Genomic DNA, 60,948 nt, shown 5'->3' with positions numbered 1-60,948 from the left:
TCAGTTCCCAAAGGTTTATTGAGTGTTGTGAAAAGGAAAAGTGATGTAACACAGTGGTGAACATGCCCTTTCCCAACTACTTTGGCACGTGTTGTAGCCAATAAATTCTAAGTTAATTATTATTTGCAAAAAAAAAAAGGTTTATGAGTTTGAAAATCAAATATCTTGTGTTTGTAGTGCATTCAATTGAATGTGAGTTGAAAAGGATTTGGCTTCCAGGGCACTCTTATACAGTGGGGCAAAAAAGTATTTAGTCAGCCACCGATTGTGCAAGTTCTCCCACTTAAAATGATGACAGAGGTCTGTAATTTTCATCATAAGTACACTTCATCTGTGAAGTTGTATTTTGGTTTCATCTGACCACATGACATTCTCTCAATCCTCTGCTGTATCATCCATGTATCCATTTTGGTATAAACTCAACTTGTCATGTTTGGAGGAAGAATAATACTGAGTTGCATTCCAAGAACACCACACCTACTGTGAAGCATGGGGATGGAAACATCATGCTTTGGGGCTGTTTTTCTGCTAAGGGGACAGGACGATTTATCCGTGTTAAGGAAAGAATGAATGGGGCCATGTATCGTGAGATTTTGAGCCAAAACCTCCTTCCATCAGTGAGAGCTTTGAATGGTTGACCAAATACTTATTTTCCACCATAATTTACAAATAAATTCTTTAAAATTCCTACTATGTGAATTCCTGTCTCTCACAGTTAAAGTACCTATGATGAAAATTACAGACCTCTGTCATCATTTTAAGTGGGAGAACTTGCACAATCGGTGGCTGACTAAATACTTTTTGACCCACTGTATATATGTATATCCATTTCCTACCGTTCGTCTCCATAAATACACTATATTGCCAAAAGTATTTGGCCACCTGCCTTTACTCACATTTGAACTTCAAGTTCCATCGTAAGGAATTGTCCGAAATGTTTTGGTATCCTGGAACATTCAAAGTTCCTTTCACTGGAACTAACGGGCCACGCCCAACTCCACCAAATGTCACACTCGGCACAATGCTGTCCGAAATTTAGCATTCTCCTGGCAACTTCCAAACCCAGACTCGTCCATCAGATTGCCAGATGGAAAAGCGTGATTCGTCGCTCCAGAGAAAGCGTCTCCACTGCTCTACAGTCCAGTGGCGACGTGCTTTACACCACTGCATCCCACGCTTTGCATTGGACTTGGTGATGTATGGCTTAGATGCAGCTGCTCGGCCGTGGAAACCCATTCCATAAAGCTCTCTGCGTACTGTACGTGCTCATTGAAAGGTCACATGAAGTTTGGAGCTCTGTAGCAACTGACTGTGCAGAAAGTCTTTGCACTAAGCACTTTAGCATCCACTGACTTCTCTCTGTCAGTTTACGTGGCCTACCACTTTGGTGGCTGAGTTGCTGTTGTTCCCAAACTCTTCTCTTTTCTTACAGTTAAGTTGACTTTGGAATATTTAGGAGCAAGGAAATTTCACGACTGGATTTGTTGCACAGCTGGCATCCTATGACAGTTCCACGCTGGAAATCACTAAGAGAGGCCCGTTATTTCACATTTTTTTGTTGAAACAGTCTCCACGCCTAGTGCTTGATTTTATACACCGGGCCAAGTGATTAGGACACCTGATTGTCATCATTTGGATGGGTGGCCAAATACTTTTGGCAATATAGTGTATATGTATTGATAGTGTCCATAATATATATGTATATATTTATTGATAGTGTCTATATATACATATAGTCTTGGTCAAAAGTTTAAACTTGTAAAAAACATAATGTCATGGCTGTCTTGAGTTTCCAATAATTTCTACAATTAATTTTTTTGGGATAGAGTGATTGGAGCACATACTTGTTTGTCACAAAAAACATTCATGAAGTTTGGTTCTTTTATGAATTTAGCTTCGGGTTGAATTTTTTACTACTTCTCTTGAAAAAATTGGTGCAGTTCAGCTAAATTTGTTGGTTTTCTGACATTGACTTGTTTCTTCAGCATTGTCCACATGTTCTCAATGGGGTTTAAGTCAGGGAAGGCCATTCCAAAAACCTTAATTCTTGCCTGTTTTAGCTATTCCTTTATACCTTTATACTTTTGACGTGTGTTTGGGGTCATTGTCCTGTTGGAACACCCAACTGCGCCCAAGACCCAACCCCCAGGCTGATGATTTTAGGTTGTCCCGAAAAATTTGGAGGTAATCCGACTTTTCATCGTCTCATTTACGCTTTGTAAAGCACCAGTTCTCTTTTCAGCAAAACAGGCCCGCAGCATAACACTACCACCACCATGCTTGACGGTAGGTGGTGTTCCTGGGATTAAAGGCCTCAACTTTTCTCCTCCAAACATACTGCTGGGAATTGTGGCCAAATTTTTGTTTCATCTGACATCACATGGACAAAGAGCTCCAAGAGGAAAGTTATGTGGTCAGATAAAACAAAAATTGAGCTGTTTGGCCACAATACCCAGCAATATGTTTGGAGGAGAAAAGGTGAGGCCTTTAATCACAGGAACACCAACCCATTTGGTTACATGTCCCTTGGCAAGTTTCACTGCAATAAGGCACTTTTGGTAGCCACCCACAAGCTTCTGGCAAGTTTCTGGTTAAATTTTACCGAATTACCGTCAAGCATGGTGGTGATTGACGGTAGTTCAACCAGAAACTTTCCAGAAGCTTGTAGATGGCTACCAAAAGCGCCTTATTGCAGTGAAACTTGCCAAGTGACGTTGCTGTATGTATACTTTTGACCCAGCAGATTTGGTCACATTTTCAGTGGACTCATAATAAATTCATAAAAGAACCAAACTTCATGAATGTTTTTTGTGACCAACAAGTATGTGCTCCAATCACTCCATCACAAAAAATAAGAGTTGTAGAAATTATTGGAAACTCAAGACAGCCATGACATTATGTTCTTTACAAGTGTATGTAAACTTTTGACCACGACTGTACATACACACTATCAAGATACATATTTATTGATTTACAGTAATTGAAAATAAAAAAAACAGGACACGTGCAGTATTTTATATTTTTATCTCTTTATTTCAGCCATTTTAAATGTAAAAACAGTTTTATAGTGATGATTGATTTATATTGGCCTAGTTGTATCTTTTGTTAAGTTCATATACTAAGCCGTTTTTTGCACAAATATTTGGCAAATAGTGCGGCAGCAATCATGACGTCACGGTATATAGCACATTTTGTAGGGTGCATGTAGTGATTAGAACCGCCTGAGTCCTCTCTCAGAGAGGTCAGCAGAAAGACGACAGTTGAAGTTTACAAACACATCCAGGTTCTCTCGGAAACATTACCGGCGTCCCTGAAATAAACATGCAATGTAAATTAATTATAAAACAAAACATCCATAACAATTTACAAATTAACAGCAGTTAATAATGAAGCTTCAAGTTTGAATATACAGTATATCTTTGTTATGAAAAGTGACATGAAATAGTTCTAAGTAGTGTAGTAATGTCAGCAGCATCCACAAAAAAACCCGACACAACCAAATGTGACCAACATCAAACTATTGTTCATCATTACTCATCAGGTCTTTTTCTTAAAGGGGGATTTACAATCATTATGTGATACAAGAAATCATGTGTTTTTTTTAATGCATTTTTAATTTGTGTTATATGGCAAGTACAAGGCGGCTAACAATGGAATGGAGGTAATGGGATTTGTTCTATTCCGCCTATAGAGCGATCTAAAATACCTTCAAAAAACATTAATAACTTAGATTTAGATTTATATCGCGCTTTTCAAAACATTCAGAGCGCTCACAGAGAAGTGGGACTCAACATTCATTCACACCTGGTGGTGGTAAGCTACATCAGTAGCCACAGCTGCCCTGGGGTAGACTGACGGAAGCGTGGCTGCCAGTTAGCGCCAACATTAACGTCTTATATGAATGCTGTAAGTATATACTGTATGTAATGTAACAGGCACAGTCATAATAACATGTAATATTTCCTTATTTTGGTTACTTCAAGTACACAGCGGCACATTAATTTCACAGTTGCATGGCAGGCTTGATGAGAAACAACAACTACTTTTGGACAAATGGTGTTCAAATTTTAGCCTGAATATGTGAAATAGAGCTACAAGCTTTAGAAGCTGAGGGATCAGCAGGTCCAGCAATTAGTACTATTGCTAAATGCTAAACAAGAAATACAAACTATGAACATAAAACAATCACTTACTGTCCAACGTCTGCTCTCAATAGGATGGAGACTAATAAGATGTTCATAGTTTACCGTTTAGATAAGAAATTAATCTCAGTCCTCACACAGGTGAAAAACGTGGGCACACACAAATGTCTTTTCATGTCTTTCTCGCTATCTACAAGTCTAAGGTGAAAGTCAAAGTTGACCAACTTCTTAGTTCATGGCCCCAACCTTCTACTATACAAGTAAAAGGCATAATTTATTACCTACTCAGAGGCAATGCAGCAGCTCACCAGCTCAGTATGTCAATAGCTGCTGTTTAGTTTACGTGGTGGCACCAAATAGTATTTTGCACGTGTGTTACCGTGGTCTTATAACACCTCTACTTGATGCACAGCTTGCTTGTTCTTTGCTGATAGCTTTTTCAAAAGTATTCGGTTTACATAATATTTTCTTTAAGTGTATATATAGATTGCAACCACATGAAGTTGATACTTCTACTATTTGATCATAATTATTGCAGGCACCGCCTGTTTAGTATGTTTACATTTAGAAAATAAACACATGCCATTGTTCCGACATGATACGTGATATAGTGGGGCAAAAAAGTATTTAGTCAGCCACCGATTGTGCAAGTTCTCCCACTTAAAATGATGACAGAGGTCTGTAATTTTCATCATAGGTACACTTCAACTGTGAGAGACAGAATGTGAAAAAAAATCCTGGAATTCACATTGTAGGAATTTTAAAGAAGTTATTTGTAAATTATGGTTGAAAATAAATATTTGGTCACTTCAAACGAGGAAGATCTCTGGCTCTCACAGACCTGTAACTTCTTCTTTAAGAAGCTCTTCTGTCCTCCACTCGTTACCTGTATTAATGGCACTTGTTTGAACTCGTTATCTGTATAAAAGACACCTGTCCACAGCCTCAAACAGTCAGATTTCAAACTCCACAATGGCCAAGACCAAAGAGCTGTCGAAGGATACCCGGAACAGAATTGTAGACCTGCACCAGACTCGGAAGAGTGAATCTACAATAGGCAAGCAGCTTGGTGTGAAAAAAATCAACTGTGGGAGCAATTATCAGAAAATGGAAGACATTCAAGACCACTGATAATCTCCCTCGATCTGGGGATACACGCAAGATCTCATCCCGTGGGGTCAAAATGATCATGAAAACGGTGAGCAAAAATCCCAGAACCACACTGCGGGACCTGGTGAATGACCTGCAGAGAGCTGGGACCAAAGTAACAAAGGTTACCATCAGTAACACACTACGCAGACAGGGAATCTAATTCTGCAGTGCCAGACGTGTCCCCCTGCTTAAGCCAGTGCATGTCCAGGCCCGTCTGAAGTTTGCCAGAGAGCACATGGATGATACAGCAGAGGATTGGGAGAAATCCATGTGGTCAGATGAAACCAAAATATAACTTTTTGGTATAAACTCAACTTGTCGTGTTTGGAGGAAGAAGGATACTGAGTTGCATCCCAAGAACACCATATCTACTGTGAAGCATGGAGGTGGAAACATCATGCTTTGGGGCTGTTTTTCTGCTAAGGGGACAGGTCAATTGATCCGTGTTATGGAAAGAATGAATAGGGCCATGTATCGTGAGATTTTGAGCCAAAACCTCCTTCCATCAGTAAGAGCTTAGAATGGTTGACCAAATACTTATTTTCCACCATGATTTACAAATAAATTCTTTGAAATTCCTACAATGTGAATTCCTGGATTTTTTTCCACATTCTGTCTCTCACAGTTGAAGTGTACCTATGATGAAAATTACAGACGTCTGTCATCATTTTAAGTGGGAGAACTTGCACAATTGCTGGCTGACTAAATACTTCTTTGCCTCACTGTATATTTAATTTGGTTTTCAAAGCTTCCGTCTGCATTGAAATGCATGGAATCGTATCGCATCAAATCATAATGTTTTAAAAAGTATCATGTATCATAACCCATGTACCGAGATTCATATCGAATCACAATTTAAGGTAGAGCTGCACACTCTTAATATACATACAGTATATACATACATACAGTATATATTAGGGCTGCGAATCTTTGGGTGTCCTATGATTCGATTCAATATCGATTCTTAGGGTTGCGATTCGATTATACATCGATTTTTTCGAGTCAACGCGATTCTCGATTCAAAAACGATATTTTTCCGATTAAAAACGATACTGTATTCATTCAATACATAGGATTTCAGCAGGATCTACCCCAGTCTGCTGACATGCTAGCAGAGTAGATTTTTGTAAAAAGCTTTTATAATTGTAAAGGACAATGTTTTATCAACTGATTGCAATGATGTAAATTTGTTTTAACTATTAAACAAACCAAAAATATGACTTATTTTATCTTTGTGAAAACATTGAACACTGTGTTGTCAAGCTTATGAGATGCGGTGCAAGCGTAAGCCACTGTGACACTATTGTTCTTTTTTTTCCATTTTCATAAATGTCTAATAATAATAATGTAAATGAGGGATTTTTAATCACTGCTATGCTGAAATTGTAACTAATACTGATACTGTTTTTGATAATATTGATTCTTGTTTTACTACTTTTGGTTTGTTCTGTGTCGTGTTTGTGTGTCCTCTCAATTGCTCAGTTTATTGCAGTTCTGAGTGTTGCTGGGTCAGATTTGGTTTTGGAATTGGATTGCATTATCATGGTATTGCTGTGTATTGGTTTGTTGGATTGATTAACAAAAACCTAATAATTAAAAAAAAAAAAAATCGACTTTTAAAAAAATGAGAATCGATTCTGAATCGCACAACGTGAGAATCGCGATTCGTATTCGAATCGATTTTTTTCCCCACACCCCTAGTATATATACACATAATATACAAATTGGAATGCAAAAAACAAGTTATTGTCTTACATCGGGATTGTGAATGATGGGCAAAATATAAAAAAACGTGCAGTTCCCTTTTGATGACTTTGTGTTACCTGGAGTCAAAGGGATTTTAGTCCCTGATGCCTTGAGGACCACCTGCAGATCACACCTCTTCGCAAACCCGTCACCAGCTTCCTGCTCCCGCAGTATTATGCGAACCTCGTGTTTTCTAAAGAGCCAGTCCATCCGATTGCCCAGGTAGCTGACTCCGTGTATGCAAAGCTCACTCAGCTCATTGGGAAGAAGTGGGGAAAAGGCCAAGCATTCTTTCTGAACTCTAAAAATTTAAAATATTTCTATTGATGTGTTTGATTAACAGTGGAGTGACAGACGTCTCACCTGAAGCCAGTGTAACCAAACACTACAGCTTGCAAGAACCCTCCCATACCAGTTAAGAAGTTGACTGCACCCGAGCCGTCCGATGTCTCGCTCCACACCTAAAAGGCCACCATATATTCCCTTTATCCAGTTGTGACGTACAGTATGTGTGCGTGTCAGTAAGTTACCTGGAAAGGTCCTTGAATGTTTTTGAAGCACTTTTCAAGTAATTGTTGAGCTTTCTCTGCTTCCCCCAGCTCAAGCCATCCAATTGCAAACATGCCCTGAATTATGAGCATGCCATCAGTTGAAGAACAAACAGTATAAATTAAGATTACCTACAGTAAGTTACTTGTAAACACATTCTTGCTGTCACAGAAATTATACAAAATAGGGCCAAAAAATGTATACATCCATGTAACACCCCCAGCCCTTTTCCAAAGTTTTACAGAAACTTTCCCATTCACCCATGTAAAAAATTTTTTCTCTGTGTTTCCACCAAAAAATACCCGGGTAGATTTAGTTCTTCAGGAACTTTTGGAAGGTTGCCAGAACCTAACAGGGGCGGGCAGTGAACACAATTGGGGCGTTCCTAAAACATATTTTTTTAACATAGCACCGCCATTTACAGAATGCTAGACAACTTGTTTATTTTTTAAATTGTTTTGTATATTTCTTCTACAACAAACTTGACAATGGAGAGAAAGAAGAACAAAAGGAACTTTCGACTTGCAGGAATTTTGTGGGGCATCTTTGTGCTGAAGAACGCTGATCAGTGAAACTATCTTGCAGTGTTTTTAATCATCTGTAGTCTTTAAACTATATGCAGTTTATAATTGTTTATTATTTTGCCAAAATTAATTTCACTATAGAAAGCTACGAGAAGTGGACTCTTTTAAACGTATTTTCAGTGGAGTATGAAGCCAAATTCAAAGCAACGACATCAGCTGCTTACTAGTCTGATACTTTGTTGGATAAATGTGAAATAAAGGAGGCAGTACACGAATGGAACAAAGGTAAATAACATCAAATATTAACTATTAACTTTTTTACGTGTCGTAAAAGTAGTCAGTGACATTATTTGTGTAGTTATTAGCCTCAACCGGAGTAAATAGAATGCTAATGCTAACACTCTAACGCCAAAGCTGAGGTGTTTGTGTTGTCGGCGCGAGATAAACGCTGACATTTATCATTTATATTAGGGCTGGGCGATATGGCCTTTTTTTAATGTCTCGATATTTTTAGGCCATAACGCGATACACGATATATATCTCGATATTTTGCCTTAGCCTTGAATGAACACTTGATACATATAATCACAGCAGTATGATGATTCTATGTGTCTACATTAAAACATTCTTCATACTGCATTGATATATGCTCATTTTAAACTTTCATGCAGAGAAGGAAATCACAACTAAGTCAATCGACCAAAACTGTCTTTTATAAAATAGTTTTTAAGCAATGGCACAAATATTTATGTCATTTCCAAAACAGAAAGTGCAAGATTGTCAGAGACATTTTAAGTGTCAAAGAAAAATGAGCTGCATAATAAGAAATCAAATAGTGTTCGTCCTTCGCTATGTGGTAGGTTACTACGGACGTTATTAAATTCTGTTGGAGATGTTGACAAACGGAGTAATCACTCTGCATTCTCTAGCAGGTGACTTTTCAAATGATGCTACATATTAGCAGTAATGCTACTTTGTGTAGCAACGCCGTTTTGCCCCACACTTGACATATTACGGTTGTCTGTTCGACATATTCCCACTTGAAGCCAAACCATCGCCAGACGATGGACCACCTGCTGTTTTTCTTGGGAATGAATTCTTCCTTCATTTGCACCTTCTTTCTCTCATATTACCTCTCGCACGGCTCTGCTAGCATCACAGCTAACGTTACCCATGCTGCTACCTCTCTGCTCCTCAAGGGCGCATACGTATGTGACGTATGACGTGACAGTATGTGACGTATGTAAGAAGGTGCGCTTGTCTGTGAGAAGGAGAGACAGGAAAGAGTGGGAAGAGCCTGTAATGTAATGACCGCAGCTAAAAACAACTGCGTGAAAACGTATACTCGAATATCACGATATAGTCATTTTCTATATCGCACAGAGACAAACCCGCGATATATCGTGCATATCGATATCGCCCAGCCCTAATTTTTATATTGTTATTTAGAGTTGAAATGGACCAAAAGGAATCACCCGACCCTCATGAATTCATCATTTACTGAGAGGATGACTTTTTGACTGTTGGACATTGAGGACAAAAGCCTGACTTTTTTTTTAGCAATTCGGTGCACTTTATTTTTGTTAAATCGTATCATTTTATATATTAATGATTTGTATTTCATGTACTTAATTTTTAGTAAAATAACTGTGACCTAATATTGTCTGTTTATTTACAACAGTTTTCACCATCGGTCGGTGGCGCATTTGCTGATTGGCTGCAGAGAAACATTAAATAATTTATAAACTACTGCATTTTCTCCGACTTAACCTTTGCCTGTCCCTCTAGACACATCAATAAGCTTGTTTATCGATGTACAATAAAACTCCTCATAGGGAGTTGCCATTTGTTATAACTTTGTGACATGATAAAATGCATATTAATGAACATACAAAATATAAATGTGACAGATTGTAGCCAAAGGCTGATTTCCATCTGTAGTCACCTGAGATATCATAGAAGTCCACTCTCCAAAGTAAAGTATGTACTGTACATTATTATCACTGGAATTGTTAGCATTCCATTCCATTGTATTGTCTTTATAAAATATATTTATACTAAAAGGCTGTTTTTCTTTCTAACACTTTTAACATGTAAAATGCTTAGCTGGGTTTAGACCAATGTGACACAGGTTAGTTTTACCCTACTGATGATGTGTTGTTGCAATAGTATATGTATATGTATGTGTATATACAGTATATATATACACATGTGCTACATGTTAAAATTGTGCTGTTTTGGGGGAACCCAAGCACCAATTAAACTTAAAGTTAAAGTACCAATGATTGTTACACACACACTAGGTGTGGCGAAATTTGTCCTCTGCATTTGACCCATCCCCTTGATCACCCCCTGGGAGGTGAGGGCAGCAGTGGGCGGCAGCTGTGCGGCGCCCTGTAATCATTTATGGTGATTTAACCCCCAAAATTATTTAAATTAATTCAATGGTAAACGTTGATTGAAGATAAAAGTGTTTTGAGTTAAGAGCTTTGTCAAAGAACCGATTAAGTTTGCTAGTTGAAGTAGTACTACTACAAACCTTAGGTCTTCTCTGAGCTGAAGGCCCTACTGAACAAGAAGAAGAAGGCTTTCACCTCAGGACACAAATAGGAGCTGATAATAAACGTAAGTATGACTTTAGCAGGTATAAGAAGGAAAACAAGCAAAAAATAGAACAACAGCTGAAGGGAAATAACATCCGTGAAGTGTGGAATAGCCTGAAACGGATTTCAGGTCACGGAAGAGGTGGAATTAGTTAACAAGCTTCTGGCGACCAAGAGTGGGCCGACAAACAAAATGTTTTTTTAACAGGTTTGACTCTGGCCCCAGTGCAACCCCCTCATATCCAACCCCTCCCTGACAGCCCCCCACAACTCACCAGCAAAATGAAGAGAGAGTTGGGAGGGAACAAGGTCAGGAATGCGACTAAGGAAATGTGGGGACCAGTAAACTGGTGTGGTCCAGTGCATTTTTAACTTGAGCCTTAGCCTGGAAAAAACCCCACTCTATGTAAGACCTCTTGTGTGGTTCCAATCCCTATTCCAAGGAGCGTAACCACTTCAGATCAGTTGCCTTGACCTCCCACCTCATGGAGAACATGGAGCAGTCCTTTGATACATTTGTGATTAAGGGCTGTATAAATAATCTTCAATTAGGGATTGATTGAGCAGATTATCTACAGACATTGTCAGCTATAGACCCCTTGCAGTTGGCTTTCTGTTGAAGCATCATTGTGGATGACACTATCATCTACCTGCTCCATCGGGTCCTCACCCACCCGCAATGGGACTATCTCTGCAACAGGAAGTGCAGTGATAGTCATGTTCTTTGATATCTCCAGCGCTTTAAACACCATCCAGCCAGCACTGCTGCTGGTGAAACTGGAAGAGGCGGGAGAGGACCATCGCTTGGCAGCATGGATCATCAACAGGCCGTCATAAATCTTTTTCTGATTTAGCCATTTGCAGAACATGGGTTCCTCAAGGAACGATGCTCTCACCTTAACAGTTCACGCTCTATACCTCGGATTTGAGGACTGGACTCACAGCTTAAACGCTGTGTACATGAAGGCTCAAAGGAGATTAATGTCCTTTGGAATTTGCTTTTTAATAACACTATGGCGGCCTCTGCGGTGTTCTATGCCGTCGTTTGCTGGGGCAGGGGCAGCACGGTCAGATACAGTAACAGATTTAATTAAAGTTGCAAGCAACGTTGGTCGGGCCCGCCTTTGGCTGCTGCCGCCGGGACTCAAGCCCTGGACCTACATAGAAGTTTTTTATTCATGTCTCTACGACATTCCTAACAGAAGTTATAAGCAGTTTTGTCTGTGTTTTTTCTTAGGGGGCGCTAGAGCTTACTTCTGATTTTTGGGGTTTGGTTTTTTATTAGATGACAATTTTCGCCAGTCCTAATGTGTGTGTAAAATTTGGTGAGTTTTGAAGCATGTTAAGGGGGTGAAATTACAGATCGTTTTTTCTGGATGTTGTTGATAAATGGCTTTCGCTTTGCATAGTAGTGCTTTAACTTGCACCTTGAAGCATTTTAAGGGGGTCAAATTACAGCTGAAAGAGGCAAAAATGACATTTTTTAGGAAAATTTGCGCAGGTTTTTTTGATGGTGCGTAAAATCCAAACCGGAGCAGTAATCAAAACTCTTTCAAAAACTTTTAATTAAAAGGGTTCAAACTCTCTTCTGTGCGAGTTTGAAGCCGAAACGACAAACGGGCTCAGAGGAGATAACGTTTGAAAAAAGGTGACGGGTGTTTACAAAACTTTTATTTTGAAGGGGTAATTTTTAACTTCCTGTTGATTTTTGCTGAAGGATGTCAATTATTAAAATGTAGGTCTAAGTGAGACCTACATATAAGTTTTTGTTTCATGTCTTTCCGACATTCCTACGGAAAGTTACAAGCAGTTTTGTCTTAGTTTTCTTCTTAGGGGCAGTTTTTTCTGTGTTTTATTCATAAATTGCGCTAGAGCGCATTTTTGAGTTTTGGGTTTTTTTTTTTCATGAGAGCGTAAATTTTGCCAGTCCTGATGTGTGTGCCAAGTTTGGTGAGTTTTGAAGCATTTTAAGGGGGTCAAATTATAGCTCAAAGAGGCAAAAATTGCATTTTTTGCAAAAAATTTGCTTTGAAGGGGTTTTTGCCAACTTCCTGTTGATTTTAGGTATAGAAGTTTCTAATGGGGAATCTAGGTCTAAGTCAGACCTACATAGAGGTTTTTGTTTCATGTCTCTACGACATTCCTAACGGAAGTTACAAGCAGTCTGTTTTTTGTGTCTTTTTAAGGGGCGCTAGCGCGCAATTTTCATTTTTGGGGTTTGGTTGCTTAATAAGTTGGGAAGGTTTGCCGGACCGACGTGTGTGTCAAATTTGGTGAGTTTTGAAGCATGTTAAGGGGGTCAAATTAGGGTGCGAAGGAGCGGAATAATAATAAAGAATAATAATAAAAGGTTACAGTTTCAATAGGGTCCTTGGCCCATGGCAAAGGACTCCACAGGGCGGACCCTAATAAACAGATTAAGAGAGCTGACTCCATCCAAGGCTGCCCACTATGAAGCATTGAGGTGGTGGCCAACAAAAGAAAGTTGACAAAGTTCCCATCCATAATGTCCAATCCCTCCGGCCCCATGCACAACACGGTGGAGGCCCTGAGTAGCTCCTTCAGCATTAGACTGCTAAAACCACAGTGTAAGAAAGAGCGTTACCGCAGGTCTTTTCCAGCCACAGCTATAACACTTTATAAGGCAGTTAAGTGATTACTGTCATCTTTTTGTTGGTGTGCAACACAAGTGTTAAGATAATGTTTTTTTGTTTTATTTTCATATATACATAGTGCTATCATTAGTGCTCAATATGTATTATTTATAAGTCATGTTTTTGTTTTTCATTATGTTTTACTTCCGTTACTCTATGTAAAAACCTGCAATGCAACAATATAATGTCCCCATTGTGGGATGACTAAGTCTGCACTTGCCTTAAAATGTGTTAGAGGCCCCTAGTTTAGCTCAAATAAAGTGTGAATGACAATTTCCTGAGAGTCTTACCCAAGTCATGGCTGGTCCAAGAGGATCTGTGACTGCCTCGTAAGCTTCAAGATCATTTCTTCTGATCTCAAGGGACATGGGCAGTCCCAGAGGATAGCCCAGCATCACAGCATCAGCCTGTTTCACTGTACATCCTGGGGGTGTGGGACACACACACACACACACACACACACACACAACTTCATGCTAATACAGTCTAGATTAAAATGGTTGAGAAAAGTACCTTTGGAATAGCCTTCAAACTCAGGATGGTATTGAAATTCTTGGTCAAAAGGTATTTGGAGGTTTTCAGCCACATCTTTCCATTCGTTTGGTGCAGGGTGCTTGAGAAGATCAGCTAATTCCACAGCAAATTGTAAACTAAGAACAGCAAGGGTGTTATTGCCTCCCAAACTAAGTGTAAACTACACTAACATGCATGTACAGTACCTCAATTTTGCCACTGTGTTTGTGTAGACAGAGTTGCTGACGTTGTAGTAGTACTCATCAGGCGGCATGACACCTAAATAATACACAACAAGCATCAATTCACAGAAATGTGACAATTATTCTTAGTGTATAGACCGTGAAAAATTTTGAACACATATAGGTGGCTTAAAAAGATAACATATACAATAATATTAATGTACAGTACATTATAATCCCTATCATGTAATCCCTATAATATGAAGAAAACGATCAATCAAAATCAGATTCGAATAAAATAAATGCTGTAATTTTAGCAGGGACTTAAACTGCAAAGACATTCCATCATTATACATAAAAAATAATGTATATTTTAAATATTAATGGGGGTTTGGAGTGCATAAGAAAGTGTGAAGGACATTAAAGTTGTGTCGCTCTCCATTAATTTTCTACCGCTTGTCACACTCCGGGCTGATGATTTTAGGTTGTCCTGAAGAATTTGGAAGTAATCCTCCTTTTTCATTGTCCCATTTACTCTCTGTAAAGCACCAGTTCCATTGGCAGCAAAACAGACCCAGAGCATAATACTACCACCACCATGCTTGACGTGGGAATGGTGTTCCTGGGATTAAAGGCCTCACATTTTCTCCTCCAAACATATTGCTGGGTATTGTGGCCAAACAGCTCAATTTTTGTTTCATCTGACATCACATGGACAAAGATAAGACCTTCTGGAAGAAAGTTCTGTGGTCAGATGAAACAAAAATTGAGCTGTTTAGCGACAATACCCAGCAATATGTTTGGAGGAGAAAAGGTGAGGCCTTTGATCCCAGGAACACCACCCTACCGTCAAGCATGGTGGTGGCAGTATTATGCTCTGGGCCTGTTATATATATATATATATATATATATATATATATATATATATATATATATATATATATATTCCCTAACTTTCTCAGTATTTTTTGCCACTGCTGACAGCTTTTTTTAAACATGTTGCAGGCAGCAAATTCCAAATGAGCTAATATTTGCACAAAATAACAAAATTTACCAGTTCCAATGTTAAGTATCTTGCCTTTGCAGTGTATTCAATCGAATATAGGTTGAAAAGGATTTGCAAATCATTGAAATTTACACAAAATGCCAACTTCACTGATTTTGGGTTTCGTGTATTCTATATATATATATATACACGAAACCCAAAAGTTGGCATCAAATTCTAAAGTTAATGATATTTGGGACAAAAAAAATGTTTATCAGTTTGAACATCAATGTTGTCTTTGTAGCATATTCAACTGAATACAGGTTGATAAGGATTTGCAAATCATCGTATTCCGTTTATATTTACATCCAACACAATATCCAAACTAATATGGTGACGGGGTTTGTGTGTGTGTATATATACACACATATATATATATATATATATATATATATATATACACACACATATATATATACACACACATATATATATATATACACATATATATATGTACACACACACATATATATATATACACACACACATATATATATATATATATCTATATATATATACGCATATATATACACATATACATATACACATATACATACACACATATACATATATACACATATATATATATACACACATATACATATATATATATATACACACATATACACATATATATATACACATATATACATATATATATATACACACTTATACATATATATATACACACATATACACATATATATATATATATATATATATATATATATACACATACATACATATATATATACACATACATACATATATATATACACATACATACATATATATATACACATACATACATACATATATACATATACATACATACATATATACATATATATATATATATATATATATATATATATATATATATATATATACATACACATATATACATACACACACACACACACTAAACCCAAAAGCAGTGAAGTTGACATTTTGTGTAAATTTCAATGATTTGCAAATCCTTTTCAACCTATATTCGGTTGAATACACTGCAAAGGCAAGATACTTAACGTTCGAACTGGTAAACTTTGTTATTTTGTGCAAATATTAGCTCATTTGGAATTTGCTGCCTGCAACATGTTTCAAAAAAGCTGTCAGAAGGTGATAAAAAGACTGACAAAGTTAGGGAATGCTAATCAAACACTTATTTGGAACTTTCCACAGGCGAACTGGCTAATCAGAAACAGGTGGGTGCCATGATTGGGTATAAAAGCAGCTTCCATGAAATGCTCAGTTATTCACAAACAAGGATGGGGCGAGGGTCACCACTTTGTGAACAAATGCGTGAGCAAATTGTCAATCAGTTTAATAACAACATTTTTAAACGAACTATTGCAAGGAATTAAGGGATTTCACCATCTTCGGTCCATAATATTATCAAAAGGTTCAGAGAATCTGGAGAACTCACTGCACGTGAGCAGCAAGGCCGAAAACCAACATTGAATTCTAAGTTAATGATTATTTGCAGGGTTTCACGGTGAAAGAGGGGTTAGTGCGTCTGCCTCACAATACGAATGTCCTGAGTAGTCCTGGGTTCGATCCCGGGCTCGGGATCTTTCTGTGTGAAGTTTGCATGTCCTCCCCGTGAATGGGTGGGTTCCCCCCGGGTACTCCGGCTTCCTTCCACCTCCAAAGACATGCACCTGGGGATAGGTTGATTGGCAACACTAAATTGGCCCTAGTGTGTGAATGTGAGTGTGAATGTTGTCTGTACATGTGTGTTGGCCCTGTGATGAGGTGGCGACTTGTCCAGGGTGTACGCCGCCTTCCGCCCGATTGTAGCTGAGATAGGCACCAGCGCCCCCCGCAACCCCAAAGGGAATAAGCGGTAGAAATGGATTGATGATTATTTGCAAAAACTAAAATTGTTTCTCAGTTCGAACATTAAATATTTTGTCTTTTCAGTCTATTCAATTGAATATAAGTTGAAAAGGATTTGCAAATCATTGTATTCTGTCTTTATTTACGATTAACAATGTGCCAACTTCACTGGTTTTGGGTTTTGTAGATTAAACACATTTTTCTTTTCGTTTCTTAAAATATAACCCTATTCTCTTCCAAATGTTCATAGCAATTTACTTTGTTTTTTTGAAACTGCAGCATTAATTCAATTGATTGGATTTATACAGCACCTTTCTCAACCATTACACATTCACACCTTGCTAGTGGTAAGCTAGCCATTGCTGCACACCAAACTTTAATTCACATTTATACACAAAAGGTGAGTGGCACATGGAGCAAGGTAAGTGAGATGTCTTCCCCAAGGGCGCAATGGCATATGCTGGAATGAGGGAAGCTGGGTTTCTCTTTGTACTATTTAAATCATTTTAAATTGGGTCTACATGTAAAACATAAAATACACTTTGACCAGGATATCATTAGATACTTGCAAAATGATAGAAAACCCTTTGTTGACACACAAAAATATCATCATTAACTCCTTGTCAGCAGTGGTGTTTACCTAAGGCTCTAGAGCAGTACCATCAGCGATGTCTGCGCAAGATCCTCAGGATCAGCTGGGAAGATAGGCTCACCAACATTAGTGTTCTGAAGGAAGCTAACATGCCCAGCATCACCACAACTGTCATTCGGCACCAGCTGGGATGGACAGGCCATGTAATACGCATGGCAGACAGTCGCCTTCCGAAACAAACGTTGTACGGACAACTGGTGCAAGGACGACGCACCCAAGGAGGGCAGAAGAAGCGGAATAAAGATAACCTCAAAATCCACCTGAGGAAATGCTGCTTCAACCTCAACACCTGGGAGGAGGCTGCCCACCAGAGGGTTTTGTGGAGAAGGAAGGTCCATGAAGGCAATGCACAATTAGAAAAGGACCTCCGCCGTGCCGCGGAAAAACAAGAGGCAACAAAGAAAGGAGAGAACCACTACCAAAAGAGCTCCTCAGACCACTACCACCACCACGACAATCACCTACATATGCCCCAACTGCAATAGAGTCTGTGAATCACAGATCGGCCTCTACAGCCACCTGAAGACCCACAGATGACCAGACCCAACAACAGGAGGACTATCATACTCGCTTCGAGTGATCGCCGATGATTACCTAAGATATGATACTTCTGATCCTCGGTGCTCCACGTCACCCTGGAAACCCAGTAATCTGCCACGTCCCAAATCAGTTGACTGCCCCGTCCTTCTGTGAACATTGACACATCCTGCAACGAAGAGCGGGGTTAATATTCACAGCTAATGTGATGCCAGGTGGCGCTGGAGTGCAAACCTCAGTGAGGTAGTAATAATTTTGAAAGGCCAGTGCAACGTCTCCGTTGATGTGAATCTCTTGCTCTCCGTAAATGTCCTCAGGGCACATCTCCCTCCCTGACACAGCACTCTGCCATGGAAATTTCAGCCCCTGTGGACATGGAATAGAACTGTCGTGTTTCACACTTTCATTATGCACACACTTGCACAACATACAAAAGGTAAAAAAGTATACTACTTTAAATACAAAAACATTCATTTATTCAATATTATTGACTTATGGACAGATTTACTACTGTGCTATTTGTACTGAGCAGCTCAGACAGAAACCTGTGTACTGCTTTGTTACTAAGTTATATATCTTGTTCTATTGTGATCATCACATTTGTTCACATTGCAGTGCCTGTTCCGTCTAATAGTGGCATCACACATAAAAGCCAAAGAAAAGGTAATCAGTTATGTCTCAATACATTTGTTTAGGGTTGGCTTCATTCATGTCAGCATTGCATTTTTTTTTTAGAGCTGTGTAAAGATGTTTTATTTTTTTATTTGAATAATCACTCTTATGAAGTCTAATTAATAACAATGATTCATTACAGGTTATTACTTGCTTGCATAATTTAAATCAACTTCAAAAAGACCCCAATATTTAACCACAAATGCAACTTTATCAGAATGTCATACAGGAACATTTTTTAAATGTTTTACTTGAATGCACGTAATTTATTTGCTCTAAACTTGATAACAGTTTTTGCAATGTTCCAGCAAGCACACCATTCAGAGTCTTCTTACTCATCTTTGCACTGACATGTAATCACCTAATCACTGACCAAATAACACCCCATGCCACCTATCAGTTAACTATACACAATTTAGGTTTTTGTGTGATTAATCTGTGTACATACTGTACATTATGAATGCAGTAGTTTTTGAGATTAATCACGAGTTAATTTGTTATTATCTCCTCTCTGAGCTGCCACCGTGGTAGAGGAGTTTGCGTGTCCCAATGATCCTAGGAGCTATGTTGTCCGGGGGCATGGTAGGGTCTCCCAAGACAAACAGGTCCTAGGTGAGGGATCCTGACTGTTGTTTGTGCTTATGCACCAAACAGCAGTTCAGAGTACCCACCCTTTTTGGATACACTCGAGGGAGTACTGGAAAGTGGTCCCCCGGGTGAATACGTTGTCCTACTGGGGGACTTCAACGCTCATGTTGTCAACGATAGTAAAACCTGGAGAGGCGTGATTGGAAAGAATGGCCGGCCGGATCTAAACCAGAGTGGTGATTTGTTATTGGACTTTTGTGCTCGTCACAGATTGTCCATAACAAACACCATGTTCAAACATAAGGGTGTCCATATGTGCACTTGGCACCGCAGTTCCATGATCGACTTTGTAGTTGTGTCATCGGATTCGCGACCTCATGTTTTGGACACTCGGGTGAGTTGGCTGCGATGGTGGGGGAGGATGCCGGACATACCTGGCAGGCCCAAGCGCATTGTGAGGGTCTGCCGGGAACGTCTGGCAGAGTCTCCTGTCAGAGAGAGTTAAAAATTCCCACCTCCGGAAGAAGTTTGAACATGTCACGAGGGAGGTGCTGGACATTGAGTCCGAGGGGACCATCTTCCGCACCTCTATTGTCGAGGCAGCTGATTGGAGCTGTGCGTTTCCAGTGAGAGTTGGACTCCGCCAAGGCTGCCCTTTGTCACCGATTCTGTTCATAACTTTTATGGACAGAATTTCTAGGCGCAGTCAAGGCGTTGAGGGGTTCCGATTTTGTGGCTGCGGGATCAGGTCTCTGCTTTTTGCAGATGATGTGGTCCTAATGGCTTCATCTGGCCGAGATCTTCAGCTCTCACTGGATCGGTTTGTAGCCGAGTGTGAAGCGACCGGAATGAGAATCAGCACCTCCGAGTCCGAGTCCATGGTTCTCGCCCGGAAAAGGCTGGAGTGCCACCTCCGGGTCGGGGAGGAGACCCTGCCCCAATTTGAGGAGTTGAAGTACCTAGGAGTCTTGTTCACGAGTGAGGGAAGAGTGGATCGTGAGATCGACAGGCAGATTGGTGCAGCGTCTTCAGTAATGCGGGCGTTGTATCGATCCGTTTTGTTAAAGAAGAAGCTGAGCAATAAGGCAAAGCTCTCAATTTACCGGTCGATCTACGTTCCCATCCTCACCTATGGTCATGAGCTCTGGGTCATGACCGAAAGAACAAAATCATGGGTACAAGCGGCCGAAATGAGTTTCCTCGGCCGGGTGGCGGGGCTCTCCCTTAGAGATAGGGTGAGAAGCTCTGTCATCCGGGAGGATGATTACTCTAGGTATTATCTTTCTGTATGAAATGCATGTGGGATATATATATATCTTAATTGGATTGTCCAAAGAATAGTGCTCGATACCATGGTAGAGCGCAATATGTATGTGTGGGGAAAAATCACAAGACTACTTCATCTCTACAGAACTGTTTCATGAGGGGTTCCCTCAATCGTCAGGAGATTTATTTATTTATTTTTTTGTCCTGTCCATCATATAGTTGATGTAGATACCCATGTCGGCTGTACAGATCTACTTTACAAAAGATAAGTGTGGGGTACTTCTCTTGTTGCCTCATTTGTATTTGACTTTATTAAATAGATTTATATTATTATTTGGTGCAGCCGGGCCAGAGCAGGACGGGATAGAAAAAGAAAAAAAAGGAAGGCAGAGGGGAAAAATGTGGGGACGAGGGGGATAAGCCAGAGAGACAACAACAACAACCAACACAACAATAACAATAAAAATAACAATAACAGAACAGCATAAGCGAAGAGGATATGTAGAAATATGATGGTAAAAGTGATAGCAAAGAAGCAGTTAGTGAAATAAATACTAATAATAAAGAAATGACAATGAACATTATTACACTACAAATGGAGCAATACAAATACAAATAGAAATATCAATATTGATAATGAATAATAATAATTACCTCTATTATCAACAATACAATTGTTTAAAATTCAACAATACGTATATGTAATACGTATAAGTAGAGATTCAAAAGAAAACAGATAAATGGAGGGGAAGATGGAGAAGCAAACTGTATTAACCTTGTAGATGGTTGTAGTAACAATAGGTTAAGCTTTGTTCATGCGGGATATATAATCCGCCTATTTTGAAGGAGTTCTATGTGAAAGCGGCAGTCATCCTACCTTGTAACCCTGCCTCTGTGCATTGTATTTAGCGCCATCCACAGTTTGCACCCTGTACTCCAGCACTGCTCGGGCCAGCTTTGGGTAGAATAAAGCCACAGTGGGGTATATCCACATCTCCTGTGAGGTTAGACAACACCATGCCAGATGTAAGAATTATAAAAAAGTGGTTTAATAAAGGCATCATCTTTACCTGGTCCCAGAAGGCATGGCCCCAATAATCCTGGCCCTCTCCGCCATTCGACAGCCCGCCTGGACTGACTCCACCAAAAAAGCAGGAGGTGTCATGTATGGATGGGAAGGCGCTGAGTAGATAGAACATAGAACTAATCACAGCCTTCAAGAGGCGCTCTGAGCCCACCATCTCTACTTTGCTGAGCAGCCACAGCTCCTGCCAGGACTTTTCATGAGAGGGACGTAGGTCACCCATTGCCATCAGTTCCAGGCCCTTGTCAAAACTAGCTTCAGCCACGTCTAAAGAGTCGGCCACAGCCACAATGAAGCACCAGCAATCCTGGCTCCGCTCGGGTGGCAGCGTCACTGTGGAGGGAATTGGGGTCCAGAGCAGGTGAACTGTGGGCTGTAGACCTCCAGGGAACTCTGCCTTGTTGGTCTGACCTCGGATGTATCTAAAGTTGAAAAAAATAATAACAGTTCAACTAACATTGTAATCATTTTTGAGGGATGAGGGAGAACTCACCTTCCACCTTTGTAATCGAGTCCAGACTGAAAATGGATGTCTTTGCTCTGAGGCAGGAAGGAAGTGACCAGGTTGACTGTGAGCGCCACTTCTGAGGGCGCATGGCGCAACAAGAGAATCTCCATCACCATCAGGTTGGAGTGGTAGCGGTGCGAGTAAAAAGACTGTGAGACTGTGGCGCCAGGTGAGGTCAGTGTGCGTGTGAAAACACCTGCACAATAACAAAAACACACACATAACTAGAGCTGAACAGGAGTCGAAATTTCATAAAGTACAACAAAAATTAACAAATATAGACCTAGAATAGAATGGAATTGGAAAGTAAAAAAGTCAGATCTAACAGAAATGAATTAAAAATAAAATATTCTGTGGAGGGAGAGTGGGATCAGCGCGCCTGCAGGAGCAAAGGTCACCGCCTCTGTCCATGGTGCTGAAGACAGAGCACCATAGTACCAGGGCGTGGCAGTGCTGACCGCGATACAAAACTGGCAGGTGATTGGAGTTCCCAGGTGGTACAAGTTGTCTAATCAACTGTTGTCTGTAAATGTAGAATTCGGGGACAGCAGGAGGAGGAGAATTGATGAGACTGAAAAGTCTGGAGAAAACTTTGCATAAAAACATCCATCCATTTTTTCTACCGCTTATTCCCTTTTGGGGTCGCGGGGGGCGCTGGCGCCTATCTCAGCTACAATCGGGCGGAAGGCGGGGTACACCCTGGACAAGTCGCCGTCTCATCGCAGGGCTAACACAGATAGACAGACAACATTCACACCCACATTCAAACACTAGGGCCAATTTAGTGTTGCCAATCATAAAAACATACGATCATTAAAAAGCTTGTTAACTCTGAGCGCTGGACTCTTGTGCCGTTTCTGACAGTGGGACTGCAAGGAAGCGACTTCCACACATTCAAACCCTAATAGTGTGCAGTATTACTTAACTCACAAGCTTATTTGGTCCTGTGATGGAGCTTTTAATTCAGAACACTTGTATTGCAAATAAACATATCAAATTGAAATGAATTAAAATTAATTTAAAATGGGAACTGCACTTTTTTTGGAATTTTACCTATTGTTCTCAATCATTGTGAGAGACAAAACAAAAGGTTTTTTTTACTGCTTTCTAATTTCTAAATTGGCTCATTTTAGTTGGCTAGCATCACTCAATTTTACCTCTAAATCACTTTACTAATACATTCAAAAACAGTCACCAATACTTCATTCATGTTGCGTAACCTGTATAATACCAAGCTGTAGCAACATTGTTATTTTAAGAGCGAACACAGAGGAACTATTTTTCTAGCATACTAAGAAATTGGCGTGCGGCGGTATTAGTCGGAAAAGCTAACTACGAAAATAGATAAGCTTGCTTCTACGTCAGCACGAAACATTTTTTGAGTTTGTAATGCACAACACTGCGATACAACGATAATTTGTACTGATTGAAAAACATGAACAATCTTACTACAGTATATGTAAACTATTAGCCCACATTTCATGTTTTGTTTGCACACAGCTAGCTCGACAGCGTATGTACTTAAGTGTACGATGATGTGCTGCGTGTTCTATGATCAATATAGTAGTGCCTCACTTGATAGACAGTTGTCAGTTTGGTCAAGCATTTTTCCAGTTGATTTGGGAAAGCAAACTGTTTAATTCGCCATAGCTTGGTTCAAAGTTCCAGATTTGCAGTGAGACCATGTCTTACTTTCTCAGCTTCTGTCTGCTCCAACGATTTAGGCTCTCTTCGTGCTCACTTTTACAAGCAACAGTTCACCCTCCGTATATTTACTTTCAAAAAGATAAGGTTGTGAATCCTCATTGGTTCAGAAATGATCATTTTTGTTGTGATTCTGGAAATAGGAACATATGTGTTGCAGGAGGTAGGAAGTGTGCTGCCATGGAAACAGAAATAAATGCGGTGAAGAATTAGTTTGGCTGTGCATAAAATTACCAAAATACGGTATATATTGTACATATTACATATGGTTATGAACGTGTCTGATTTGAAATTTTCAGGACTTACGCAGATCCCAAATACACAAAAACAGGTACCAAAAGGCAAGAAAAGTTGGTTTTGTACAATAGGTCCGTAAGTTGAGTTACCAATGTATCATATTAATAATAAAGCACGTCAAGAGTTTAATAAATAATTGAAATAATAAATAAATAAATACAATTAAAATTAGAGATGTCCGATAATGGATTTTTTGCGATATTGTCCAACTCTTAATTACCGATTCCAATATCAATCGATACCGATATATACAGTCGTGGAATTAACACATTATTATGCGTAATTTTGTTATGATGCCCCGCTGAATGCACTAAACAATGTAACAAGGTTTTGCAAAATAAATCAACTCTAGTTATGGAATAAAATGCCAACATGGCACTGCCATATTTATTATTGAAGTCACAAAGTGCATTATTGTTTTAGCATGCCTCAAAACAGCAGCTTGGAATTTGGGACATGCTCTCCCTGAGAGAGCATGAGGAAGTTGAGGTGGGCGGGATTGAGGTGTGTGTGTGTGGGGGAGGAGGGGGTGGGGGTGTATATTGTAGCGTCCCGGAAGAGTTAGTACTGCAAGGGGTTCTGGGTATTTGTTCTGTTGTGTTTATGTTGTGTCACAGTGTGGATGTTCTCCCGAAATGTGTGTCATTCTTGTTTGTTGTGGGTTCACAGTGTGGCGCATATTTGTAACAGTGTTAAAGTTGTTTACACGGCCACCGTCAGTGTGAACTGTATGGCTGTTGACCAAGTATGCGTTGCATTCACTTGTGTGTGTGTGAAAAGCTGTAGATATTATGTGATTGGGCCGGCACACAAAGGCAGTGCCTGTAAGGTTTTGTGATGCTCTGTACTTCTTTGTGCGTCCGTGTACCATTCCGTACACGGACTCCGTAATATTTTAGCCATAAATTTTAGTCATAAATTTTACTTTTTGAAACCGATAAATTCCGATATTACATTTTAAAGCATTTATCGGACGATAATACCGGCAGTCCGATATTATTGGACATCTCTAATTAAATTGCTAAATTGCAAATTGTGAGTCAAATCATATGAGTTTAGCCTTGGCTGCTAATTTGACGGTGGGCAATGATGTTTCAGAGTCTACAAAACTTTGTAGAAATTAAAGCAATCGGTGGCAAAATTTTGAAAAAATTAGCAATTAAGAAAGTAAATGGGCAAAAGATAACAGAGATATGGAACTTCTAGACATCCCTTTATGTATACCACATTATGGTATGGATCTTTTCACCCTATCCTTACTGCACTTTTGGAAAGAAGTACCGGTAATTTATGTTTTCAGTCAGTTTTGTGTTGTTTCACTTTTTGTTCCGTGCACTTTAACAATCCTAGAACAAGTGAAAACACCTTTCCAAAAACAACCCAAAATAGATTACCATTGTAGGCATCAAGGCTGAAGGAGTCTTGGCCACCTTCCTCCATCTCAAACGTCACGGCCAGAGGACAGGGGACATCTGCACGGTGACAGTCCCCTCTTTCCCCGTTGTACACCGCCCCCATGTGGAGGACGTCGCTGTAGACTCTCCATCCTAAAAGGCCGTTGGCCAGTGCAGGAAGGAAGCGGGGGTCACCAGGGAGAGAGTCGCTGGTGAAGGTGTAAAGGTCAGTCGACATGGGGAGATGAAGGTCGTCTGGAAGGGTGCATAATTTGCATAGGTTTTATCATTTCACATGTAACTGAGAATCTGAGACAAAAACATTCGAATACACAGTGAGCAGGTCAAAGGGCAGTTTTAGGTTGTGCACATTAGTCTTACATCAGGGGTGTCAAACGTATGGCAAACAGGTTTTATCCAGCCCTAGAGATGATTTTGGTAAGTATAAAAATTAGCTGAAATTTTTGAATGAAATAAAATGCTCCTCTAAGTGTGTCCACTGGATGTCGCAATAGCAATTATTTGTTTTCCGTGCTGCAGGAGTGCATGACTTCAGAGAGGGCGGAGCTATGTGCTAATATAGAGACACATTATATGGGGACACATAAATAAGCTGAAATAATATGTATCACCTTATAACTTCATTTATGATTCATGAAATTAATCCAAATTCACAAGTATTGATGTAGATGATGTGTACAGAATAAACCACATGATGTTAGTACATCAGTTGAGCAAAATGAGTAAATCGCAATAATAACATTCTGTATTTTGATTTTGATGTGACTATTTATTACATCTTCTGATATATTAAAATGTTACATCAATGAGAGCTGCCAGACTCGCCCCTATTTGACTGATGAACATCATCAGATAATTTATTCAGAAATCACGACAAATGAAGATAGACTAGTATGAACAGCAACATGTACAGTCGTGGTCAAAAGTTTACATAGACTTGTAAAGAACGTAATGTCATGGCTGTCTTGAGTTCCCAATAAATTCTACAACTCTTTTATTTTTTGTGATAGAGTGATTGGAGCACATACTTGTTGGTCACAAAAAACATTCATGAAGTTTTGTTCTTTTATGAATTTATTATGGGTCTACTGAAAATGTGACCAAATCTGCTGAGTCAAAAGTATACATACAGCAATGTTAATATTTGGTCACATGTCCCTTGGCAAGTTTCACTGCAATAAGGCACTTTTGGTAGCCATCCACAAGCTTCTGGGAAGCTTCTGGTTGAATTTTTGACCACCCCTCTTGATAAAATTAGTGCAGTTCAGCTAAATTTGTTGGTTTTCTGACATGGACTTGTTTCTTCAACATTGTCCACACGTTTAAGTCCGAACTTTGGGAAGGCCATTCTAAAACCTTAATTCTAGCCTGATTTAGCCGTTACTGTACCACTTTTGATGTGTGTTAGGGGTCATTGTCCTGTTGGAACCCCCAACTGCGCCCAAGACCCAACCTCCGGGCTGATGATTATATGGTGCCCTGAAAAATTTAGAGGTAACCCTCCTTTTCCATTGTCCCGTTTACTCTCTGTAAAGCACCAGTTCCATTGGCAGCAAAACAGGCCCAGAGCATAATACTACCACCACCATGCTTGACGGCAGGATTAGTGTTCCTGGGATTAAAGGCCTCCCCTTTAATCCTCCAAACATATTGCTGGGTATTGTGACCAAACAGCTCAATGTTTGTTTCATCTGACCACAGAACTTTCCTCCAGAAGGTCTTATCTTTGTCTATGTGATGTCTTGGTGTCACTATAGACAGCGATTTTAAACTTCCCAAACAAGTCAATGGCATTTTAAAATCGTGTTTTTATCATCTTCGTCTTTTTGCAAAAGTAAAACCTTTTTTATCTTTTAACCTTTTTTGAACAAGTCGTGCATGATTTTATTTAAAGTCACCTGGACTACTGCAATGCACTTTATGCTGGCATTAGCCAAAAACCTCTCTCCCGGTTGCAGTTAGTCCAGAACGCAGCAGCACAACTTTTAACAGGGGCCAGAAAACACGAGCCTAAAACCCCAATTCTTGAGACTTTGCACTGGCTCCCTATTCATTTTAGAATGTATTTTAAAGCCTTGCAGTTTGTTTTTAAATCTTTACATGGACTGGCACCTCAGTATATCTCGGACCTCATCCAAATTTACACTCCTGGGCGCGCTCTGAGGTCCCAGAGCCTGCTCCAGCTCGTGGTGCCCAAGACCAGACTTAAAACCAGGGGAGACAGGGCCTTCTCTGTGGTTGGCCCTAAGCTCTGGAACACTCTGCCCCTCCATGTTCCAACGGCTCCCACAGTGGAGTGTTTTGGGTCTCGTTTTAAGACCCATTTTTATTCTTTGGCTTTTAACACTATGTGAGTTGTGTGACCTCTGTTGTCCTCTGTGTTGTTACAATTTTGATTTCTATTTATTGATTTAATTGGTTTTACCATTTGAAATCGTTTTTTATCACATTTATTTTTATATTAAGATTCAGATTCAGATTATTTATTGTCAATTCTTAACATGCACAAGACACATAAGAACTTAAAATTACATTTTTGGCACAGTTTCACTAAGAGCAGACATACGTTACAGTGAGACAAGACGGGACCGCCAACGGATCAGCCATTTTTACGGCACTCCTTAAAAAGGTGAGAAAAGGGTAACACTGGGTGAGAGGTGGGGGAGTAAAAAATATCAGTCTAAGGCTAGACCCTCAGGAGGGGTCCAGACTACGTAAATCCAAGGGAAAAAAACTCACATAGCATGGCACACATTTAGACATGGCACGTATATCACACCAATTGTTTTTATATTGGTTTATATTTCTTTATTTTAGTTAGTCATTGGTGGAGGTAAAGATAATATTTGAATATTGTTTTTAATATTGTTGTGCAGCACTTTTGGAAACATTTTGTTGTTTGAATGTGCTATATAAATAAAGTGGATTGGATTGGATTTTTGTGATGTGAGATGAAACAAAAATTGACAAAACAGCCATGACATTATGTTCCTCACAAGTGTATGTAAACTTTTGACCACAATTGTAAGTGTAAAAAAATATTTGTATGTTTTCAGATTGTGCTGGTTCTATTTCGAAACAAAGAAAACAATCTGAAGTTGTCTTTATTTTTAAGTTATCGTGACATGATTTTACAAGTCCGGCCCTCTTGGGAATAGATGTTCCTCTATGTGGCCCCTGAGCTAAAATGAGTTTGACACCCCTGTGTTACAAGTTTGAATTGCATACCATTAGTTTCATTCGAAAAATGGAAAAAACGAGCAAAACTGAGTAAACCGTTATAGTTTATAATTCGCAACCGAATCCTAAATGAATCACACAAAACCTTCACGATGCGTTCATGAAAATGAAAACAAGCCGACTTACTTATTTGCCACCGTCTGCTGCAGAGATAAAGTTGCTCACGCAATTAGGAAGAAGGAGCATCTGTTTGTGTCACAAGTTTTGAACAACATTAGATACTTGAAAAATCAAAAGTGGTCCAAAGTTAAGGTCGTAGGAGGAGAACTGCGGTATGCAAGCAAACTCACCAAGTGTGGAGTCAGCATGAAAACACGGCATGGATTTCCCGTAAAAGATGAGGAAGGAGGATCTGAGTCTACAATAAAGGGAGCCTCCGCGTTTTACCAAGAAATATTGGAACTCCCGTTTGGTACAATACTGTCGCAGAGATTCAAGTCATTGGTTTGCTGACAAGACAACTTTCAGCCTTCTGGAAGACATATTGACACTTTTGTTGAATATCCGACACAAGTTTAAAAAGGGGAGGAGCCACACCCCGCAAAGCACACTCACTCATTTATAACAAATAACATATTATAGCACATTAAAGGCTCACCAAACACACAAAGAGAGTAAAAATAAATGCAGCTTGTATGTTTAAAACAGACACTTTATAAACAACGCTCAAGTACAAGCATCGCAAAGCATCATGGGAAACCAGGAAGTACTTCAAGCTCGTTTTGCTAGTTTTTATATTATTGTATTTTTTTGAACGTTTATTTATAATATGCAACATTTACATACAAATAAAGAAATACTAATAATCAAAACAAGTACAGAAACAAAACAAAACAGCTCCAGGGGGTTGTAAACTCAATAAAGTAACTACGTCCATCCATCCATTTCCTACCGCTTATTCCCTTTTGGAGTCGCTGGCGCCTATCTCAGCTACAATCAGGCGGAAGGCGGTGTACACCCTGGACAGATCGCTACCTCATCGCAGGGCCAACACGGATAGACAGACAACATTCACACTCACATTCACACACTAGGGCCAATTTAGTGTTGCCAATCAACCTATCCCCAGGTGCATGTCTTTGGAGGTGGGAGGAAGCCGGAATACCCGTAGGGAACCCACGATTTCATGGGGAGGACATGCAAACTCCACACAGAAAGATCCTGAGCCCGGGATTGAACCCAGGACTGCAGGACCTTCGTATTGTGAGGCAGACGCACTAACCCCTCTTCCTCCGTGAAGACAATACAATGCAAAATGTAAAGCCATAGGCTCACACAAGTTCCGTAATGAATCCAAATTTGGAGCACATGAGCATCATAGTTTTCACAGCTTTTTGGTTGTTAGAGGTAGAAAGCATTTTAAAGTAAAGTTGTCATTCTTTTTTTAAAAGGCACAGAATATCGGTCGGGTATCGAAAAATAAAAACATTAAGCCAATAGTATAATGACGTTGCAAAGGTATAGTTTATTTTAATTTTTTTCTTATACTCTGTATATCCAAATAACACATCTTCAAAAACAAAGCTCAAAATTGTGCAAGTTCTGCTAGTTTGCGACAATGTCACGTCTTTACATAGCAATTACAGGCCTACTGAAACCCACTACTACCCACCACGCAGTCTGATAGTTTACATATCAACGATGAAATATTAACATTGCAACACATGCCAATACGGCCTTTATAGTTTACTAAATTGCAATTTAGTAAACGTTGCGCAATGATGACGTGTACATGTGACGTCACAGACTGGAAATATGAGCGCTGCGTACACACACACAGCTAAAAGTCGTCTGCTTTAACGGCATAATTACACAGTATTTTGGACATCTGTGTGGCTGACTCTTTTGCAATTTGTTCAATTAGTATTGGAGAAGTCAAAGTAGAACAATGGAGTTGGGAAGCTTTAGCCTTTAGCCACACAAACACACGGTGATTCCTTGTTTAAAATTCACGGAGTGGAAACTTTACTCTGGATCACAGCGGACATGGATCCTGACCACTTGTCAACCAGCAGGTTCCGGTGAGAAAATTGTGGTTAAAAAGTCGCCACTTACCGGATATCAGCTGAGTTTCTGCCTCCCGTACAGCTGCCGTCGACTTCCCCGAGACACTGCGCGTCACTTCCGACTATCAGGTACTGTTAAAGTCACTAAAACACTAGCAACACAATAGAAAGATAAGGGATTTCCCATAATTATCCTAGTAAATGTCTCTAAAAACATGCAATCGCGTTTTTTTTTTTTTCTAGTCCGTCGCTATCAATATCATCAAACACAAATCTTTCATCCTCGCTCAAATTAATGGGGAAATTGTCGTTTTCTCGGTCCGAATAGCACTTTTTGTTGGAGGCTCCCATTATAAACAATGTCAATATATGAGGACCCCCACACGTGTGACGTCATCGTCTGCGATTTCCGGTAGAGGCAGGGATTTTCTCCAGTTGCGAACTTTATCATGGATGTTCTCTACTAAATACTTTCAGCAAAAATATGGCAATATCGCGAAATGATCAAGTATGACACATAGAATGGACCTGCTATCCCCGTTTGAATAAGAAAATCTCAATTTAGTAGGCCTTTAAGACTAGGTAACATCAAACGTGATGTACAGTTATATTTTTTATTAATTGACTCAAGAAATATAAGAACAGTTTATTTTAAATATTTGACGCATTAAAGCGCTAGCCTCGTTCAATGGTTTAAAAATGAGCGTTTTTGGCAAAAAAACCAAAAACATTTGGAAATTAGCTATAAAGTTCTTACCATGAATTGATAAACGTAGACCCCGACTTAAACAAGTTGAACAACTTATTCAGGTGTTACCATTTAGTGGTCAATTGTACGGAATATATACTGAATTGTGCAATCTACTAATAAAAGTTTCAATCAATCAATCAATCAATCTTTGACATGCGCGTACCTATGGGTAGTCACGTGATTGTCACGTGATAACCACTACAAAATGTTTCCTATATATCACGAATAGTGTTTTAGTTAAACGTCAAGCACGAAACTGCATAGAGCCTATTTTAGGGCATTTAAAGTCATAGGTAAGGGTTAAGATGTAAAAACTACAATGAAAGGTTTATTTTTTATTTATTTATACATGCTGTTCTAGAATGCTGGACAACTTTTTCAGCCTTTCTCCCATAGCTACAATGTAAACAGTGATAATCTGTTCAAGGGTCAAACTATAGTTATCATAAAACCTGCCTTAGGTTTTAAGTAACATTTCAACATTTGAAACTGTCCTACTAGTCCCCTACTTTTTGACACTTAGAAAAAAAATCCAGATTTGGTTATACTTAGAAATAAATCCTGAATTTTTGACAGAAAAAAATCAAAATTTTTTGACACTTAGAAAAAAATCCCGGTTTTTTTATACATGCAAAAAAAATCCCGATTTTTTTGACACTTGGAAAAAATCTCGATTTTGTTTGACATGAAAAAAAAAATCCTGATTTTGTTACACTTCGAAAAAAAATCAAGACTTTTTGATACTTGGAAAGTATCCTGATTTTGTTCCACTTTGAAATGAATCACAATTTTTTTGACAGAAAAAAAAAATCACAATTTTTGGACATAAAAAAAAAATCCGGAATTTTTGACACTTAAAAAAAATCCAGATTTTTTGACACAGAAAAAAAAAATCCCGATTTTGTCACACTTAGAAAAAAATCCCGATGATTTTACAGAAAAAAACCCACATTTTTTGACATTTAGAAAAAAAAAAAGATTTTTTTGAAGTATAGAAAAAAAATCCAGATTTTGTTACACTTGAAAAAAACAGACTTTTTGACACTTGGAAAAAAATCTATATTTTTTGACACTGAGAAAAAAATCCAGATTTTGTGACACTTGGAAAAAAATCCAGATTTAGCAGCTAATCCCTGTTAATGTGAATATGAAAAACAAAACAAAAATAACTTTAGGCTCTCATATTTTTACTTTTGAATTTTTACGCAAATGTAAAAACATTTAACCGCTTTAAAGAGATAATATAAACGAAACAGACTTAAAATGTTGATGTTGAAAAATGATAAATTAAGTTAAATTTTAAAAGCCCTAAATGTTGAAGTGTAAAAATAAATTAATCAATGCTAATAATATAATTTTAAATTCCTCTGCCTTTACGCAAAATAACGGGTTGCTACGCCACACAGCTTCCTGTGTAAATTCTTCTTTTTAGGACGGACCATGGCCAGGCTGGTCACAATAAGCAAATTAAAAGGCAAAACACGCACCCCCCGCGACCCCGAAAGGGAATAAGCGGTAGAAAATGGATGGATGGATGGAACACGTGTGATGTCATACAGGATGCTTGTTCAAACTCTGAAATGTGAGGTAAAAGGAATATTTTTCCAAAAAGTAAATTTTGGCTCATTCTACTGGTAACTAAACCATTTAATATTTTTCAAATGTAACTTTATATTTTATAAAAAAAGTATGTTTTACAGTTAATTACAAAAAAAAAGAACACTCACAAGCATGCATAGTATATGAAAGTAGGAAAAGAATGCCATATATTTTAAAACTTGCACAAAAAAACACAGCAAAGACAGAATCAACATTACACATATAGCTCGGTTGGTAGAGTGGCCGTGCCAGTAACTTGAGGGTTCCAGGTTCGATCCCTACTTCCGCCATCCTAGTCACTGCCGTTGTGTCCTTGGGCAAGATACTTTACCCACCTGCTCCCAGTGCCACCCACACTGCTTTAAATGTACCTTAAATATTGGGTTTTCACTATGTAAAGCGCTTTGAGTCACTAGAGTAAAGCCCTATATAAATATATTTCACTTCACTTCACTTCACATAATTCCAAAACATTGTGACCTTTTAGAATAGCGTTTGGGCAGTCTACTTTTAGCAAAATCACAAGTTGACATATTTAGAATGAATCAAAGAGGGTACAATATTGCAAAGGCTGCAGTCAGAATGTTTACTCCATGACAACCTAACCTTTCCATTTTTTCCAAACTAAATCAGGTTGTCTACACACAAGTCTGACGGCATAAAAAGGCAAAGGGACAACTGCAGGAAACAAAGATGCTGCACCAGCATCTGGTTAGAACCACTTCTTTTTTTGTATTTAGCTTTGAACCTAGGATAGGATAGGGAACACTTAAAAAAAAAAAAAAAAAAAATCCTACATTGGGGAAATTACGTTGTTGCAGTGCAGGTTTTTACACACAGGAGCAGAAGTAAAATATAATGAAAAAAAATGTATTAAATACTACAAAACCTAAAACCAGTGAAGTTGACACATTGTGAAAATGGTAAATAAAAAGAGAATCCATCCATTTATTTTCTACTGCTTGTCTCTTTGGGATCGCGGGGGGCGCTGGTGCCTATCTCAGCTACAATCAGGCGGAGGGCGGGGTACACACTGGACAAGTCGCCACCTCATCGCAGCGCCAACACAGATAGACAGACAACATTCACACTCACATTCACACACTAGGGCCAATTTAGTGTTGCCAATCAACCTATCCCCAGGTGAATGTCTTTGGAGGTGGGAGGAAGCCGGAGTACCCGGAGGGAACCCACGCAGTCACGGGGAGAACATGCAAACTCCACACAGAAAGATCCCGAGCCCGGGATTGAACCCAGGACTACTCAGGACCTTCGTTTTGTGAGTCAGATGAACTAACCCCTCTACCACCGTGATTTGCAAATCCTTTTTAATTTATATTCAATTCAATAGACTGCAAAGACAAGATACTTAATGTTCAAACTGGTCAACTTTAAATTTTTTTGCAAATACTAGCTCATTTGGATATGATGTCTGCAACATGTTTAAAAAAAACTGCCACAAGTGGCAAAAAAGACTGAGAAAGTTGTGGAATGCTCATCAAACACTTATTTGGAGCATCCAACAGGTGAACAGGCTAATTGGGTACAGGTGGGTGCCATAATTGGGTATAAAAGTAGCTTCCATGAAATGCTCAGTCATTCACAAACAAGGATGGAGCGAGGGTCACCACTTTATGAACAAAAGCCTGAGCAAATTGTCCAACAGTTTAAGATCATTTCAGAATGAGCTATTGCAAGGAATTTAGGGATTTCACCACCATCTACGGTCCGTAATGTCATCAAAAGGTTCAGAGAATCTGGAGAAATCACTGCACGTAACCAGCAAGCTTGAAAACCAACATAGAATGCCCGTGACCTTCGATCCGTCAGGTAGTACTGCATCAAAAAAAAACACAACGACATCAGTGTGTAAAGGATATCACCACATGGGCTCAGGAACACTTAAGAAAACCACAGTTAGTAACTACAGTTTGTAGCTTCATCTGTAAGTGCAAGTTGAAACTCTACTATGCAAAGCCAAAGCCATTTATCAACAACACCCAGAAATGCCGCCGGCTTTGCTGGGCCCGAGTTCATCTGCGATGGACTGATGCAAAGTGGAAAAGCGTTCTGTGGTCTGACGAGTCCACATTTCAAATTGTTTTTGGAAACTGTGGACGTCGTGTCCTCCGGAACAAAGAGGAAAATAACCATACTGACTGTTCTAGGCGCAAAGTTCTAAAAGCCAGCATCTGTGATGGTATGGGGGTGTATTAGTGCCCAAGGTATGGGTAACTTACACATCTGTGAAGGCACCATTAATGCTGAAAGGTACATACAGGTTTTTGAGCAACATATGTTGCCATCCAAGCAACGTTATCATGAACTCCGCTGCTTATTTCAGCAAGACAATGCCAAGCCACGTGTTACAACAGCGTGGCTTCATAGTAAAAGAGTGCGGGTACTAGACTGGCCTGCCTTAGTCCAGACTTGTCTCCCATTAAAAATGTGTGACGCAATATGAAGCGTAAAATACCACAATGGAGACCCCAGACTGTTGAACAACTTAAGCTGTACATCAAGCGAGAATGGAAAATAAACTCCACATGAAAAGCTTAAAACATTGGTCTTCTCAGTTCCCAAACATTTACTGAGTGTTGTTAAAAGGAAAGGCCATGTAACACAGTGGTAAAAATGCCCCCGTGCCAACTTTTTTGCAGTGTGTTGCTGCCATTAAATTCTAAGTTAATGATCAATCAATCAATTCCTTTATTGTCATTGTCATAAATAACACTTAAGTCATACATGTCAACGATATTTCGTTTGAGCTTTGTGCAGATAATTTGCAGAATAAAATTGTTTGTCAGTTCAAACATTAAATATCTGGTCTTTGCAGTCCATTCAATTGAATATAAGTTGAAAAGGATTTGCAAATAATCATATTCTGTTTTTATTTACGATTTACACAACATGCCAACTTCACTGGTTTTGGAGTTTGTAAAACTTGGGTGTATTTCTATTGTTTATGCTTTGAAAACCAACCATAATGAAAGGGAGTAATCACCAACACATGAAATATACTGTACTTGTAGTGTAAGGTTTTATGCAGAGATAGGCCGACGCTTTACATGATTTTCACCCCTTGGTGGCGCCGCAGACCTGTTTGTGTAGCATCTGGCATCAAGCCCAAGGGGGTCAGAGTGACAAACCCTGGGAAAAGCAATGCTTTGTCCATATAAGGCTGCGATCCATCCGCTTCCCTCTTCCTCCCTGCCTCCCTTTCTCAGACCTTAAGGATATTTACAGATAGTTCTCCACGAGCCCGGGCCTTCCTTATTAGGAACTCCGCTTGTTGTCGACCCATCTCACAGTTGAGGCCAACAACAGATGGATCTTCATTCACTACAGCTTAATGTGGAGTCATCCAGCAAATATTTTGACTCGAGGGGCCACATTGAGAGAAAAAAAATGTGTCTGGGGGGCCAATGTGTATGTGTTTAAATTATATATACACATTCAGCTATAAAAATCTGCTGTACAGTATGTGTTCGGGTCTCTTTTTTTCCAGGAACACCAATACCAAAAGTCACAACGTCCGATAGAATTAAAAAAAAGTTACGACAGACCACCTCACAAAAATGGAATGGAATTTTACAATTTTTTACTGAATGGGACACCCAAAATGTATGTGAAAATATAGAAAGTGGGATTTACAATATTAACTATGAGCAATAAAACACTGAATATGAATGTCAATCCTCTTTTACTTCACAGACCAGCTCCTCGATAGTTGTATACTGTATTTCCTTGAATTGCCGCCGGGGCGCTAATTAATTTAAAACCTCTTCTCACTCCTGCGCTTACCAAAGACATGTGGTAAAAGTAAGCATGCGCTAATTATTTTAAAACCTCTTCTCACTCTGGCACTTACCAAAGGTATGCAGTAAAAATTTCAGTGTGATGTAAACTTGGACCTAAATTCCTACTGAATAGTTCTTAATCTTCTTCCCTTTATGCGATTTCAAATTACCGGTATTGAAATCAGCCTCCTCCATTTTGAAAATGATGACAGGGGAAGTGTCACTCGTGAAGTCACAAGTTTAGTTTGACCAGGCGGTAATACTAAGCATGCGCTAATTATTTTGGGAAGCGAGTTTGACCCGGCAGTAATTCAAGGCAGGCTCATACTATATGCCCTGCGGCAGTTCAAGGAAATACAGTATCTTTTACAATCAAGCAAAACACAACAAAAATAAAAATAAAAACTCCCGGCAAAATATGAATGCAAAGGGTAAAAAAAAACCTACAATATGTGTAGATTCCTAATGTAGCCTTAACTTGACGCTCTACTTTCTCCTGCTCCGCTGGCTGCGGCAACAACAAAACAAAACTCCAGACGTTCTCCTTTGTTTTGTATAGTTTACTTATCAACTTCAATAAACGTAACACAACAACGATGTGGGAACAAATTAATTGCAAAATAAAGCTAGTTTGTCAGAGTAACTAACAGTTAGAAAAAGTAAGAGTGAGGTCAAAAAACTGTGTGGCTCGATTCCACCGCACCTGACTGCCATTACCCATTACACCCATCCATCCATCCATTTTCTACCACTTATTCCCTTTCGGGGTCGCGGGGGGCGCTGGCGCCTATCTCAGCTACAATCGGGCGGAAGGCAGGGTACACCCTGAACAAGTCGCCACCTCATCGCAGGGCCAACACAGATAGACAACATTCACACTCACATTCACACACTAGGGCCAATTTAGTGTTGCCAATCAACCTATCCCCAGGTGCATGTCTTTGGAGGTGGGAGGTAGCCAGAGTACCCGGAGGGAACCCACACATTCACGGGGAGAACATGCAAACTCCACACAGAAAGATCCCGAGCCTGGATTTGAACCCAGGACTGCAGGAACTTCGTATTGTGAGGCAGACGCTTTAACCCCTCTGCCATCCCAACTTACCACACAAATCCTTCCGCCAAATATGCAATTAAAACAGTTACGTCAAATTATTCTTGACAAATTTAATAATTACAAATAAAGTGAGCTTTATATAATTACTCTAAGGCAGTGGTTCTCAACCTTTTTTCAGTGATGTACCCCCTGTGAACATTTTTTTAAATTCAAGTACCCCCTAATCAGAGCAAAGCATTTTTGGTTGAAAAAAAGAGATAAAGAAGTAAAATACAGCACTATGTCATCAGTTTCTGATTTTTTAAATTGTATAATAGTGCAAAATATTGCTCATTTGTAGTGGTCTTTCTTGAACTATTTGGAAAAAGTATATACAAATAACTAAAAACTTGTTGGAAAATAAACAAGTGATTCAATTAAAAATTAAGATTTCTACACATAGAAGTAATCAACTTAAAGTGCCCTCTTTGGGGATTGTAATAGAGGTCCATCTGGATTCATGAACTTCATTCTAAACTTTTCTTCACAAAAAAAGAAATCTTTAACATCAATATTTATGGAACAAGTCCACAAAAATTCTAGCTGTCACCACTGAATATTGCATTGTTGTATTTCTTTTCGCAGTTTATGAACTTACATTCATATTTTCTTGAAGTATTATTGAATAAATACATTTATAAAAGATTTTTGAGTTGTTATTTTTAGAATATTTTGTAAAAAATATCACGTACCCCTTGGCATACCTTCAAGTACCCCCATTTGAGAAGCGCTGCTCTAAGCATTCAATACACTGTATTTCTTTGAATTGCAGCAGGGCATATAGTATGCGCCTGCCTTGAATTACTGCCTGGTCAAACTCGCTTCTCAAAATAATTAGCGCATGCTTAGTATTACCGCCTGGTCAAACTTGTGATGTCACTAGTGACACTTCCCCTATCATCATTTTCAAAATGGGGGAGGCTGATTTCAATACCGGTAATTTGAAATCACATAAAGGGAAGAATATTACGAGCTATTCGCTAGGATTTAAGGTCCAAGCTTACATCACAGTCAAATGTTTACTGCATAACTTTGGTAAGTGCCGGAGTGAGCAGAAGACGTTTTAGAATAATTAGCGCATGCTTACTTTTACCGCATGCCTTTGGCAAGCGCAGGAGTGAGAAGAGGTTTTAAATTAATTAGCGCCCGGGCGGCAATTCACGGAAATACGGTATACATTTTCGCATTATGCAAATAAAGTAAATAGACCCGTTTTGGCTGAGTAAACATAAAGCACCTTCAGTAAAATGTAAATTACCTTCAACAGCATTTAGGCTCCTACAATATGATATATATTATCAGGTCAAAATGTGCTTCCAGAACAAACCCCGCCCGCTCTGCTTTGTTCCTTATCTGAGCTGCCGTGACGTAGATTACCGTAATAACTCGTGTAACACCCAAAAGCGCAGATTTTGACCATTCAAATACTTTTGATAGTTGAAGACTTACGGTCATTCAAAACCAACACTGCACATCATAATGGCGGCTGAAGTTTTGATGTTGAAGGTAAAAAAATATAAACAGAACGTCCGGCGGACCGTACTTTGCCATGTCTATCAGACACTCAACATTGCGCATGTTTTTAAGGCACGCCTGCTTTCCTCTCAATGATATAAGTCTACTAGGAGAGAAGACCCAGACATAAACAAGTTGAAAAACCTATTCGGGTGTTATCATTTAGTGGTCACTTGTACGGAATATGTACTGAACTGTGCAATCTACTAATAAAAGTTTCAATCAATCAAACAGACTGTAAACAAGGAGCATGGATGCAAATAGTGTGGTGAGCAATTTAAACAAGGCACTACAAACTCATATTCAGGGTGAAGACATCAATTTAATATATTAGAAAACCAACGAGTGAAGGTAGGCTACATTAACTTGGGAAAAAGGGTATTATTAGACTAATATTTATACACAAGTAATATACATAGCCAAGCTCTCTCGAAAGAGAGGAATTTACATTGAAAAACTATGACATTTCTATTTTTTATCCACGATAAAAAAAAAAACATTCATAGCTTCATAGACTTCGACTGAAGATCAACTTTAAAAAAAATTGTGCATGACCTTTCACCTTCAACCTCTCCCACTACTTGCTTTCAAATTCTGATCAGGCTCTTTTGACATATTTTGAATTGCTTTGCGGAGAGTAAAGTGCCGGGACCCTGCATCTGTGGTCTTTTGCAAATGTATTTTATAAAAAGCATGGAGTGTATGTATGTGTGGTCACAAAAATAAGATGTATATATAGGAGTATAAGGGGGTGCATAGGTGGAGAGGTAGGTGCGTTCAAACACTTGCGCGTGGAAACAAATCTTAAACGCTTTCCTGCTTGATGACACGAGGTCAGGGCGGCCACTGAGAAAAACGACGTGTGTTGCAAAAGTGTTCCAAAAAATTAAATACCAAGTGGGAGATTGAAGACCAAAAATAGGTCCTGTGTGTTCGTGTGCATCAAAGATGTATTTGGTGTGCATGCTGGACCCCGATGCACACCTGTGGTAAATGTGGGCTTCTTCACACTTCATGTTATAAACAACATGGCACACAACAGCCACACCAGCTGTTTGAGAGGCATCGCAATCCAAGTCAAGCTGTGACGTAGACACGGGATATTTTACTGCCCCCCTCCTCTTGCTCTCTGGCATTTGGAGGTATGTGTGCTGCGGGATGGACGAAGGCGTCCCTGCTTCGTGTGTCTCGCTCCATCTCCTACTTGGAGAGTTTGCTGATGACACGGATCAGCGCTCCGTTCTCATCTTTAAGACGCTGGTTGTCTGCTCTCAGGTCAACCAGGACCTGGTGGTAAAACATTAATTTCATTAAATATAAAAAAACACTTTCTATATTCTATCATTCTTAAAACTCCAATTTGCATCATCAGTTCTGATGAGGTCCCAAGTAAGATACTGCAAACAAGTTATTTTCAGCTGGCGGGTTTGGACACGATGCGGGTCGCCGACTTTACTTGGTGTGTTGCTAATAGCCAGTCAGAAATTGCGTCAAAACATTTAAATTACAAACCCGAAAACCAGTGAAGTCGGTATGTTCTGTAAATAGTAAATAAAAACAAAATACAATGATTTGCAAATCTTTTTCAACTTATATTCAATTGAATAGACTGCAAAGACAAGATATTTAATGTTCGAACTGAGAAACTTTATTTTTTACAAATATTAGCTCATTTCGAATTTGACGCCTGCAACATGTTTCAAAAAAGCTGACACAAGTGTCAAAAAAGACTGACAAAGATGAGGAATGCTCATCAAACACTTATTTGGAACATCCCTCAGGTGAACAGGCTAATTGTGAACAGGTGGGTGCCATGATTGGGTATAAAAACAGCTTCCATGAAATGCTCAGTCATTCACAAAAAGGATGGGGCGAGAGTCATGACTTGTCCAATAGTTTAAGAACAACATTTCTCAACGAGATATTGCAAGAAATTTAGGGATTTTACCATTTACTGTCTGTAATATCATCAAAAGGTTTAGAGATTCAGGAGAAATCACTGCACATAATATTGAATGCCCGTGATCTAGGATCCCTCAGGCGGTATTGCATCAAAAACTGACATCAGTGTGTAAAGGATATCACCACATGGGCTCAGGGACACTTCAGAAAACCACTGTCAGTAACTACAGTTTGTCACTACATCTGTAAGTGCAAGTTATAACTCTACTATGCAAAGCCAAAGCCATTTATCAACAACATCCAGAAACGCTACCGGCTTTAGCTGGGCCCGAGCTCATCTAAGATGGACTGATGCAAAGTGTAAAAGGGTTCTGTGGTCTGACGAGTCCACATTTGAAATTATTTTTGGAAACTGTGGACGTTGTGTCCGCTGTACCAAGGTGGAAATGATCTATCGGGGTTGTTATAGGCCCAAAGTTCAAAAGCCAGCATCTGTGATGGTATGGGGTTGTATTAGTGCCCAAGGCATGGGTAACTTACACATCTGTGAAGGCACCATTAATGCTGAAAGGTACATACAGGTATTGGAGCAACATATGTTGCCATCCAAGCAACGTTATCATGGACGCCCCTGCCTATTTCAGCAAGACAATGCCAAGCCATGTGTTACAACAGCATGGCTTCATAGAAAAAGAGTGTGGGTACTAGACTGTCCTGCCTGTAGTCTAGACCTGTCTCCCAATGAAAATGTGTGGCGCAATATGAAGCCTAGAATACCACAACGGAGATCCCGGACTGTTGAACAACTTAAGCTGTACATCAAGCAAGCGTCACTATAGATAGCGATTTTAAACCTGACAAACAAGTCAATGGCGTTTTAAAATCGTGTTTTTATCATCTTCGTCCTTTAGCAAAGGTAAAACCTTTTTTATCTTTTAACCTTTTTGAACAAGTCGTGCATGCTTTTATTTAAAGTCGCCTGGACTACTGCAATGCACTTTATGCTGGCATTAGCCAAAAAGCTCTCTCCCGGTTGCAGTTAGTCCAGAATGCGGCAGCACGACTTTTAACAGGGGCCAGGAAACGCCAGCATATAACCCCAATTCTTCAGAGTTTGCACTGGCTCCCTGTTCATTTTAGAATTGATTTTAAAACCTTGCTCTTTGTTTTTAAAGCTGTACATGGACTGGCACCTCAGTATATCTCGGACCTCATCCAAATTTACACTCCTGGGCGCGCTCTGAGGTCCCAGAGCCTGCTCCAGCTCGTGGTGCCCAAGACCAGACTTAAAACCAGGGTAGACAGGGCCTTCTCTGTGGTCGGCCCTAAGCTCTGGAACACTGCCCCTCCATGTTCGAACGGCTCGCACAGTGGAGTGTTTTGGGTCTTGTCTTAAGATCCATTTTTATTCTCTGGCTTTTAACACTAAGTAAGTTGTGTGGTCCTTTGTTGTCCTCTATGTTTAAAAATGTTGATTTATATTTACTGTTTTAATTGGTTTCACTCTTAAAATAGTTTTAAATCAAATTTATTTTATATTGTTTTTTTATTGGTTTTATATGTATTTATTTTATTTTACCTTTATTTATTTTATTTTTTGTAGAGCTCAGGATAGTATTTGAATGTTGTTTTTAATATTTTTGTGCAGCACTTTGGAAACATTTTTTTGTTTAAATGTGCTATATAAATAAAGTGGATTGGATTGGATTGAAGCAAGAATGGGAAAGAATTCATCCTGAAACGCTCCAAAAACTGGTTTCCTCAGTTCCCAAACGTTTACTGAGTGTTGTTAAAAGGAAAGGCCATGTAACACAGTGGTAAAAATGCCCCTGTGCCAACTTTTTTGTAATGTGTTGCTGCCATTAAATTCAAAGTTAATGATTATTTGAAAAAAAAATACATTTCTCAGTTCAAACATTAAATATATTGTCTTTGCAGTCTATTCAATTGAATATAAGTTGATAGGGATTTGCAAATTATTGTATTCTGTTTTTATTTACGATTTACACAACGTGTCAACTTTACTGGTATTGGGTTTTGTACTTGTCATCATGGGAAATGTTTTTCTGTACAAGCTATTATTTGTGTATAGCTTTATAACTAATGTTTAGGCACTTTCAATGTACTATCTCATCAATCTGTAATATAAAAGTATGTTCGATGAACTGACTGATATTCATGCCCACTACTGTTCTGCTAAACTCTACACGCTAAAGCAAAGCTAATCAAGCAGCAGCAGCATGCAAAGTGGGCCACAATGCCACAGTGTTCTCACCTTCAGCTCCTCCTCAAGCTCAGCCATACGCCGCTCCAGCATCCTTCGGTCCTGGTGATAGAGGAACAGGAAGGTGGGGGTGACGGGACGGGGGAAAGTGACGAGCGGAAGTGGGGAAAAAAGTGAGGAGACGTGGTTTTAAGAGGGAGAGTTAACAGTGAGCAGGAAAGTGGCTGTAGTGAGGCGGCGGGAAGCCACAGAAACCAAAAAAGTTAAGAATCACATTGGATTTACCTTTCTTTCGAGATCCAGCAGCGCTGAACAGTCAGTAAAGCGCTCCTGTCTCTGTGGAACACATCAATATCGTTGCATGAATCACCAAAAGTCGTGTGTGGAACTTAATTTATGAGGCAGCCAATAGTGTATCATCAACATCATAGGGAATCCCAAGTCATTCCAGGTAAGTCGTAAGGGTTATTGTACAAAACAGACTAATAAAGATAAAAATATGGTGGCAAAGGTATTGTGATTTTCATGTTTTACCATCCGACATCATTGTGGGTTAAAATATGTAATGTTAGTGATACTAATGTGAAACTAACCATTCAAGGGTGGCAACATACCAGAAATGAGACAAACACCAGGGCTATTTAGCGGAATTATTTGGTGGGGAAACATTTTCAGGGAAGTTAAGGACCAGAGGGCTAGACATTTCCTTTCGCAACATTGTGAAAAAAGGCAGTAGATTTTATAGTAAAATACTGGTGACTGAGCTGCCAGTAGTTTACCGGTTAAAAAAAACAGTGGAACCGTTTTTTCTATTTACAGTAATGCTTCGTAAAAACAGTGGCCGCAGATTTTATGGTAAAAAAAAAATGCAACACAGTCTGCATAATTTTACTGTAAAAATAACAATGGTAGATTTTGATGTAAAACTGTTGTGAATTTTTAAGGTAAAATTATGACAACAGAGCTGATAGTTTTTAATCGTAAAATCTAAAGATTTTTTCCACAGTCTAATGTTGTATATTCCCGGGAAACAGGTCTATTCTTTCCGTCTTACAGAAGCACTCTGATGTTTTTCAGGACTTCATGCTAAAAAAAAGACATCTAGACAGCGCTATAGTGTTTATAGGGATCTGTTGCAACAATGTTAATCTCTCCAAAGTTTTTTTAACGGAACTCGTCTAGTGTCATTCCCGGGCCAAACTGCAGGCCGCCACTTGAATAGCCCTAATACCTGGTTATAAATAAACAGCTGAAATTTTAGTTGCCAGCTCAGTTCAACATATTCAGGATGGATCCCGTTTCAGACAGCAAAATGTTTGTTTTCATAGTAAGTTGCATGTGTTTAAAACAGTGGTTCTCAAATGGGGATAAGCGTACCCCTGGGGATACTTGAAGGTATGCCAAAGGGTACGTGAGATTTTTTTTTAAAAATATTGTAAAAATAGCAATAATTCAAAAATCCTTTATTGAATAATACTTCAACAAAATATGAATGTAAGTTCATAAACTGTGAAAAGAAATGCAACAATGCAATATTTAGTTTTGACAGCTAGACTTTTTGTGGACATGTTCCATAAATATTGATGTTAAAGATTTCTTTTTTTGTAAATAAATGTTTAGAATTAATTTCATGAATCCAGATGGATCTCTATTACAATCCCCAAATAGGGAACTTTAAGTTGATGATTACTTCTATGTCTAGAAATCGTTATTTATAATTCAATCACTTGTTTAATTTTCAACAAGTTTTTAGTTATTTGTATATCTTTTTTTCCAAATAGTTCAAGAAAGACCACTACAAATTAGCAATATTTTGCACTGTTGTACAATTAAATAAATCAGAAACTGACGACATAGTGCTGCATTTTATTTCTTTATCTCTTTTTTTCAACCTAAAATGCTTTGCTCTGATTAGGGGGTACTTGAATTTAAAAAAAATTTCACAGGGGGTACATCGCTGAAAAAAGGTTGCGAACCACTGGTTTAAAACATAACATCTAGAATGAATGAGTGTCACAGAAAGTAATTTCACAATAGAAGAATAGTGTATCTACCAAAACACAGGAGTATTTTACCATACAGTACAGTACAACTTAAAACGAGTACAAAACATTGTTAATGCAAGCATGTTTGTACTATGGCCTAAAAAACTATAACACTAGCTTAAAGCTAGAGCTCGACATAGCAATGTATTCCAATCATGTGAATGAAGAAAGTTAGTGTAAAGGACAGTGCTGAGAAGAAGCAAGCAGTTGATATTCACTGAATTAAAGGAAGAAAAAATAAAAAACGCGAGAGAGCGTACCAAAGAGATACCAAAGAAGTCCACTCTCCAAAGTACCGTAAATGCTGTACATCAGTATTCCCAACCATTTTGGCGGAGGGGGATTTTTTTTAAATATTTTTTTTTGTCATGAAAAAGGGAGGTTTTTTGGGTTGGTGCACTAATTGTAAGTGTATCTTCACTAATTTTAAGTGTATCTTGTGTTTTTTATGTTGATTTAATAAAAAACAAACAAACAAAAATTAATTAAAAAATTCTTCTGCGGCCCGGTACCAAACGAGCCGGTGGTTGGGGACCTCTGCTGTACATTATTATTACATTACTTCATAAAACTACTGTAGTAGTTGGTAGCGCATTCTATTGTATTGTTTTTATACAATATACATTTTTTGTTTTTCTTTTCAAAAAGCAAGTTACACGTTAAAACTGCTGTTTTTTGGGGGGGCCAAGCACTAATCAAATTGATTTCAATTAATTTTGATGGGAGAAGCTAATTTTAGATATAAGTGTTTTGAGTTAGGAGCTTCTTGACAGAACCAATTAAGCTTGTAAATTGGGGCACTATTATAATTAGGAATACTGGAAAAGACATTGTTGGAGAGTGAGGCATTTTTGCGCCTAAAAAGGACTTGAACAATATTATATTGTATGGAGTTTACATGTTCTCCCCGTGACTGCGTGAGTTCCCTCCTGGTACTCCGGCTTCCTCCCACCTCCAAAGACATGCACCTGGGGATAGGTTGATTGGCAACACTAAATTGGCCCTAGTGTGTGAATGTGAGTGTGAATGTTGTCTATCTGCGTTGGTCCTGTGATGAGGTGGCGACTTATCCAGGGTGTACACCGACTTTCGCCCGAATGAAGCTGCGATCGGCTCCAGCGACACCGAAAAGGAAAAGCGGTAGAAAATGGATGGATGGATGGAACCTTGACAACTGTGATTATATTGGTCACAGTAATCACAGCTAGTCACAGCTGATATTCCATTTTGTGTGTGTGTGTGTGTGTGTGTGTGTTGTCACCTGTGTGGCCTTTTCTAGGTCCAGCCTCGTCTTACTGACAACCCTCTGTGTCTCCTGTAGCTGAGTCTGAAGCTGGCTGTTTTCTCTGGTCAAGTCCTCAAACAGCTAGTGCAAGAGCGCAGAGGGTCCGACTCAAAAAGAAGGCCGAAATAGAGAATAACAACCTGCCCGTGGCGCCTGCTAACCTTTTTGAAATCTTTGCTCTCTCCTCCCTCATTACATGGTGCACCGGACCTAAGTGGATGAGGAGAGTGGAAGTCAGATCTATTGTAGCGCTGACAGGAGGAGGAAACATGTCAAAAGTATGAGTCATACCTGGAACCCAAGTGCAGGTCTGACTGTAAACAGAGAAGACAAGCAGACAAGTTATGAGCAGTATCTTTGGTTACGTCTCCGTTGAGAGCACAAATATAACCTGCGCACCTGTGAATCCAGTCGGCTGCCTGAGAACTCTTCCTCTCCGCTGGGATCGTCATCGAGCTGCAGATAACAAGATGACCAAGTATCTTCCAATAAAAGCCTTTACAGCAGCTATTGTTCAATCCATAGTGGCTCCAACACAGCCGCGAGAGTTCAGTTCAAAGCGGATCCTTTACTATTCTATTCTACGCAGATCTACAAATCTACAGGATAGCATACCTCCCCGCTCCTCTGAGCCTTTCTCCTAGCTCGCGCTTGTCTCCTCTCCCTGCGCTCCTGGGCCCATCGCTCAGTCTCGCTCTCCCCAACGCTGGCCTCAGTGACTGGAAGGAAGCCAGCAGTTGTCGTTTTGAAGCAAGTACTTCAACAACATCAAGTAGTGCTGTTAAGAAAAGATGAGTGGTGAGGCATACCTCTTCTCTCAGCGGGGTGAGGCCGCGGGGTGCCAGCCGGCTGCGTGAGACCCAGCAGGTCGGACTTCTGCAGGCTGGCTATCCGAGACCTCCAGCTCACTTCCTGCGGACACAAGTTTCAGCAACAAAGTGAAGTCACATGACGTTACATGAAAACCACAACTTCAACAAAACCCTCACCCCTTCATCTCCCTTCTTAGACTTTGATTCCTTCTCCTTCTCATCCTCTTCCTTCTTTTCTCTCGCTTTGTTGTCAAGCTTCATGGTCTTCATGGTCTTCTCAGCCTCCTGCAAATCTGTCAGCGTCACCCCCTTCCGATCAAAGCGAGAGATCCCATTTTAGATGTCACGACTGGGGGTTACGTCACTTCATGATCTGACCTTCTGGGCTGTAATATACCTGAGTGGAACGACGTGACTGCCGTGCGTGCCGCGAGCGAGCTTTCCTCTGTGCTTCTGCCTCCTCATCCCGAACGGGTGTCAAGTAAGACCTAAAACAGTAACAAAACACAACCTAAGATACATTGCAGCACTAAAATAAGCCATCACTTTGACACAAACCGCAGCGTTAACTCACTTGCGCCTCTGCTTTGCCTCTGATTCAGGAGGGATTGTGCTCGTGAGCGATGGGGACTGATCCTTCTCGGTTTGCTCTTGAGGAAGTCTTCAAGAGACAGATAGAAATACATCCCATCATTCAAAGGGGCAGTATTTCAGTAACATGAGCACACCTGTCACATTCCAGCAATAATGTTTATCAGTGTACAATATAAAATAATCTTAGATATACTTTAGAATAGTCAGTGTATGGTTGTTAAAGCTTACTTTCATCCCATTGATTTTTTTTAAACGTTGATGTTCCAGGTAATCTAATTTTCAGTGAAGGTATAGGATAGGCAAATATAAGTTTTGGCTTCAGCCTATTCCTTTTTAATTAATTATTTTTCTTTTCTTTTGTGTTTGTATGTGTACGATTGTTAATATGTATAACCTGTACTGTTAAACTGATCACACAAAATGGTGGATGGTTGATTATATGACCGAAATAAACTTATTTCATTCATTCATTCAAAGCAGTAAAGATTTACTATCAACAAAGCCAATTTTGTCTAAATTAGGGTATTGTAATTTATGGATTATATTGTTCATGCGATGATCATTCATACTTTGCAAATTTGATTTAATTGCTGATAAGCTAATCTATTATTATTTACAGTTAAAAAGAGTTAAAAGGGAATTGATTTGATTTATACATGAATTTGATATTGATTATTTGAGAATCACTGACACTGGATTGAGTTGTATTCTATTTTATATCTTAACAAAGGGCTAACTAAAATACTGCATGTTCCACAATTCATTGCAGCAAACCGGATGTTAAGATAGACCGGGAGCAGGTGCATCGTGGTTGATGAGATTGAGCATTACGAGCCTACGGGTGAATGATTGAACGACAGATAAAAAGATAAAAGGATTGTTTTGTACCGTATGTATCCCCATTTTTTACTTATATAAAGTACTTTATTTACACATTTTCGACGTCCTGTCAAATACTTGATCGTAGTTAATCTACACAGGGGTCCCTAAACTTTTTGACTCGGCGGCTGCATTGGGTTAAAAAAATTTGGCCGGGGAGCCGGGCTTTATTTATGTATGTATGTATGTATATATATATATATATATATATATATATATATATATATATATATATATATATATATATATATATATATATATATATGATTTACCTGAGAAACTATGATAACCAGAGAGTAACAAGCATTAGTAAATGGATTAAAAAGGACAGATTAAAATAAATTATGCGGTTACTGGAGCGCAGTGGTGAGAAGGCACAATAATTTTGCAGAATACTGTATGTGGTAGGTGAGTATGAGTATATGTCCATCCAGCCATCCATTTTCGACCGCTTGTCCCGCTCAGGGCCGCGGGGGGTCGCTGGAGCCTATCTCAGCTGCATTCGTGCGGAAGGCGGAGTACACCCAAGTACACAAGTCGCCACCTTATCGCAGGGCCAAGAGTATATGCCATGCGACACATTAGAAATGGATACTAAATTAGGCACGTTATAGGCAAAGACTGAATTAAATCAATCAATCAAAGTTTACTTATACAGCCCCCAATCACAAATGTCTCAAAGGGCTGCACAAGCCAGATCACACATCAGAGCAAGAAAAAACTCCAGCCAATGAGAACAACGAGAAACCTTTGGCGGGACCGCAGATGTGAAAGGTACACAACCTGGCCTACATGAGAGTATTCCAACATTACAACAAGCCAAAACAACTTCAAGATGACAGGTGCATAGTTGATGAAGCTGAAGGTGATTGAGACAGTAAATCTATATGGCTTTTCACTTTGTACACGGATTAATCTACATTATATCCAAATTTAATTTATTTAGTATCGTCTCTTAAGATATAATTAAATAGTTACTAATCACACCTTTGTGAGATACTGTAGTTCCACATGTAGATGAGTAATGTGTGTGTGGGTGTTAAAACCCGCTGTCGAATTAAAATGAGCGTGGCAGGGAACTAATTCGAAGCATTTGTGCACAAGTCAGTATAATAAAAGCGGATTCCCGTGTGGGATTGAGCAATTACATATTTATAATGTAAATGAATTGTACTCCCCAATATATTAGTAAAAACCTAATTGGTGACTAACAGAGAACATTGTGACATGATACAGAAGACACATGCATCCACAAAAATACTAGTTTTCCCGGCTAGATTTTCTGAGTTTTTTTATTTGCTTTTTTACAGCAGTTTATGTTGACAAGAGGCTGATTTTTATCTATTTTATGTATTCACATAATGCTTGCGCACCCAAACAAAAAGGAGTTACCTCTGTGCCAAGGCACTGTTAAGTCGACTGAGTCCAGATGAGCATGTTCCCGTGCTACCTGAGTTCACGTTGGCAGCATCCAGTCTCTTTCCGTAGGAAGAGCTGCAGATACCAAGTGAGATTTTAAGAAGTTTGATATTGTTAAACGGAGGCACGTGGATGTGATGAGGTGCAACACAGCTAAACAAGTACAAACAAATGCAACGACTGACCTGTGAGACAAAGACGGGTGGGAGCTAGTGAAGTCATTCCCTGATTGGCTTTGAAAGCGGCGAGTGTAGGACGAGCTACGACTTAGCCAACTGACAGACAATGCGACAATGAGCGTGGTGACAAAAGCGGGGTGGTCGCAGGTACAGTAAGCATGGAAGCACAGGCCCACCTGTTGGAGTTGTCAGGGTTGCTGTCTGGAATACTGAAAAGCCTCCTGGTGGGAATGGGAGGCACCCGAGCAAGTCTTGGCTCCTGACAAAGAAGGGTTCAAACATAAGAGGTGTTATTTACGTAGTGTCAACTGACCTGAGTCTGGTTTAATATCGAGAGATAGATAGTACTTTATTGATTCCTACAGGAGAGTTCCCTCAGGAAAATTTAATTCCAGCAGCAGTGTACAGAATTGAGATCAAATTTAAAAAGTAAATAATTTGAGGTATAATTGGAAGCAAAATAGAAAAATATTAAAATAAGAATACAAATAAAAAGCAACACTGAGAATAAAAAATAACAGTAAAATAAGAATATAACAAGAGAAAGTACCTTAGGGTCGGCTTCAGAGCTGAGACGTGGACTCGAGGCGGAGCGGGTCATCCCCAGGCTCGAACCAGTCGGCTTGTTCTGGTCTGAGCTGGAGTCGGACAGTCCTGCTGAGCCCAGAGTCACTGAGCTGCCTGCCTTCCGCAGTGATGTCCTCCATGAGCCTGGTGCCTCGGTCACTGGGGGCTTGCCTGCTTCCTGTTGGGCAGCAACGATATAAAATCGTTGTTGTCTTGCGATGTAGCGAAGATATCCCGACTGTACCTTTTTAACTTGGCTTGTAGCAGTGCTTGCTGGGATGGAGGTAGGAAAGAGGCTGCTGGTGTTGCGTTTGTTGTTCAAGTTGTTTATGATCTCTCGGTTTTTGGCTTTCTCTGCAGTCATGAAACATCCAGGTAATACAAATCTACTTTAATGTCAAGATATCAACAAGTCATAAACACAAGATGGATTCACTCACCAGACTCGGCATCACTCTCTGATTCACTCTCCTCCTCTGAGCTGGAGCTACTTGAGGCTTTAGGCGGACTTTGAGACTGACTCCGTGCGGTCTGGCCCTCGTCTTCCTCGTCCTCGGCCGGGCTGTTCTGCAGGGCAGGCGGTGGGTGCTTCTCCCGCTCATGGAGGCAGATTTTTTCCCTACTGCTCATGCGCGAAATAGAAGTCCTAAAGAGAGGGTGGAGACACAGGTGGCATACAGATAGCTGATCAGTTTCATGTGCAATCAATCAACTATTGTCAAGTCAGGGTGAAACTGGGATGTTTGTCAACATTAAAGTACTAAAAGCTCAGGATGTGCCAATCGATCGGCAACAGATCACTATCAGCCTTTTTTCATGAAATATGTGATTTCCGTTGCCGATTAATGTCTTTTAATACCAATCACAAATGCCGATCCCCTCTGGTTGACACTGTATTTATGTTTAGTCCCCTGGTTGACCAGCTAGCAGCTAAATATTTGTTTCCATACACAGTGTGAAGCTTGTCCCAAAGGTTAATATAATTTACTACATTGCGGCAAAGAAACTGGATTTCTTAGTATCTTAGGAATCATTATCAAGTATTAAGACGAGGCTAAACATGTTGCATACCAAGAGCAAGCCAGGAGCAGGCTAATAGCTAAGATAGCCACTAAGCTTACTAAAGTTTAAGAAGTGTAGCTGGAAGTGTATCAGAGCTGAAAGTAAGCACAGATTAAAATAAAATTAATGAGTGTAAAGAAAGGATAATATGACAACAACTCTAGGCCCGTCAGCATCCATAAATTGGTAGTGGAGAGTAAGTATACGATACCAACATGATTAGATCCATATTTTTATTTTCACAAAATATTTTTTTATGGTTTTTGTTCAAATCGACAAATTCAGGAAATAATTCCCCTAGACCCAGGAGGATGTGGAGGGCAAACACCAAAGGATTTTAAAAGAGTTGTAGAAAATAATTTTTGCTTTTGTTTAGGTATTGTGTACTATTGACTTAAAGGCCTACTGAAATTAGATTTTCTTATTTAAACGGGGATAGCAGGTCCATTCTAGGTGTCATACTTGATCATTTTGCGATATTGCCATATTTTTGCTGAAAAGTTTTTAGTAGAGAACATCGACGATAAAGTTCGCAACTTTAGGTCGCTAATATAAAAGCCTTGCCTTTACCGGAAGTAGCAGACGATGTGCGCGTGACGTCACTGGTTGTAGGGCTCCTCACATTGTTTATAATGTGAGCCTCCAGCAGCAAGAGCTATTCCGACCGAGAAAGCAACAATTTCCCCATTAATTTGAGCGAGGATGAAAGATTCATGGATGAGGATATTGAGAGTAAACTAGAAGAAAAAAAGGCGATTGCAGATGTTATTACACACATTTACTATGATAATTCTGGAAAATCCCTTATCTGCCCATTGTGTTAGTGTTTTAGTGAGATTAAATAGTACCTAAAGTCGGAGGGGTGTGGCCACGGGTACATGTGTTGACCCAGTGTCTCTGAGGCAAGTCACGCTGCTGGAAGCTCCGCTGATGTCGCCGGTAAGAGCAAACTTATTACCACAATTTTCTCACCGAAAACTGCTGGTTGACATTTGGTCGGGATCAATGTTGGCTTGACCGCTCTGATCCATAGTAAAGCTTCGCCTTCGGGAATTTTAAACAAGGAAATACCGACTGTGTTTGTGTGGCTAAAGGCTAAAAGCTCCCACCTCCATCTTTCTACTTTGACTTCTCCATTATTAATTGAACAAATTGCAAAAGATTCAGCAACACAGATGTCCAGAATACTGTTTAATTATGCGATTAAAGCAGACTACTTATAGCTTTGATCGGGCTGGAAAATAATGTCTGCGACAACCCGTCTCGAGACGTCAAACGCGTGCGTCATCATACCGCGACGTATTTAACACGACACTTCGCGGGAAATTTAAAATTGCAGTTTAGTAAATTAAAAAGGCCGTATTGGCATGTGTTGCAACGTTAATATTTCATCATTGATACATAAACTATCAGACTACGTGGTCGGTAGTAGTGGGTTTCAGTAGGTCTTTAAACAAACAATTGCATTTATTAAAAGGGATTGAGGAATTGGTTTAGATATGGTGTTGATATTGTTAAACTGACAATACAACTCACAATAAATAAATAGAACAATTTACAGGTTACACATGTGATCACTATCTGTGTTGGCATTGGCCGATCTCACTAATGGATCTTTGTTATAAGAATCGGCAGAATAAAGCCCTTATCGAAACATCCCTCCGAAAAGCCCACTTCATTAAGTACACCTTAAGTTAATGAAATCCAAACCAACACCTCTGTCAAAAATGACAGACATGTTTTGTCACTTTTATTTTTATTATAGATTATTCATGATTTAGATTAGTTTAAATATGAGCAATGCCTATTAGTACAATGCAGTGCAGTTTTACACCACTGAGCTACAACCACCACATCAATCCACTTTGTATACTACTTGTCCTCATTAGTCACGATTTGGGGCGAGAATTGGGCTACACCCTAAAAACTGGTCGCTAGCCAAACACAGCAATAATAAACATATTGTAGTTAGTAGTAAATTATTTTTTAAAGGCTTCTTACGATGCAGAAGTGATCATGGGTGTGCACAACACAAGTTTTACTGGAAAATGTTCATAACACTTCCAACCTCAACATGGACTAAAATATGACTCTTCTTTCACTTTTTACACAAATGGAAAACCCAAGGGTTGCTTAAAGGGGAACTGCAGCTTTCTTAAATTTTATTTTGCTTATCGTTGACAATCATTATGAAAGACATAACGGCGGATGGAATTTTTTAATGCATTCTAAATATTAATTACATTTGATCAAAAGTCAGCTTACAATGGAGCCTTTGGGGACCGCATCCAAACGCCTCCATTGAGGTTTTATATACATGCTGTAAGTATGTCTGTAATGTAGTAAATGGCATATTTATAATAACATGTAATATTTGCATATTTTGATCATTTTAAGCATACGCGGTGTATTGAATCAAAAAACGCATCACAAAGTTTGCTTTTTTTTTTTTAAGAACATCACTGATTCCTACTCACTGCAGACTTGATGAGAAACAACAAACACAATAAAACATCACTTACTGTATAAGGTCCGCTGTCATTAGGATGCTGACTGATAAAATGTTCATATAGTCCCATTTAGATGAATAATAACTCATAATCCTTGCGAAGAAAACGGAGATGGAACCAAGCGTCTTTTTGTGTCTTTCTTAGCACTTCAGAGTCTAATGTGGCTTTCAAAGTGTACCGATTTGTCAGAATATGTCTTTAGCCCTCTTCTGTTCAAATGAGAGGCATGATTAAGGATCTACAATTAACTTTCAGAGAGCAGGTAAGCAAGAAAACAGCTGACCACTTGACAAACCAACATAGCAGCATTAACCGGTGATCATGTTGCCGCTATAAAGAGTTTGTCTGTGTTAGCGCTTATAAAAACAATAACACTAATACTTGGTTGATATTCAAGTCACAAAATGTAAATGGAGTATTTCTGGATGTTTTTTTATTGGATCTTATGGGCGGAATAGACCTTCCATTGGTTTCTCTGTAAGCCAACTTTTATTTCCGTTTATTTAAAAATTAGAATGTATTTAAAAAAATCCATCCGTCGTCATGTCTTTCATAAAGATTGTGAACAATAAACAAAATTCCAAATAAAGTGCAGTTCCCCTTTAATTTGTGGTTTATCAACTTTTCCACTACCGGTAGATAGAACAAATACATTCCAATAATGCATTTATCCACTTGCTAGTCATCCAGAGGGATACGTTGTGGTTATCTGCAATAACAAATATTAGTAATTATATTTAGAACCGCATATATTTTGATACAGGTCTTGTATTCGAATTAATTGTTCAGGTATGCCTGATGAATGGGGGTAATTAATGCCTTTGTCCATTTTCTGAAGAACTAAAGCATGGGTGTCAAACTCTAGCCCGCGGGCCAAATCTGGCCCGCCGTGTAATTTAATTTGGCCCTTGAGGCAATATCAATTTAGGATTAAAGCTGGCCTGCCGGTGTTATACAGCGTCGGTGCCGCTGTAACACCGCATTCACCGCTAATACTCATACTTGCCAACCCTCCTAATTTTCCCGGTAGACTCCCGAAGTTCAGTGCCCCTCCCGAAAATTACCGATTTCCACCTGGACAACTATATTGGGGGCATGTATTTAAGGCACTCCCTTTAGCGTTCTCTACAACCTGTCGTCACGTCCGCTTTTCCTCCATACTAACAGCGTGTCACATAATATTTGTGGCTTTTACACACACACACACACACACACGCACAAGTGAATGCAACGCATTCTTGGTCAACATCCATACAGGTCACACTGAGGGTGGCCGTATAAACAACTTTAGCACTGTTACAAATATACGCCACACTGTGAACCCACACCAAACAAGAATGACAAACACATTTCGGGTGAACATCTGCACCGTAACACAACAGAACTAATACCCAGAACCCTTTGCAGCACTAACTCTTCCGGGAAACTTCCAGCAAACTGACCAAAAATTTACATTTTATTCATGCATTTTCTCTTGCTACTTCAAAGCTTGAATGTTTGGTTCATTCATTATTGTTATTTTATTTTCAAATTTATAAGTAGCCTGTGGAAAAAAATGTATATTTATCTCAGAAGATTGCAAATAGAAAAAAAGGCATAAACATTTTATTTAAATTTTATTTGATATGCCATTGATATTTTTTAATTATTATTATTATTGTTTGAAACTGGATTTTGCCAGTCACTAAAGTTATATAAGCCTTGCTTGTTCAATATTTAATGCAAAACTTGTTTGGGTCCCTATTAAAATGTTAATTTGTTCAACCTTGGCCCGCAGCTTTGTTCCATTTAAAATTTTGGTGCACTCTGTATTTGAGTTTGACACCCCTGAACTAAAGGATCAAGAGGTAATACTCACCCACTGTTAGTATATCTAAGTGGATTTGAGGTATGAACTTATCAACAAAATATGTATGTAAATGGGATATGGAATGTCAGTAACTTGCTGCTACACAAATCAAAATGCCTGTGCAATAGAGCGTGTTAGACCCAACCGGAAAGTTTTTATTCGCATGATTGTTAAATATTTTTCTAAGGTTAATAGGATGAACAGTTTACAATTATATAAAAACAAACAATTACTATTTTTTTTATACAATTGTTACCATTGAAAAGAGTATTGTCTTCATCAAAATGCACTCATGACCACTTCAGTAAGTGTACATGCACAATCAAATGAGATCACGACACCCAGTTGTGATTGCCAGTTATCTTTTTTAATGTGAGCAGTTTGCAGCAAAGAAGAAGTGTGATACTGCATCACGTAACATATTTTCCTCAAAAAGATTCAGTATGTCTTTTTATTGATATACTTTTTCAAATTCTCTTGTAATCAGACCATATTTTCGGTATATTTGATGGAATTTTAATGGTAAAAAAAGAAGACATAATGAATCTTTTTGAGGAAATTATGTTACGTGATGCAGTATCCCAGTTCTTTTTGCTGCAAACTGCACACATTATAAAAGGATAACTGTCAATCACAACTATGATAAAAATTCAATCTAATATCCCAAAAATATGATCTGATTACAAGAACATTTAAAAAAAGTATATGAATAAGAAGACATGATGAATCTTTTTGAGGAAATGATGTTATGTGATGCAGTATCACATAATGTAATATCACAAAATATCACATTATTTTTCTATTTTGTTTCCATTTATACCCCCATTATTTACTTTTTAAATTCGATGTCAATTCTGTACACTGCTGCTGGAATTTAAATTTTCCTGAGGGAATTCTCCTGAAGGAATCAATAAAGTACTATCCATCCATCACAGTTCTTTTTTGTTGCAAACTGCATACATTAAAAAGGATAACTCTGTCAATCACAATTTTTGCAGTAAAAATTCCGTCTAATATCGCAAAAATATGGTGTGAGTACAAGAAAGTTGGAAAAAGTATAACAATTTTGTTGCGCGGAGGATAAATACTCTTAAAGTATTTAAAGTAAAGCAGTGCATTGTGACACTGAAAATGACTTGATAAACATAATGTTAAAAGATTACCCACTCTGACTAAGCATTAACTTAGTAAAGGTTGGTACTATTACACACATGTAATTAATGGTTCAAGTTCACTTAACGTTGTTTTCTTTTCTAAATTAGTTTCTTCAAAGTGTTTTGCTTTGTTATTTTGGGACGTATTAAATGTGTATAGTCTGCATTATATGATTGTATGTTACATTACAAAAATGTATTTTTTAAATTCTAACAAAGATATTTTGGGAAAAATGTCAGATGAAATAAACATGACGTAGAAGCAAGCTTATCTCTTGCCATAGTTATCTTCTACGGCTAATACTGTAGCACGCTAGAAAAAGAGTTCCTCATTGTTCGCTCTTACAATAACAATGTCGCTACAGTTTGGTTACCATACAGGTTACGTAATGTAAATTAAATATTGGTGATGGTTTTTGAATGCATTTTAAAGGGATTTAAAGTGAGGTAGAATTGAATGCTCCCATTAACTGCATTGCAAGCCACCAAGAACGAGTTTCATTAAGTTAAAGTTAAAGTACCAATGATTGTCACACACACATTAGGTGTGGTGAAATTTCTCCTCTGCATTTGACGCTTGGATTTGAGGGGAGAAGTGGGCAGCAGCAGTGGCTGCGCCCGGGAATCATTTTTGGTGATTTAACCCCCAATTCCAACCCTTGATGCTGAGTGCCAAGCAGGGAGATAACGGGTCCCATTTGTATAGTCTTTGGTATGGCTCGGCCGGGGTTTGAACTCACAACCTACCGATCTCAGGGCGGACACTCTAACCACTACGGCACTGAGTCATGCTGTTTTCCCAATTTTTGCTGGTGATTTAAAAAAATAAATGAGCCCAGGGCCAATGACAAAGGAGTCACAGGCCACAGAAGGCTCCCGTGCTGTACTTCGGCATATCTGCTGTAGTAGCGAACTGTTTGGCCACTATACTCTTAGTACCGTAGTATATTTGTTCATACTTTGGTCACAAATGGGACGCGAGTCAGCTTAGGTCAGTGCCAAAAGTAGTAAAATTAGCTGTTCACCTGGGGGATTTTTCCTGTGTGATAAAGAGGGGATGAACAGGGAAGTCCTTCTTTAGTTTCCGTCTTGTTTTATCATATATTACTACCTTTGCACATGTCATTGTTTACGTTTGTATATATAAATTAACACAAAATTCGTACTTTGGCGCAATGTTTATAGACTCTAGTATTTGGCTTGTTAGCACAGGTTGGCGACCACTGACATAGAGGAAGTCCACTAAGAATACACTTGTTTTCCTAAAAAGTGATTGAGCAAGTACCAAATCTGCACTTGGACGTGACGTCACAGGCAACTCAAGCATCGAAAACTGGTACCATTTGATTTTATGTTAATCTGTACTAAGTGCAGTGGTACCTAAACTTTAGAATGTTTTGAGATAAGAGCTGTTTCTCAGGTATTTTTTTATGCTTTTAGTTGCAAGCAAAAATTTTAATTACAAGTATCCCTGGATTTCCCGCCATTAGTTGGCAAAGCAAAATTCACATTAAAACCCTTGAGATGCCTCCCAAAAATCTGGTTTTACTCACTAGACTTAGCTTAAAACTTTAGATTGACAAAACTTTGTTTTCCAATTATGGGAAGGAAGATAGTGCGTGTGAAGTACAGTGCTGAGAAGACCAAGTGGATGATATTCATGGAATTAAATAAAGAAATAATCAAAAGCATGACAAAGTGTCACCAACTTGGTGAAGAAGTTTGAACGTATCACTGATAGTCTGTACCATACTAAAGCAGAATGAGTCTAATGTCATCCATTAAAGTTAAAATAATATTGAAAGGGCAAATATTTATCAGTTAAAATACAGCGAAGTTACTGACGGTGTGTTTGACAGAAAAGCAGCTGGAAGACGATACCATAGAAGTCAACTCTCCAAGGTCATTAACCTTGAAGTTCTATTGTATTATTTTTCATACAATATTATCGAGAAGTTTTTTTTTGTTTTTTTTTAAGGCATTTTACATGTTAAACTTGTGCGGTTTTGGATAGGGTGTGGAAAAGAACCAATTCACTTCAATGAATTTCAATAGCAGACGCTGATTTTAGATACTAGTGTTTTGAGTTAAGATCTCCGTCACAGAACCAATCAAGCTCCTACGTTGAGGTAATGCCGACAGAAACGGTCTGTACCTAAAAAAAAGTACAGAATTCAGTACCCATCCCTAACTCAGGTTCAAAGTTTCAGTTTATGCCCACACGATTGCAAGGCAACAACCAGTAATGGACAAGAGGCACTCACCTTCGTGTGCGAACTGGTACTGTGGCGATTTGCAGGCTGGTCTCGATGACAGGAGTCTGTTTCTCTTTCTCGGTACGTAACTGAGGAGTAATATAAACATACATAAACACAGAGAACATTCATGGCTCTCGCGCTACATCAGGCAATCAGGCAGAAGAAGAGTTGGGTCGTCGGCACAAGGGCACTCACAGCATTCTGCTTCTTCTGCAGCTCCTCCAGAGCGTCCACTAGGTTCTCGTCTGCAACATCTAAAGGCGTTTGGCCCTACAAGGACATTCACAGTAAGCAAGGGCTTCATGCGGTCACACAGATTATGGCGAGGCAACACGGTCAGTCTGTAGCTCACCACATTGTTGATGGCGGTCATATCACACATGTGGTCTGCAAGCAGCGTGCACACTTCCTTCTGCCCCCAGTGAGCTCCTGCATGCAGGGGCGTCCAACCATCGATGTCCCGACTGTCCACATCCACGGCGCATTGTAACAGCACCCTAGTGACAAAAGACAGCGGAGGAGTTCAGAGG

General features: G+C 39.2%; 2 protein-coding genes across 6 annotated transcripts in view; both read right to left on the bottom strand.

Annotated features, from left to right (window-relative positions):
* Positions 1-3,009: 3,009 nt before the first annotated feature.
* pgghg (protein-glucosylgalactosylhydroxylysine glucosidase) lies at positions 3,010-29,969 on the bottom strand. 3 transcript variants are annotated; one of them, XM_061917206.1, is made up of 16 exons: positions 29,805-29,969; positions 29,203-29,384; positions 29,039-29,098; positions 25,652-25,906; positions 22,242-22,452; positions 21,735-22,170; positions 21,542-21,661; positions 18,373-18,504; positions 18,196-18,307; positions 14,090-14,162; positions 13,884-14,020; positions 13,661-13,794; positions 7,571-7,666; positions 7,404-7,501; positions 7,118-7,341; positions 3,010-3,310 (listed from the first exon to the last, which is right to left on the bottom strand). In XM_061917206.1, exons 4-16 carry the CDS (start codon positions 25,887-25,889, stop codon positions 3,243-3,245), a joined length of 2,079 nt encoding a protein of 692 aa, XP_061773190.1. In that variant the 5' UTR covers positions 25,890-25,906; positions 29,039-29,098; positions 29,203-29,384; positions 29,805-29,969; the 3' UTR covers positions 3,010-3,242. The 3 variants fall into 3 exon arrangements, with proteins under 3 accessions (XP_061773190.1, XP_061773188.1, XP_061773189.1); XM_061917204.1 differs by lacking the exon at positions 29,805-29,969 and having other exon boundaries at positions 29,203-29,599; XM_061917205.1 differs by lacking the exons at positions 29,203-29,384; positions 29,805-29,969 and having other exon boundaries at positions 29,039-29,196.
* Positions 29,970-39,981: 10,012 nt separating this feature from the next.
* Positions 39,982-60,948, bottom strand: part of zmp:0000001167 (protein phosphatase 1 regulatory subunit 12A) — a 53,375-nt gene continuing 32,408 nt past the window's right edge. The window contains exons 5-25 of one of the 3 annotated variants that reach the window (XM_061917202.1): positions 60,771-60,915; positions 60,614-60,688; positions 60,425-60,504; positions 52,026-52,231; positions 51,830-51,939; positions 51,569-51,763; positions 51,195-51,277; positions 51,025-51,114; positions 50,813-50,914; positions 48,522-48,608; positions 48,345-48,435; positions 48,125-48,256; positions 47,945-48,047; positions 47,751-47,854; positions 47,535-47,591; positions 47,427-47,449; positions 47,297-47,345; positions 47,112-47,216; positions 44,091-44,141; positions 43,857-43,907; positions 39,982-40,966 (exon numbers count right to left, since the gene is read on the bottom strand). In XM_061917202.1, the coding sequence (XP_061773186.1) occupies positions 40,880-40,966; positions 43,857-43,907; positions 44,091-44,141; positions 47,112-47,216; positions 47,297-47,345; positions 47,427-47,449; positions 47,535-47,591; positions 47,751-47,854; positions 47,945-48,047; positions 48,125-48,256; positions 48,345-48,435; positions 48,522-48,608; positions 50,813-50,914; positions 51,025-51,114; positions 51,195-51,277; positions 51,569-51,763; positions 51,830-51,939; positions 52,026-52,231; positions 60,425-60,504; positions 60,614-60,688; positions 60,771-60,915 (2,026 nt within the window). In that variant the 3' untranslated portion in view covers positions 39,982-40,879. Of the gene's footprint in view, positions 40,967-43,856; positions 43,908-44,090; positions 44,142-47,111; positions 47,217-47,296; positions 47,346-47,426; positions 47,450-47,534; positions 47,592-47,750; positions 47,855-47,944; positions 48,048-48,124; positions 48,257-48,344; positions 48,436-48,521; positions 48,609-50,812; positions 50,915-51,024; positions 51,115-51,194; positions 51,278-51,568; positions 51,940-52,025; positions 52,232-60,424; positions 60,505-60,613; positions 60,689-60,770; positions 60,916-60,948 lie in introns of all 3 variants that reach the window. The other 2 variants (XM_061917201.1, XM_061917203.1) reach the window with 2 other exon arrangements.

The sequence above is a fragment of the Nerophis ophidion genome, linkage group LG12 (assembly GCF_033978795.1).
Source record: "Nerophis ophidion isolate RoL-2023_Sa linkage group LG12, RoL_Noph_v1.0, whole genome shotgun sequence".
NCBI classification, from domain to species: domain Eukaryota; kingdom Metazoa; phylum Chordata; class Actinopteri; order Syngnathiformes; family Syngnathidae; genus Nerophis; species Nerophis ophidion.
Note: the sequence above shows the minus strand (reverse complement) of the source record. Positions and strands in the feature narration are given on the sequence as shown.

Bases quoted from the DNA above. Each gene is read 5' to 3' on its own strand.
- pgghg (XM_061917206.1), bottom strand. From the start codon at position 25,889: ATGTCGACTGACCTTTACACCTTCACCAGCGACTCTCTCCCTGGTGAC. The intron at 22,171-22,241 runs GTGAGTTCTCCC...TTTCAACTTTAG, and splicing joins CTCGATTACAAAGGTGGAAG to ATACATCCGAGGTCAGACCA. The intron at 7,502-7,570 runs GTAACTTACTGA...GTGGCCTTTTAG, and splicing joins ACATTCAAGGACCTTTCCAG to GTGTGGAGCGAGACATCGGA.